Below are 63,017 nucleotides of genomic sequence, written 5' to 3'. Positions count from 1 at the left end.
TAACTACTCTTTGCATTAATAATATTGCCGGAATATCGCTAAAAGCGGCGTAAACCCCAACTCACTCACTCATGATCGTCACGTTGTTTCTGCGTTATACTGAAGACACAAAATGGGACACAATTAAAACTAAAAGTGCATCCGCCTCGTTATAACACGAAGCACACATGACGTGACCTTATAGTGAACGTAATCACTAATCACTCCCTGTGCTTATCAATCCGCTTTGTCTGATTAGGGCTTATCGATACTGACTGATCGATGTCGGGTTACACACATTCCAAACACTATCAGGCATTGTCCGTAAGTATTTTTGCCATGTAGATATACATAATGTACGTACAGGTAACGTATGTTTATACTCAGCTCTAGGTGACGAGGCAAAACACCACGACAGTTCATAGACTTTGGACTTAATCTATCTGCTGGGGCATAGCAAAGATCATGAATGAAGCTCGGTACAGACTGTTACCGACACTTGACACCGCTTTGTAAAGCAAGACCACGTGGTTACCGGTATGTGCTTGAGCACTTTGTACCACGTGTGGGTATGGTTGCGATATCTGGTGCACAAGTCTTACACGTTGTTTTGATTAATCCAGATTAGTATGTGTTAGCAACTAGGATAATTACCCCGATCTCAGGTGGTGATCAAGATGGGCCGATCAAGATACGAAGTATACAAGCCAAAACATGGCCGGGCCCTTCACGACGGTGTCTATGGATGGATGAATGTTGTGTCTGGTTGATATGCTGGTGATGATTGTATTCTTTTCTCGAGAGAATTCGGGAAGGGGTATACGTTCCCGGAACAATTCTAGAATAAAATCATCGGTATTAGAGGTATGAGGGGCAAGGTGGTAGCCCAGCGGTTAAAGCGTTCACTTGTCACACAGAAGGTCCGCGTTCGATTCCTCACATGGGTACAATGTGTGAAGCCCATTTCTGGTGTCCCCGCCGTGATATTGCTGGAATATTGCTACAAGCGGCGTAAAACCAGATTTACTCGCTGGGTGTCATGTTTCGTGTGGACTGTCCGGTCTTATTCATTTGTGTCTCGTTGCACCTAATATACTCTTTAAATGGTAGGGGAACCTGAACTTTCACTTTGGTTAGGAAGTATAAGCGATAACAAACTTTTCAAAGACAGACATCTTATGAACGCACCACCATTTCTCTTTATCACAACCTCTTAACATAACGCATGGAATGCACGTGCACAACGCAGTAGCCCCATGCACGTGCATGGGGTGTCAATTTTTAATTTTACTGCTATACAGAAGGTCGATAAATCACGGTAGACCATTAATTTTGACATCAACTTGCATCACACAGTTCTTAGTGTTTGTTTCTAGCCGGGTTTTTTTTAGTTTGAATATTAAAATCGTACACATACAAATTTCACGTCGTACACCAGTCATCTTTCAAGAGCGATTACTGTACAAACAACTATGGTCATAAGGAAGTACAAGTGGTGATGCACTCTCAAAACATTCATTATTATATCAACATTGACTGACTCCGATATATCTCCCAATTCTTTCGATCGTAAATTAGAAATGAAAGAGTAAAGAGTATAAATGCTCACAGCTATAGTCTGTTTGCAGTGAAAACCTTGCCAATTGAACATTTAAATCTCCGAATTTTATTCAACTTAGGATAAAAGTGTTTAACAAATGATCAACAAACAACTTTTAAAATTCTGAGATTTAAATGAAATTGTTCAATTGGCAAGGTACAATTATGAGGATTCGCAATCTTAATTTCTCTTTATTCGATTTACTTTTTTTGTGTAAAGTGAAATTCATCGGTACGTCTTCACTGCAAACAGACTATATATCCTGTGAAACACGGGACTTCCTTGGGGGTGACGTATCTATCCCGCGATGTTCTAGCTATTGCCGTTTGTTTGTAAATAATCAAACCTGCACCAGACAATCCAGTGATAGACATTATGGGCATCGATCTACTCAACTGGGATACAATGACTTGTGTCAGCCACGTCAGCGAGCCTGACCATCCAATCCCGTTAGTCGCCTCTTACGACAAGCATGGTTTTGCTGAAGACCAATTCTAACCCGGATCTTCACGGCGGCAGCTTTGTTGTTTAAGAGTTTACTCATCAGGCCGAAGGCCAGGATTCGATTCCCCATATGGGTACAATTTTGATGTGAAGTCTATTTTCAGAAGGGGCTAAACCCATCACCAGTCACTCACTCACCAATGCGCGTTGATATTTAAGGAACGGGTATTTGCAATGATGTAATACTGTTGTGTTTTTGCCATATCAGTCATCTTATCGCAGGCTCACGCTGAATCAACAGCTGTCGATGTCGGGACTACAAGAAACGCGACAAGAGAATGTTATAGCGGAATTTCCACATCACATCCCCCACTGTCTCCTCACTTCCTGCACGTGGGTGAGAGTGTGAAGGGGGATTACGCCACTAACAGGAATCATCCGTTGAAGGCAAGATGAGTTTAACACAACGTATATTGTCTATATCAAACTGACGCCTTGATGTTCACGAGGGAAAACTCTGGCTAAACCCAACCCCCACCCCCACATGGATGCTGCCCCCCCTGGAAATGGTCATGTCCGTGTTCCTGTTGATGGGTGGCACTGGAGGAACAGGGTACGCCCACCTTTTCGCGAACACCTAACGTCATCATTATTTGGTTGTGATAAAGCATGATCATGATTTAGTCAGAATGTACAGTCGACTCTGCTTTTACGAGACATGTCTGAAACTGTTTGTCACTGTTATTCATTATCTAAGTTCGGTGGGGTAAGCCCGTGGTTAAAGCGTTCGCTCGTCAAAACGAATGTCCGGGTTCGATTCCCCACTTGGGAAAAGTGAAGCCCATTTCTGGTGTCCCCCGCCGTGATATGGCTGGAATATTGCTAAAGGCGGCGTAAAACTAAACTCACTCGCTCATTATTTATAGCTGCACCCCTGTCGGTGACATCATGACAACCGGGTATGTTCTACCCTACTGTACAACATACCATTTATACAACAATAATCATATTTTTGTTCTAAATGAAAACGCCGTGTTATCTGTAGTGAAAGACAAGCTAGGTGAATATATTTAGAACCTGTTGCGATAAGGAGCTATCAGGGCCATTTTGTACCATCGACGTAGAAATGGTTCGAGACAATTGAGTTCGAGTTAGCAAGGTCTCACTTTATACTCGATCATTCCCTGAGGCTTTACTTGTTTTCGCAGTCTCTCACGCAACGAGTTAACCAACACAAAAAAATAAGAAATCTCCTCTACTTTCGCAAGTCTAAATTTCTTCAGTTTCAGAAAGCGAAGAGATTCATTGTGCTGTCTGTTCTATTATATTGTGAAAGATACTTCCGCCCAAACATCATTAAATATTTTCACTTCAGAGTTTATTGTTAAGGACAATTTTATTTTTGTACATTCTTTGTCGAGACAAAACAATGTGTTATTGTATCTTAATACCTACAGTGACAGGCCTTCCTAATTTGTCAACTGAGAAACGGGGATTTAAAAGTCGATAAAAGGCACGTTCTGTTCTTGCTTTCCACCTAAACGTTACAACTCTATAGAGCACCAGAACCCTGAGTGATAATGTAACGTGATAGGTCTGCTACGTCACACAGGACGTCAAACAAGCCGGATTGCAAAACAAATGATTATCATTAAAAAAATACTCAAATCTACTGGCGGTCGGTCCGATGTTTTCATAATTTAGCCGTAAAAACTGAATTACTTGTATTATATGTTATAGTCCATGTTTGTACATGATAAAACAATAGCAGTGCTGTGGGCTTGGGGATAAAGCTGCTTCCTCATGCCAAAGAACACGGTTTGGTTTTTTTAAATGCATCCAACGTTCAGAAGCCTTGTGTTTAATGTTTACCTGCCCAGATGTTATAACACGTGTCACGCATTTGTTCTATTATTCACAACACGTGACCATAGAGTGATACCGCTTTTAGCAATATACACAAGAAATAGACTTCACACATCGTTGCCATATCAGTCACCCTGTCGTACCTTTGTGTTTCAATAAAGTACAATGTTTGAAGCCAATAGTCTGTCTCACAGTCCCTGAACCATATTTTCCCTAATTCCTAGCCCTCCTTTCAATGCAGGTCTAGATTTCTCGAGGTTCTGAATCACTGGTCTCCCTGGTTCTCCTTTTCAATTTAAATGGGTTTATTTATTACAATAAAAATTATATATATTCAGAGACTATTTATTGCTGGAATATTACTAAAAGCGGTGTAAAACCATACTCACTCACTCAGGAGTCACCATTTGGGTGAGGCTTGAATGATGCAATCGCGGGCGACCAAGAAACAAAGGACAGAGTAGTTGAAACACATTTCCTACCCCTCGGGTCAATAACTGGGACAGCCGCACAGTAGTGATTTACATATTGCCCTCATTTCGTTTTTACAGTACGAATATTTATACTGTTTGAAGTCGGAGTCGATCCGCCGTTTGTACGAATAAAAAAGTCGCTATTGGGAGTTACGGGTCAGAAGTAAAATTGGGTCGATTTAACGCTGAGAAAACGAAAATGCAAAGTCTTTATCTGTGGAGAACGGCCAATAACGCTTACATGGCATAAATCATTGTGTTTCATTACTGCGCCAGGTGGGGATGGGGCTCACAGAGCTTAACGCACATGGTAAACATGACCTAATTCGACATATGGCTGAGAAACGGGATATTCCTTATATAATCATTATGAAACCGTTAGAATACCGTCTCTTTACGAACATACGTTTCGGCGAAGAATCGGGATAGACAGATGACAAATCTTACACTTAACCTATCCTAAGTGTCTCTGTAGAAAAATGTTATTTTATCAGGCTACCGAGATGTGCCAGTAGGTGCATGGACGTGGAACAGGAACTACAGCCCCACTGACGCAGGAGACCATACGAAAGAACATGTTTTTGGATGGAATACGTGTTTACTCGCAGACCTATACCTCCTGACTCAGCGTGTGACGTTCTACTACCGTGTATTGAGATTAGAAGGGCGTGCGAGTGCAGCAGATATTACGCAAAATACAGTACCCATGTGACTCTGAGAATTGTGTCTTTGCTGAGCGAGTGAATGGCGTTTTACGCCCTCACAGAGGCGTTGTCCATTAATACCGTGGTGGCATTCACATGGACGAGTGTTGGTAAGGGAAACAAGTGGAGGAAAGTATGAGTGAGTGAGTGAGTTTAGTATTCCAGCTACATGGCGCATTTCTGTAAATAATCGAATCTGGACCAGAAAAACCAGTGATCAACAGCATGAGCATCGATCTGCGCAATTGGAGAGGAAAGTATGAGCAAAACCAATGCCGTAAAAGCAGAATCTCTCATAAACAGCCAGGTTATATAAAGCACGCAACAAGTATTCATTATGTAGCCTGGACAACCATGAGTACGCCGATGAACGATCCATGACAAGGGGTTACTTTGAACAGCCCATTATGACGAAACTGAAAACGAGTGTATTTTATTGCCGCCTTTAAAGGTTCCTACAGTTGTCGTTCTTCATAAACGAACTAACTCTATATCCATGATAAACTCTATGATAAACTCTATATATCCATGATAAACTCTATGATAAACTCTATATCCATGATAAACTCTATATCATGATAATCTCTATATATCTATGATAAACTCTATATATCCATGATAATCTCTATATACCCATGATAAACTCTATATATCTATGATAAACTCTATATATCCATGATAACTCTATATATATATGATAAACTCTATATATCCATGATAATTTCTATATACCCATGATAGACTCTATGTATCTATGATAAACTCTATATATCCATGATAAACTCTATGTATCCATGATAAACTCTATATATCCATGATAAACTCTATATCCATGATAATCTCTATATATCCATGATAAACTCTATATCCATGATAAACTCTATATATCCATGATAAACTCTATGATAATGATAAACTCTATATCCATGATAATCTCTATATATCCATGATAAACTCTATATCCATGGTAATAAGATGTTCCCTAAATGTGTCGGAATAGGCCTCATGAAATACCCACGCAGTTGATCTAAAAATTACAAGCGATACAAGAGGAAACGCACGAAGTGTAAATTGGTGCCTCCTATACTCCTATACAAACCCAGATCATTTGAGATCGGACACGTCCGTCCGTCTGTCTGCCCGTCCGTGTGTCATTATATAACTGTGACTGATGCAACATTATTGACGGGTCAAGGTGCCACGTGTCGGGTTACAACGTGTCCGGATTATCATTTTACAGGATAACGAGGTGTTTGTGTGCATTTCTTAATTGATGATTTCGTTTGCCACATCAACATAGACCCTACATGACTGGCCTTGCAATGCCTCGCAGAGACTGGTCGAGGTCCAAAGTGCGGCCCTACCCATTTGACCTATTAGTTGAGACGGCAAAACCCGTGTCCTTTCCTCGACAATATAACAAGCCCCGGCCTGCCCCGAAACCGACACTATCCGTGCAAGTACATCAAACGACAATATATATACAATCCCTCTTACAGAGCTTTCCAAACAAAACAAGACCCATCCCAAGTTTTCCCTGTGACCTTCGCGTAATCGTCTGTGGGGCCTACTTCCGCTATCCGAGCCACCGTTTGCGATCAACCGCAGGTCTATGCCGTGAAGCGACCTGCACCGAACAACCTTGCCAAGGAGAGAGAGTTCACCGCAATCGACTTTCTCGCCAGTTACAGCATGCTGAATCTATCTGAAGGGCACATGTGGTTAGTGAAACATCCATCGATTAGGTTTGATTGTTGGGGAAGTATTGCGGGCCGTTATACAGTGGAATCTGTCTGTTACGGACTTCATTGCCTGGGCCAGTAGTGAAATTGGCACTGCCGCCTGCACACAGCAGCGCAGCTATTTCAAAATACTTTGTAAATCGTGGCCTCAGTACACTGGATCCTGTTAATACCGTACAATTCAGCACTGCTGATACACAACAGCTCAGCACAGTGCATATTTCAGCCATATAGCTCAGATTATCTATGATCAATGCGAGAGAGAGTGGGTGGGGACGTTACGTCTTAGGATCTTTCAGATCTTCTCCTGCGCGATGATGGAGACCCCTCCGAACACGCACGCACGCACGCGCACGCACACACACACACACACTGTAGAGGTTTCGGGTCAGGATAGATCTTAGGCACACAATTCTGTCAAATAATGAAGATCCGATGGAAGGCTCAGACCTGTCACATGGATAGAGACCCCTCCGAACACGCACGCACGCACACGCATACGCACTCATAAACACTGTAGAGGTTTTGGATCGTATAGATCTCCGGCTCACAATACTGTCCAATAATGGAGATCCGATGGAAGGCTCAGGCCTGTCACGAGGCTGATTGCATGCCATCGGCCTGAGATGACAATGTAGTCAATATAACCTACAAAATGACCAGTGTAACCCACAATGTAGTCAATATAACCTACAAAATGACCAGTGTAACCCACAATGTAGTCAATATAACCTACAAAGTGGCCAGTGTAACCCACAATGTAGTCAATATAACCTACAAAATGGCCAGTGTAACCCACAATGTAGTCAATATAACCTACAAAATGACCAGTGTAACCCACAATGTAGTCAATGTAACTTACAAAATGATCAGTGTAACCCACAATGTAGTCAATGTAACCTACAAAATGACCAGTGTAACCCACAATGTAGTCAATATAACCTACAAAATGCCCAGTTGTAACCCACAATGTAGTCAATATAACCTACAAAATGACCAGTGTAACCCACAATGTAGTCAATGTAACCTACAAAATGACCAGTGTAACCCACAATGTAGTCAATGTAACCTACAAAGTGACCAGTGTAACCCACAATGTAGTCAATGTAACCTACAAAGTGACCAGTGTAACCCACAATGTAGTCAATGTAACCTACAAAGTGACCAGTGTAACCCACAATGTAGTCAATGTAACCTACAAAGTGACCAGTGTAACCCACAATGTAGTCAATATAACCTACAAAGTGACCAGTGTAACCCACAATGTAGTCAATATAACCTACAAAGTGACCAGTGTAACCCACAATGTAGTCAATATAACCTACAAAGTGACCAGTGTAACCCACAATGTAGTCAATGTAACCCACAACTAGCCTACAAAGTGACCAAGTGTAACCCACAATGTAGTCAATATAACCTACAAATGACAAGTGTAACCGAGTGTAACCACAATGTAGTCAATATAGCCTACAAAGTGACCAGTGTAACCCACAATGTAGTCAATATAGCCTACAAAGTGGCCAGTGTAACACACAATGTAGTCAATATAGCCTACAAAGTGACCAGTGTAACCCACGATGTAGTCAATGTAACCTACAAAGTGGCCAGTGGAAATCACAATGTAGTCAATGTAACCTACAAAGTGACCAGTGTAACCCACAATGTAGTCAATATGGCCTACAAAGTGTAACACAATGTAGTAACCTACAAAATGACCAGTAACCCACAATGTAGTCAATGTAACCTACAAAATGACCAGTGTAACCCACAATGTAGTCAATGTAACCTTCAAAGTGACCAGTGTAACCCACAATGTAGTCAATGTAACCTACAAAGTGGCCAGTGTAACCCACAATGTAGTCAATATAGCCTACAAAATGACCAATGTAACCCACAATGTAGTCAATGTAACCTACAAAGTGGCCAGTGTAACCCACAATGTAGTCAATGTAACCTACAAAGTGACCAGTGTAACCCACAATGTAGTCAATGTAACCTACAAAGTGGCCAGTGGAAATCACAATGTAGTCAATGTAACCTACAAATTGACCAGTGTAACCCACAATGCAGTCAATATAGCCTACAAAGTGGCCAGTGTAACCCACAATGTAGTCAATTTAGCCTACAAAATGACCAATGTAACCTACAAAATGACCAATGTAACCGTGACCAATATAACCTACAAAGTGAACAATGTAACCTACAAAGTGACCAGGGGCGGTGGGGTAGCCTAGTGGTTAAAGCGTTGGCTCGTCACGCCGAAGACCCGGGTTCGATTCCCCACATGGGCACAATGAGTGAAGCCCATTTCTTTTGTCCCCCGCAGTGATATTGCTGGAATATTGCTAAAAGCGGCGTAAATCTAAACTCAGTCAGTCAGTCAGTACAAAGTGACCATTGTAAACTACAAAGTGACCAATGTAACCTACAAAGTAGACTAATGTTTAGTCTCTGAATATATATAATTTTGATAGTAACAAACAAGCCCATTTAAATTGAAAAGGAGCCCCAGGGAGACCAGAGATTCAGATTCTGAACCTGAGGAAATCTAGACTTGCTTCATTTAGGGCTTTAGCACTGCAGAGAGGGCTTGGCAGTAGGGAAAAAATGTGGTTCAGTGACTGTGAGACAGACTACCTACAAAGTGACCACTTTAACCTACATAGCTATGACCACCCCTTGAGGTGCACGAGGTCATCATTTGACACGACACTGATTACAATAACGAGCCGTTCCACGTGTACCACTTTCACGCCCACTTGCGATCAATCGCACAGCGGGTATTAATTGCTGCAGTGATGATTCGACTCCATGTGACTGTATTGCAGGAGATGTGTATATCAGGGTAAATATTGGGAAATGTTTGCACATCGCTGGTACACTAATATGTAGATGGGTATCTTATCTGACATTGAGCTAAATTTGGCGTGTGGGTGTCGGACATTATCGACAGCTGGGATACCTACACGTGTACCTGTTACTGGTTATTACTTGGATATAGTCGATATTTTCTTCTTATTGGTGTAAAGTTTTCTTATGTGCAGTTGCTTAGATCAGTAAATCAGGGTGAGTGAGTATGGTTTTATGCCGCTTTCAGCAATATTCCAGCACTATCACGGCGGGGGACACAAGTGAGAGGCTTCACACATCGTACTAAATTAACGGCGAGGCTATTTCTTGTGTCTATCAAAGTGCTTGTATATTGCTAAAAGTGGTATATACATTCTCTCCCATTGTGAATGATATAATGTATGTATTAGAACGCGTGACATACACTGGTAGTGAGTGAGCGCGTTTAGTTTTACGCCGCACTAAGCAATATTCCAGCCACACGTATATTATGGCGGTCTGTTAATAATCGAGTCTGGACCAGACAATCCAATGATCAATAGCATGAGCATCGCTCTACGCAAATGGGAACTGATGACATGTGTCAACCAAGTCAGCGAGTCTGACCATCCGATCCTGTTAGACGCCTCTTACGACAAGCATGGGTTACTGAAGAACAATTCTAACCCGGACCACGTGACAAAAAGTTACTATTGCTGAGTGAGTGGGTTCAATGCCGCGTCGAAACATATTTCAGTGATATCATGGCATGTAAGCCTGTAGTGGAGGATAGCCAAAGGTGATGGAGGTTTTAGACGGTTTTATTTTTACCTGTGATAGCAGTAGGATTACTGATACGGCATTACAATCATTCGTTCACTGTTAGACTTTTAAGACTCTGGTGAAGCTCAGGAAGATACGTATGATGCTGACAAACCTATAGAAACATTATCGCAAACCGGGATTCGAACCCAGAATTCTACGATTGGGCCACACGGGTACCCTAGTGATCAGTGCTACAGCAGTATCCATAGTGATTAATGTGATCAGGTTCGCTGACTTAACTGATGCACATAGTCATTTTCAAATTCCGACGCTCATTATGTCAATCACTTGATTATCTGACCCAAAATCGAACACTGAAAACACTCCTGCAGCTGGCCTATTGCTGAGTGCACACCAACAAAAACACAAACCCAACATGATAGACTGGCTGAGTATGGTTTTACGCCGCTTTTAGCAATATTCCAGCAATATCACGGCGGGGGACACCAGAAATGGGCTTCACACATTGTACCCATGTGGGGAATCGAACCCGGGCCTTCGGCGTGACGAGCGAACGCTTTAACCACTAGGCTACCCCACCGCCCCCCAACATGATAGAAGATATCGAGTATAAGTTAATAGTGGCTAAAAGTTGTCAGCACAAATGTACTGACACCGACCCAAACAAAAACGTGGCCCTGGGAGCCTCCACGTGGACGTCTCAAGGTGCAAGGAGAACCAAACACTAGTTCTTGGAGTAAACCTTCTCAAGTGCCAAAATAAATCCATCTGTCCGGCCGATTGGCACGCTCATCACCACAAAAACAATCTGCACACACACAGAAGACGCAATACCTCTGAGATCAAGCCGTTAACTAGTTTATGTGAGTGCACGTTGCTCCATCGGATCTATTTTAACTCAATCTATCTATTTTTAGCTGTTTCCATTCCAATCGTAGGACGGCCTGTGCTGGAAATAGTTTCTGTGATGACTAGATAAGATGGTGTGTAGACAGTGTATACGATGGTTGTTTGATCAGTCTGTATTGTGTCATATAATACTTTGAGCGGGTGTTCTTACATTACATGACTAATATTTTGGGGTTTTAACATCCGGGTCTACATTTGACGTCACGGTGTATTTGGCCAATCTGTTACAATAAAGATCATTTGTACACAGTTTAATGTATTGCAAAAGTGTTTCCTTGTTCAGTACAGGTAGACAATACCTTATAAGATATGGTTACCCCGCAGTGTCTTCACTACACAGGGAATACAGAATGGAGGGTGAGTGAGTGAGTTTAGTTTTACGCCGCTTAACAAATCTCACTCACTCATCCTCAATGCTGTATTAACCCGGCTTATTATTGTTATAAAACATAAAACTGCTCCTCAATACTTTGATTCTGGACCGAGAATCACTAACATCATCCTTACAAAACTACGTTACATGTGTAGTCAGTTGAATTATGATCTATTCCGTGCTGGTTTAAGAGATAACCCAAGTTGTTCTTGTGGAAATGTTTTTTGAAAATTCTTATCATTACCTATTTGACTGTCAATTATATACAGTACAGAGAACTACCATGATGACTAATTTACGCAGTATTACAAATGTGGATATAACCTATGAGTTACTATTACATGACAATGCAGATCTGACTGTTCACATAAATCAAAACATATTTAAAACTGTTCAAACATATATTTGTCATTCAAAACGATTTTCTTAATTGTTGCAATTGTTCCTCTTTTTCCCATATTTCTGTTCTGTTCTTCTCTGTCCATCTTGTAGAATGAATGTAAATAATACTATGTAAATACTACGGAGAGGGTGTTCTAAGTTGTATAACTTGTACCCAATCCTTTTCTCATGAATAAAATATGTTTAAAACAAAACAACCCGGCTGGTGGGGTAGCCTAGTGGTTAAAGCGTTCGCTCGTTACGCCGAAGACCCGGGTTCAACTCCCCACATGGGTACAATGTGTGAGGCCCATTTCTGGTGTCACCCGCCGTGATATTGCTGGAATATTGCTAAAAGCGGCGTAAATCCAAACTCACACACTCACTGTATTTACCCAATTCTAAACTTCATGGTTGTCAAAATTTATTAGTGTACCTTTTTTGACGCAGAGGAAAAAGTCATCTTATTTAGAGGCACTTGAATGAAACAAAAAAATACTGAGCTTCCAACCCCAAGAGAGAAAAAAAGGTTGCAATGCCGGGGTCCGAGTCTCTTTGCTTTGGAAACATTTCTGTAATAAATGTACATTGAGGATGATCAAGTTGACCTGGACTTTATGCGTGAGTGAGTTCAGTTTAGTTTAACGCCGCTATTAGCAATATTCCAGTAATATCACGGCGGGGGACACCACAAATGGGCTTCACACAGTTTACCTATGTGGGGAATCGAACCCGGGTCTGCTAAGCCTAGTGGTCAAAGAGTTCTCGTCACGCCGAAGACCCGGGTTCGATTTCCGACATGGCTACAGTGTGTGAGGCTCATCTCTGTCACCCGCCTATTGCTTGGATATTGCTAACGTCACTCACTCACCCACTTACTTACTCACTATTGCACTGAAAGAAAGTCTATTTCTGGGTACCGTTCCGCAGAGTGGTCGTAGCCCACCGACTGTCGCAGTCTACGATAAAGTATGGACGTTACGACCACCTTAGCTCTACGATAGCTCTGCGCAAGGAACCCATGGTTTTAAGAACGGCTGTTATTTCCATTTAGGGCGGTAGTAGCCCAGTGGTTAAAGCGTTCGCTCGTCACGCCGAAAACCCAGGTTCGTTTCCCCACACGGGTACAATGTGTGAAGAACATTTTTGGTGTCCCCAGCCGTGACATTGCTGGAATATTGCTAAAAGTGGCGTAAAACTAAACTCACTAACTGTTATTTCCATTTAACGTTACAGATTTCACGCGCAGGCATATGGAATAATAATAATGAAAACTATAAATATGCACATTTGGTACGTGGCATAGAGGAAGAAACAACCCGTCGCCATTGTACATGCAAATACTCTTGGTGTGTATCATATCAGGAAACAACGGCTTCCTTATCTTCCAAGATCCTGGCCTATGAAGGTCGGAGGAATCACGCGATACTAATATTCACTAGTGTATCACTCTGTGAGTCAGCCGCATCCCAGGTCCATCAGGCGATCTACAAAACTTTCCTATCAACATCGTCTTGCGGTTCCACTGCTGCTATCGCGGCTTCCAGCATGCTCAACAACAGATCGATAGTGAAAAATCGATCACCGTACGCTCCGAATATGGTCCGATGTCCCCATATGACTCAGTGGAATGCTGCCTGTTATAGTGGGGTTTTCTCGCTAGGTATATTCCATGAGTCAGTACATGTACCTTATGAGTCAAGGCTCATTTAGACCCCATAATGATTATTAGTGCTCAACTCCAAACACTGCAGCCAGTGTAGTCTTTGGAATGTGCCTGCAGAGACTCCTTAACCCGCGGTTTGGTGCAGGGATGATGGCGGTGTGAAAAGAGTTAAGCGCTTGGTTTACATTGTGATGTAATACAATGGTGGTTGTGTGTTTAGGTTTTGTCGCGGAATCTGGGACTGTTGCAGTGGGGTGGTGTAGTTAGGTCGTTGTAGTTGGATGAGGTAATAACAATAATCATGAGATGATGATGATGATGATGATGATGATGATGATGATGGTGGTGGTGGTGGTGGCGGCGGCGGCGGCGGTGGTGGTGATGAAGCAGCAGAAGCAGCAGACTAACGCTCTTTGAATGTTAATTTTATAATTTTGATAGAAACAAACAAATCCTTTTAAATTGAAAATGAGTCCCAGTGAGATGGGAGATTCGCGAGCCTGAGCAAAATCTATAGACTTGCTTCCTTTAGGGCTTTAGCATTGCAAAAAGTGGCTGGACGGAAGGGTAAATAATGTGGTTCAGGGACTGTGAGATAGAATACAGCAGCAATAGTAGTAGTAGTAGTAGTCGTAGTGGTAGTAGTAGTGGTGGTGGTAGAAGTAGTAGTAGTGGTGGTAGTAGTAGTAGTTGTAGTGGTAGTAGTAGTAGTAGTAGTAGTAGTAGTAGTGGCGGTAGTAGCAGCAGTGGTGGTGGTAGTGGTTGTAGTAGCAGTAGTAGTAGTGGTGTAGTAGTAGTAGTAGTTGTTGTGGTGGTAGTAGTAGTAGTGGTGGTAGTAGTAGTAGTAGTAGTAGTAGTAGTAGTAGTAGTAGTAGTAGTATGTTCACGGGTGATGCTGTTGAAGTGACAGCGCTGTGGAGTTAGTAGTTGTTAGTGTTGAAGTACATTTAACTAACATGTCAAGTGATAACAAGACTGTATTCATCTTAATTGATTTTATAACATATTTGAATATAGTTCTTTTTCCCAATTCCAATTTCACGTCGAACGTGGAGTGTATATCGATAACCCAGACAAGCGCTCTACATTATTAAAGCAGTTGACACTCTATTGTAATCGATATCACCCTGACCTATAAATGACATATTTCAAGACACATTTCAGTCAGGATGACTTCGAGGTGTTGTGAGCCAAGACGATCACAGTAATAACAGCTGTTCATGATTTTTCTGTTGCAATTCCAACAAAGAGAGATTAACTCAATCCAAAACAAAACATTATGAGTTAGTTACGCTTTGTTTCCAAACCGCCGAGCCGGCAGATTATTCTGCTGAGTAAGCGGTTTTGTAACGTTCAGCGGAGAGCGGAAGCGGCATGTTAAGGCAGGTGTGTATGAGCGATCTAAAGGCGCGATCGTGTTACGGATTCACCCGACCTTGATCACTGCCCTACATTCCCACCCACACCACATGATATTGTGGGTGCGGCAGACCCAATCGCGGCTGGCCTCTAGTTACTGAAATTCCGGATGTTGGACCTTCCTGTGAATGCATAGTTGGTGGTTGCGTGGGTTAATCACTACATGCATGGTACTAAGACTATGACGCTTAGTCCCTGAATATACATAATTTGGGTAGCAACAAATAAACCCATTAAATTGAAAAGGAGCCCCAGTGAGTTGGGACATTCAGGACCTGGGGAAATCTAGACTTGCTTCATTGCTGGGAGGGTTGGCTGGAGGGGAAATAATGTGGTTTGGGGACTGTGAGACAGATTAGCATTGTACAGTACATCAGTCAGTTGTATTTGAAAATCGAGTAATGATTCAAGTGAGTGAGTGAGTGAATATAGTTTCAGCAATATTCCAGGAATATCACGGTGAGGACACCAGAAATGGGTTTCAAATAAAGATTTAAATGTGGATGAATTTACCAAATCCATTACCGACCCCTGATTGTATTTGCGTAGTATATTGGGTAGAACGATATGAGCAAATTGACATATTTCAAACCATGGGCATTTTAGTTAGGATAATCTTTATAGAAGTGAGTGAATCATAATTGATATCGATAATGTGAATGAAACGCGAGAGAAATGGCAGATGTAAATAAATTCAATATTTATTAAAAAAATAAAGACAAATTACAAACAGATGAATTATACCACAGCGTGTGCATAAGAAAACATACATTAATACATGAATAAGATAATGTAAACCACACAACACGGAGGCATTGTTTCATATTTTTACACAAGGTCCAGCTTATTGTCAAATAAAACGTCATAGATCACACAACCATGCTAGCGTTCACACTGAAATCATGTGAAAAACTATGAAACCGTCATTGTATGCAGAGAAAGATGCTAATCTCACTGCATGCCAAAGTGCGGAGACGTTGTTGTAACTGTCGCACGTCTTCCATCGTGGACGACTGTGAACGTAGCTACGACGCAACTAGTCACAGGGACACCTTCACGAAGACGTCACTTCAAAGTCCACATGGCATTTAACGTCCACGCACATGGCACCGTTTTTCACATGGCGACGGGTTGTCATACGACGTTGAGTACGACGACGACAGCAGTGGTAGGTGGCATGCAACTGAAACCTTATTTAACACAACAAGTATGTATTGTTCTGACAGATGTGTGTTGCCTAATTGTATGTAAGGTTGGGGCACAAGAAACTAAATATGCCTCTCAGTTGATTTATCATGTTTTATTTTCAGTTGAAAATAACTTAACTTTTCGATATTACATCCAAAAGATTAAGTGCACTGTCTCTTAGTCAACACCAAAACAGCACTTCTGTAAGGAGATATTTTTTTAAATCTATAGATCGATACGTTTAAAAATTAATAAATGTGCATAAAACACAATTGAGAATGTTAATCTCAGACGTTTAAAGTCGTGTTCAGGATTGCCCTTAGATAGTAACACGCATGTGCGTGTTTATGTTGCATATATTCCGGACAAATGTGGTTCTATTTTTGTTATTGCACCGAGACACTATCTCGTGGTTTAACGTGGCCAGCCCACTTGGACACGGTCCACTGAACCGGACAGTCCTGGTTTGATCCCTTAATACCGCGTAGGGGAAAGTCCAGTGGCTTTGTACACCTCTTGCATGACTCAGCCGGGGATCAAAGGCAGGAGCTGTCTCTGACGACAATGTTCTCACAAGGTAAAGGAATGCTCGGCTAATGCCGCAACAAGATAACGGACGACAAGTGGACAGCAGCTGTGAGTGAGTGAGTGAGTGAGTGTGTGAGTGAGTGTGTGAGTGAGTGACGCCGCTGTTAGCAATATTCCAGCAGCAATAAGATAGCGGAGGACACCAGAAATGGGCCTCACACATCGTACCCCTGTTGGAAATCGAACCCGAGTCTTCGGCGAACGCTTTAACCACTAAGGTACTACACCGCCCCTGCGGCTATGGTCACTGACAAGTATGTCTATATCTTTCAATTTACCTGACATCCAGGAGCCTACATCTGGCGATCAGTATTACCTGATATTTGTATTCATACACCGACCGGCGGAAGCTGGCTTCCGTTCTGTACCCGTTCAATTCTAGAGCTTAAAAGGAATTCAAAACATATACCTTCACAGGAAACATAAGTGTACCGAAGAATTCCGTATTGCCGCGTATACGTCATTCACGTGTACGTATTAACCATGGGGATTAAAGGTCAGATGAGGTCACAAGCACCCAAAGCGTGACCTATTAAGTCATGGCCAGGGGGCACGGGTATTGTCAACGTAAAGCCTGCAGTTGCAGCCAGCAGACTGTGTGTCATCGTATAGCCTCCATTACATTTCATTACATTCGTTTGCACAGATTCGATTAATGCACTTTCACACCAAAGACCCGCGGGTTCGATTCTCCACATGGGTACAATGTATGAAGCCCATTTCTGGTGTCCCACGTCGTGATATTGCTGGAACATTGCTAAAAGCGGTTTAAAACAATACTCACTCATTCTCTCACCCATTATCAAAGCACTTGGACAAGCTGGAAAAAAGCCTAATATAGAGTGAGTGAGTTTAGTTTTACGCCGCACTCAGCAATATTACAGCTCTGTGACGGCGCTCTGTAAATATTCAAGTCTGGACCAGACAATCCAGTGATCCAGTGATGCATGAGCATCGATCTGCGCAATTGGGAACCGATGACATGTGTCAACCAAGTCAGCGAGCCTGACCACCGGATCTCGTTAGTCGCCTCTTACGACAAGGATGGGTTACTGAAGATCAATATTCTAACCCGGACCTTCAAGGGTTTAACAGTGCATAGATTCAGGCACATTAAATGGACGAAAGCACATAAAACTAGCTTTAATCATAATAGGACATTTGGCAGCCAACTATAGATATTCAGGGTGGCCATTGCTAGGAAATAAAAGCATATTCATATCTACATGGAGTAATATTCATTTAGTAATATTTAATCAATAAGTGTCCATTTTTCAGCTGCAGAGTCATTTTCTTAGCATTTACCTATGGAAACTGTGTTAAATACAAATTGCAACGGTATATGCCCGATATAACAGCTCAATCCACGAAACGTCGAGAAGGTCCCTTTAGCGGTTAACCGTAAATACACGTCTGCACCTTCAAGCGTACCAGACACACAGCAAGGCTGCCGGTCGATAACCAGACTCATGGTTATCCTGTATTACTTAAGACACTTCAAACTTTTAGAAATATTATCATTTAGTAAATGAAAGCATACGATTGCAATATTCACAAACATGGATGACGAAATGGGCACGTGTACTTACATAATGTTTTCCATTGGAAAATACGAGTGATTAAGTAACGGGTATATATATCCTTGTATATTCAAGATGATATCAACAACGGAATGTGATAACATCCGTTTATCATAAAAAAAAAAACCACACATACGACCTCTATTAACCACATGTACACGTCCTTTCCAGGTAAACTAAAAATAGATTCTCGGGAAAACCGGCCACGCGGATTTCACGATCCTTGTGCAATGACCGACCTAATCTAGTTATCACCGGTTCTGGTCTGTTGGGTCACGTTCATGTGGCCAATGTTATGTTCACTCTACTGAACACAACTTTGTACAGAATAACATTTACAAAATGAAAACATTGTTAAAAAATTTCAAAGGTTACAGAATGAATATGCAATGCAGTGATGGTCTTTCGTCACGAGAGAAAATTTAATAAATCTGAAGTGAATTCACTCACGATTCATGCTCAGTATTTGTTTTTTCATATGGGTAAACATGAATAAAGAACACTGTTCGTAGGATCAGCATCATGCAATATTTCAAACGTAGTTAAAACGAATGCTCTGGATCTTGAAGTGGCAGGAATTCCCTAGCCTCGTTCTGGAATTGCTGGCGCAAGACCCAACGTGTTAAAAGCGGTTGGGAGAATTTACATGTGTAGCGATTTGTTTAAACAATCATGCACTAGTGCAAGCAGTTATCTGAATTAAAACATTCCAGTTCTTTAAGGCACGTCAATGTGCTTGAATGGGTGCAGCATGGGCAACGAATATAGCTCACTTTGACAGATAATAAGGGAATTACATTACAGGCGACATAGCAACCGGTTTCTAGGGAAGTATTTTCCTTACCTTTGACATCTGCTTCCAACCAATGGGAGGACCGGACGGACGGGCAACACCTTGCATTGAGCTAAAGACTGATACCCGCAGCGTGTCAGCACATTCTTGTTGTGAGACTTCTGAGGAGAGGACGTGTGTGTATTTCATGCAAACTGTTGGATATACCTGTGCAGAAATCGGAGTACATTTAATCATGACACTTACAGAATGCGACGATAACAGCAAAATGCAGCAGAAACCACAGTAAGTACTGCTTATTTTATCCAGGTGTCTCAGTCAAATGTACCTTTGGCCACGTAATCATTGCAACGTTGCATCAGGTGAGAAGATGGGTCCGATTTTAGACTTCAGGTTTAAACACCAGTACCCAAATTGAACTTGTATGTCACAGGGATTAATGTCTCCGATGATTCTGCTATAATTTTAGGAAGTTGGCATCGATTCTAAAATTTGACACTTTGACAGGTATTCTTTCCCGCGCGTTCGGAACATTATGAAAGCCATGTTTGCAAATTCTTTTAAAAGCTTGGCAGTCACTAGTTGACAAGGCAGAGTGTGGAATGTCATTTATTCTCAGTAAAACTGTCAAAAAATATAAGCGATTTTCGAATCCTTTTTTCAGAAAGCATGTGCATGGTACCTTCTAAATGGATTTTGACATTCGATTAATTCGTTTAATACGATTCATATGATATATAAGCAAAACAGTATTTTGCAAATTGTTGTCGGGACATGTGCTGTATGAAACGTTGGGCCGGCCCGAATCCAGAATCCCAGCGCGTGACTGGATGACGTCATCAGCGGTCCAGTGTTTATGTGTTGCAAGTGGTGATATACAAACACGGGGATATCAGTAGATCGATGTTAATCTTAGTATGGGTATGTGCGCTGATTGTGATTATATTACCACAAAAGGTGCTTTACAATGAAATCAGCTGATAAGCTCGTGGTTGGGCTCGCGCTCGCGGTCGATCAGGGGAACCCCTAGCTGTCATGCAGGTTGTGATTACTCATGAGGCTATTTATAGACATGACTACGATCTTACCATGACAATGTTAAAAACGCATGTTGTTTTTCGTGTTTCAGGAATCAGCTAACGGTAGGCCACGCCCTCCGAGACACAATCTGGCAGGGCTTAGAGCAAGGGAGATTGACTTGCGGAATGTTCGAGTGCGCAAAGCATTTAGAAATGTAAGTATAAAATTTAACGACTAATTCAATTTGAATATTTTTAATTTCAAAATAATTAATATTTAATTAAGACTATTATAATAAATATATGTACTATCCTTGCAGGGTATGAATGCAAGGTCGTCATCATAAGATGCTTGTAGAACTGTATAATTCGACCTTGTGGTGTAGATAAAAGTGAAAATAGGAATGATGGGAATCTGTCATTTTAAAAAACACATACAAAAATATTTTGAGTACTTGTTATATGTTGTTATATATGCATGAAATTAATCAAACTTGTTATTTTTGCAGTAACCCTCACAACATCATGTTGTGTGTCCTGCCTGAAGATATGGTAGGGGATGTGTCCGTACATATTCATCACACTCTCATCGAGGCTTTCTGTATGGAAAACAACATCAGACTTGTCAGGGTATGTAGCTTTAATCTTTTTCCGTATCTTTTGTAATTTGTATTTTGGATAGCTTTTTTCCCACCAGCATTGAAATATACTACATTAAAGAAGTTCAGGGCCATTCGAATCTTACATATTTCTATAATTAATCTTTCGTGACATATTTGCTTCAGAAATATGAAAGAGTCTGGTCCTTCACCTTTAGTAGTATAACAGTTTGACCAACTTGTTAAGAAGCTTGATCAGAAGCATGAAGTCATTTAAGGTCAATGAATAATCTCACTTTTGCCAACGGCCATAAATTGTTTACCTCTGCCTTTGTTATGGTCCTATAGAGACTCTAATCGGAGTTTCAAACAGGGACACTGTGCTTATGAAATAAGTGCCTAAAGCTTCTGATTACAAAATGGCAATGTGTTGTCTCTTTGTGTCATTGTGTCCATTGTGAGCATGCAACGGAGGCACTTCGACAAAACACACTGTTTGCGCTAAATACAAACAAACATGTTTACGGGGTAAGGCCCCGTCTGTGTTGCCAATTGGCGCAGCTCTGCATACATATCCCAGTATAACAGGAATTTGATCTAACTTGTTAGAGTCACCTACAAAATTTCACTGCGTCATCGTATGCCCTAGTTTGCCCTCTACCTACATAATCATTGGGATAGATTGGCGTTGCCACACTCATGAATATTAATTTAAGGACCGACCAATCAGATCTTCGCTTACAAACGCATTAGGATAGAAATTCGGTCAGATAAACAATAGCACGTGTCTTTGCTCCAGATCGTTGAGAACGTGCATCATTGCACGCGACTGGAATAGTCATCAGATTTGCATTTTGTTTTACTCAGGTTTCTCTGTTTTTTCTTCAGAAGAATTTGCGCACATATATTTAGGAGATAACGGGGTTGCCCTACATAACACACATGAAATAAGTTAATGATATGCCTTAGTTTTAGTTGTTTTCCAAACAGACCAATATGCTCGGATTTTGATGGTTGTTACAACAATTTTGATCCTTCAGGTTGACAGCGAAGACAAACTGGCGTCAGTTGTCAAGTGTCGCCCAGGGCAGCAGATGAACGACAACGATGTTGCTGCTGGAAGGGTTACGTACAGCGACGCAGGCTGCGTCATCGTGGACTACCCAGAGGAAGACGACCTCAGTCCTGCTGAAGTGACCGTGACCACATTCTGCAAGTCTGTGGCCGGGAAGGGTTATGGACCTGCGTCCGTTGTGACAATACCCGCATGAACATGAGGGACATAATATGGACAATCTAAGGTAACTATTCTAGCAGCTACAATTAGGGTATTTGGTTGGTTGGTTGGTCTATCAGGGGCGTTAGTTGCCATTATAGATAAAGACAGGGCTTAAACATGATTGCTGAAAAAAAGGTTTGGCAAGCCCTCAATACTATCGAAATAAAAAGCTTTGCAACCTATCGGGTTTACACGAAAAAAATGGCTTGCTACGTCTGGTCTTTTACTACATAAGAGGCATGTTTGATGTCCAAATTATGTCAGCAGATTAGAACTTCATAAGAACGGCTATTGTTAAACGTTGTATAACGTCGTCAATATTGCTATATGACAATTACCTGTAAGCAAATGAAAACAGACCAGATAACCTAAGGGTTGATGTCATGAGCAGCGACCTTAAAAGTGTTCGATTTAGCATCAGTGAACACGTTGTTGAGTAGTGCTTTATGAGATTGCATTTATGTTTCAGGGAAAACCACATCCCGAAAAATATCCACAAAAAATGAAGAGATCTTCATGCCGGTGAGACATCTCAGATCTGCAACTGCCAAGTTGGATCTATGTCTCAAACCGTAGATGGGTTGAAGTCATCTTCATTGATACATATCCATTGTCTCATCAAAACCCATTGGTCATGTAAACGCCATGATTCAGGACGAGAGACACGGATTGACCAGAAGCACTGGTTATCCCGCCATCATCAAGGTTCATCATCACGTCATCAACCAACACAAACGAACCACGTGAGATGAACTGTGAATGAACATCGAAATTCGTTTGGATATCACCTGAACAGTGTTTAAAACAACATTTCATGCCATTCATCTATGCAAAAAAATATAAAAGGAAAAAATGTGTGTATATAACATTTGACAAAAAGTGACAATGCTTCGTCTGGGAATGACGAACAGTCTAGTGCATCAAGGCATTGGAACATGTGACTTTCTTCTAGGGTTACCTGCCCTTGAACGACACGTTGAGGAACGAGGGGAAGCTGTGAATGAGCTCAGAGAAGCTCGAACCTGCCGACCAGCTAACGGCTATATAAAATAACGGGACTTTGTGTATGCATTGCCCTGCATTACGCAATAGACAATTGTATGTCAGTTCATTATAGATCACTGGAGAGTTACGTTTACGTTAAATATAGTAGCTACTTTCTCTGACATTTGTAAAGCTAAATTAATAAGTTATTGTTTGCATTTTGCATTAGGTTACTTATAATGTTTTAGATATTTTGTTTAGATTTAGAAATAAAAAGTGAAAAGTATTTTCTATTTTCATTTTGTTCTTGAGGGTGAAGGTGAGTGCGAGTGAGTGAGTTTACGCCGCATCACGACCGGAAGCACTGGAAAAGGCATCCCACATTACACACATGTGGGGAAGCGAACCGGACCTTCGGCGTGGCGATCGAACACTTATCAACTTGGCTACCTCGTGCTCTCTGTTAGTGGATGCTTATTGTCTCTGCAGTCAGAAGTCTTTTCTTCGATGACACGTGAATGGTCAATATTTTATTGAGACCAACAGGAGTCAATACGGTGATCCTGGATGCAGGCTGTCGGATTGTCTGATGCTTGTATTTCACTTTGTATTGATGCAATACGTCAACATGGTTATGGCAAAGCAACACGCCAGACAGGATTATGACAATGAACACAGCTGCGATCCTTGGTATCCACTCATTCCGATATACACTCGTGTACACATCATGATATAGCCAGATTCGTAAAACGTATAATATATGTTTGATGAATATGTGTGCGCAAAAACTTCTGTATCTACAGCACAAAAACACATTTGTTAAAATTTACCTAAAGGCAATTGAGGTGTCTTGCTCACAACGTCAGAAAGTGTTGGGTTTTTTTGGTTTTATTTTTATTTCATTTTATTTTTATTTTATTTTTTTTGGGGGGGGGGGGAGAGAGAGAAGAACCCCCGAACCACACACACACAAGTGTAAACTTAGGCTCAGTATCATTCGTAACTCTGCTATACTGAGACTCAGTACAGCAGTGTAACGAATGACACTGAGCCTACGTTTACTTAGACTGACACACACACCCTGAAAATTCCTGGATCCGCCTTTGACGTGAAGGTTGTATGTATGGACTGCAAAAAACACTGTCCACTGTATCGTATACACACACTTGACAAAGATGCCACCACGAAGCGATGTAGCGCGATTCGGTGAAGCCAAAAGGTCACCTTGCCCTACTTAAAGGTCATCGCAGTGGTCATGCATGTAGGTCATCCCTCGCACGCATCACTAAAAGACCGCTGGAAATAGTTACAAAACGGTGATCCAAGTTTAACGTCTCCGGTGCTCCTTGACACAGATTGTAACTGGTCTGATTTAGATTTGCCAAACTCACCATATAAGTGAGTGAGTATGGTTCTACGCCGCTTTTAGCAATATTCCAGCAATATGAACGGCGGGGGACACCAGAAATGGGCTTCACACATTGTACCCATGTGGGGAATCGAACCCGGGTCTTCGGCGTTACGAGCGAACGCTTTAACCATTAGGCTACCCCACCTCCCCTCACCATATAAGTAATTGGGAGTGAGTGAGTGAGTATGGTTTTACGTTGCTTTTAGCAATATTCCAGCAATATCACGGCGGAGGACACCAGAAATGGTGAACCAATGTGAGGAATTGAACCTCGTCGGCGTGTCGAGCGAACGCTTTAACCACTAGGCTACGACACGGCCCATATAAGTAATTGGAATGTATCTGACCGTAGGGTACAGGTCGTAGGTAATACTTACTTGTATGGTATCAGCACCTAGCTCGCAGTCTCCAATTTACCTACATTGACAAGCGATGAAAAATGCAGCTATTGTGATTTGGCAGTTGGTGTGGGTAGTTTCATTGCTCTTTTCGTGTAATATACAACCTGTCAACTTCGAGGACACCGTGCTGTGGCAAGTGCAGCTTGCGTGTATATTTCATATATTGTTCTGTGCCCAATCTTGTCTGCTTTAAATGTGTCTCAATGCATGTCATGTTTGCAATGCTGTTTATGGCAACTGTGGAGAAAGCATCCTATACACCAAGACCTCGGTAATCCAGACATGTTGATGTAATGTTTGTGTCACACTGGAACCTCGTTAATCCGAACCTTTGAATGTAACCAATGTGTTACACGTTTTTTATCAAGAATTTTCGAGGTAACATTCTTGCAAGCACCCAGTAAGAGCTTTTTCTGGCGAACATGAAAACTGTGTTTTATTATATAAATCTCGTGGACTTAAGCGTACGATCACTCCAAAGTGGCTTCGACAGGAAAACGTTCACTGTAATAATTTCTAGAAGTTAAAACTTGATCTGTGTGCGTGACGTAGCAAACAAGTGACATCCACACTTCCATGCTTCTGAAGCAGAAGTTTCACTACTTATTCACTACACAATGGTTTAGTTATTAATGTTTACCTGCAGAAAATGTAGGAAGGGTGGTGTTAATAAATAATCAGAAAATTAAACTGCGCATTTAATAGCACAATTTTTGTCAACACATGTTGGCATAATGAGACATATTCTCGGGAAAAACACAAAACAGACTCTCATCTTGCTATATATGACATCGCAGGACAGTGATTCTTCAACAAAAATAGATGTCGATAGAAGGGTGACAAATAACTTAAAATACTACTTCGAGGACTTCATGAATGAGGGCGCCTTAATAGGCAAAGACATGGGACGTAGTCAGTACCATATCAGGTATAAACATGACACTGATACGAATACCCAAATTATCACGCACCCGTATATGTAATGTCCATATACCGAGATTATAATTCCACCCCCATATAAGGCAAACATGTATACATAACCATACATGGGCGTATTGACCCTGACAAAGATTAGAGTTACCTCCCTTCCCCTACTTCCCTGTCACGTTGATGTTTCCGCACGTGTTCAACATCGTGATGACCTTGTCGCAGTTTTATGTAATAAACTGTTACCGGCATTTATGCACTTAGTTACACGGAGATATAAGACTTATATACGAAGCCCACTTTTGAATGTTTTTTTGCATTATTACTGGAAAGCAGGGTAGTTCACCCGCCTAAGGATATAGGTCAATTATTATAGATTTCGTGTGTTCAGTGGATCGTGCATAACAAACTTATCTGTACTTTAGTTAGTGCAAGTAAATTAATATAATATTAAATATATTGCCACATCACAATACACGTATATAACGTTGTTACCAATATCTACATTTAAAAAAAACGAAGCCTCAAACTTTTGAAATCCTTTACTTTAGACTAACATATAGTTTCTTAAATGATCATATTTTACAGAAAAATACTGTTTACAAAAAATAATCATAAATTATAATGAAAAGGAGTCCAGAGATTTTCTTCCTTCTCTGAAACTGTGGAAATCTAGACTTGCCACATATTCTAGACTTGCATGGGCTTTCTTGGATATATTTGTTTCAGGGTATGTATGACAGATTACCTTTACTTGTAAAAATATACTTCATCTCAAAATCATTAATGACGATACTCTCCAAAATACTACCAATGACACTGTATGTTGTGGACGATTAGATCATGTAATCGTCATAGGAATAATTTAAAAAACCAAATCAGAGTTATTATTGCCATGCTCATCATTCACCAGGAGCAAACCTGACAATATGTTATTACTGACACGATTCATGCCATGTTTGTGTTCTTTATTGGATCTATATATTATCACATCCTTGAAATACATTCAAAAACACCAGTAGAAAGAGCATTAGACTAAGGCTTGGTCTCTGAAATTATATAATTTGATAGTAACAAACAAGCCCTAGGGAGACCAGAGATTCAGAACCTGAACCTGAAGAAATCTAGACTTGCTTTCTTTAGGGCTTTAACACACTGCAGAGAGAGCTTGGCAGTAGGGAAAATAATGTGGTTCAGGGACTGTGAGACAGACTAAAAGAGCATGTGCAAGTTGTAGATGCAGCGGTAGCATTTTAGTATATTTTTGTTTGTTTGTTCCTTTTTTTCTTTAGCTAATTATAATTAGAAAAAGATACCGTCCTTGTTTTCGTGTTTTCCTTTTTTAGTTGTTATGCTGGTCCCTGTACTAACTTGATTTCTGCAGAAATAACGTTTACATATATGTAGCCGTCAAGGGTAATGCAATTTCCTTCACAAAGTCATTGCTATGAAGGGCTCATGTAATTAGGGTCTTAAAGGGAAGGTGCAGACTCGTTGATGGGAGGAGACACAAGCCACTCAACACGTGTCGAAAGGTGGTTTACACGCAACAACGTGGACCGATGTCCTTGTACGTCTCTTGGAGATGATGTTGGTACATTTAACAACAGTGAGTGAGTGATCTGGGTTTAATGTCACTTTCAACGGAAATTTAGTTATATTAGGGATTGCCAATTTACTTTAATTTCATTCATTCATTCATTCATTCGTCGGGGCGGTGGGGTAGCCTAATGGTTAAAGCGTTGGCTCGTCACGCTGAAGACCCGGGTTCGAATCCCCACATGGGTACAATGTGTGAAGCCCATTTCTGGTGTCCCCCGCCGTGATATTGTTGGAATATTGCTAAAAGCGGCGTAAAACCAAACTCAGTCAGTCAGTCAGTCAGTCATTCGTCCGTTCCGGTACATGTCTTAGACGTTGACCACTTTGGTTAAGGCCCATACGAGGTCATGGTGACCAGGAATCAATGGGACTGAAACACCTATCTTCCTTCGGGATACGGAGTGGTTGGGTAGCATAGTGGTTAAAGCGTTCGCTCGTCACACCAAAGACCCGGGTTCGATCCCCACATTGGTACAATGTGTGAGGCCCATTTCTGGTGTCCCCCACAGTGATATTGCTGGAATATTGCTTAAAGCGGCGTAAAACTAGACTCACTCCCTCCTTCAGGATGGCCCCCACTGGCCTAAAGTCCGGACCAAATAAACGAGTGACTGATATAATGAGCAATGTTCGAGCAAGGATGGGACCGTTAACAAGTCACCAAACTGACAACACGATCCATTTAGAGGCCTCTTAAAATTGCTTCCACTCCTTTCCCTGAAGTACGTTTAGAGTGAGTGAGTGAGTATGGTTTAACTCCGCTTTTAGCAATATTCCAGCAATATCAAGGCGGGGACACCAGAGAGGGGTTCACACATTGTACCAATGTAGGGGATCGAACTCAGGCCTTCGGCCTGACGAGCGAACGCTTTAACCACTGGGCTACCCCACCGCCCCTGTTGATGATGAAGGTAGAGAGATGATGTAGACAGTTCCGGCAGCAGTCTGTCTCACAGTCCCTGAACTACATTATTTTCCATATTGCATAGTCCTTCCTTCAATGCTAAAGCTCTAAAGGAAGCAAGTCTAGATTTCCTCAGGTTCTGAATCTCCCATCTCACTGGGGCACCATTTTTAATTTAAATGGATTTATTTGTTACTATCAAAATTATATATATTCGGGGACTAAGTGTTAGTCTATGATAACCGAAGCTGTAATATTAGTTAAACAGAAACAATTACAGTAATGGAGTTTGAAATAATGCAACAATGACAATGATAGTGATGAGCACAGCTGCATAGTTGGCTGTCGGGTAGCACAATGGTTAAAGCGTTCGCTCGTCACGCCGAACTCCCGGGTTCCAGTCCCGACAGTGCACAGCATGTGAAGTCCATTTCTGGTGCCCCCCCCCATCGTGATATTGCTGGAATATTGCGTAAACCTAAACTCACTCACTACAATCAGAATTGTCTCCCGCTTTACGCCAACCTGACCCAATGCCAGACACCTCCCGATCATGTCCGTTTCACAACGACAACATTAACAACGAAACTGTTGTTGTTCATTGTGTCAGTCACCTCACCCGCAATTACAGCTGTAACTAAAATAGCTCCTAGTGGTGCTGATTATAACGCAGACGATGCCTGGCGAAGACGAAGTTAGCATAGAGCGAGCTATTTTCAGACCTAACGGGATATATATAGACACAGCACTTGTCGCTGTTGCAAGTGACGGGAGGCGAATCTGATGAGTGGTGTGCGGGAGTATGTATCCTTTCACAGACGCTCGGGAGTCTTCGTATGTTAGAGATGTCTTAATCTGAGGGGACACCTGTTTAGACCAGGCGTCTATACAAGGGATAGGTTATGAATTTTTCAAGAGTCCATCAAAGCCGGCGTGTAGATTTGATCCACAGGTTCGATACCTAGTCTGCCATACAGACCTGAAACAAATATCCCGGGCTGTTTAAAGGTTTTGGGAATACCGTCTCTTCAAACACAGAAGTCCATCAGCGGGTCCACAACACTTTATTCGTCAGCTAAGTATGTAATTACATGATAGTGCAGCAACGGCCAGGCAGCACCACAGAGGCGATCGTCAGCCCACCTGCCCAGCCGCTGTCCGAGGGTCAAGTCCCGTTACATTAAGAATTCATTGTCTATATACTACTGACTGTCAGGCTGCCCTGTATCGTATTACGATACATGTATGGTCAACCTGCAGTATCCAGCATCCACCTCATCCACAATGTTAAACTTCCGTGGCCAACCGGCCATACTCTAAAGTTAATTAGGGTTAATTACACACAGGCACCTGACCTGTACATGGCTGTGCTGATGGTCATGATAATAAGCTGCTGATATTGCATGTATATTGTCAGCACTGTGATTTAGATTTAGATAACACAACTTTAACTAAACTCAGAGAATATACAAACATGTCTATATTTCCCGATAAAACCCATACCCCATCAAAGTGCCTACGACACAAATATACCCCATGCAGCACCATGCAAGTCTAGAATGTGTGGCAAGTCTAGATTACCAGAGGTCCGGGAAATGATGAAACTCTCTGGGCTCCGTTTTATTATATTTTATGACGATAATTTAGAAACCGTTTTCTTTCTGTAAAATATGTTCATTTCATAGACAAGTTGTAAGTCTAGGAAGAGACCGTGTAGGTAGGATTTACTTTGGGAACAATCAAACTGAAAAGAAATATTTACCTCGTGTTTATGTATCATGTACTACAGGTGTTTATGTTTTTACGTTTATGTGATTTGGTCAATATTTGTCAATAGCAATGACTCTGTGCCCTGTGGGTGGTTAGGCTCAAAACAACATATGAATGTAGCAAAACATGTTATGATTTGATATTTCGATGAAAACAAGACATTTGCACAATTGTTCAGCAATTACTCGGCCGATCTCACGACACAGGTGAGTGAGTTGGTTCACCGTCGCTTTAAGCTGTATTCACATGGTATGTCAGCATCATCAGGGAGGAATCCCCCAAGTGATGCAGACCTTAAGACGTGCACCACTTTAAGACCCGTGAAGAACCGGGTTAGAATTGATCTTGAGCAATCCATGCTTGTCGTAAGAGGCGACTAACGGGATCGGGTGGTCAGGCTTGTTGACTTGGTCGAGTCATGTCATCTTATCCCAATTGCGTAGATCGATGCTCATGCTGTTGATCACTGGATTATCTGGTCCATGCTCGATTATTTACCGATCGCCGCCATATAGCTGGAATATTGCTGAGTGCGGCGTTAATTTAAACAAGCAAACCAAACCAAATTTAAGAAACCCAAGAGCACAGATACGGTGCTGGAGTGAGTGAGTGAGTTTAGTTTATACGCCGCTTTTAGCAATATTCCAGCAATATCACGGCGGGGGACACCAGAAATGGGCTTCACACATTGTACCCATGTAGGGAATCGAACCCGGGTCTTCGGCGTGACGAGCGAACGCTTTAACCACTAGGCTACTCCACCGCCCCGATACGGTGCTGGAAAACACGGGAATGTTATTATTGCCAAGTCAAAAACATAAGCGTGGAAGCGTTCAATTTGAAAGAACGTTCAATGTAGTGAATGATTGCAGGCTTTTTTTTATAAATTTATTTTGTACATATTTTTTGTCCGAGACGAGCAGCTGTTGCGTCCACATTTGACATTTCTTGTTGGCATTTACCTGCGACAGGCGTCCGCAGTCGCCCCGCCCCTCCTTTCATTCACGTTTTTAGGAGGACGTTGCGTTAAAATATTGTGAGTTGTTGACAAAGCTATGACGTGTAACACGGCTCACATACGGAATATCGATTGTGTCGTTACTAAATATACCAAGAGTATATAAGCTGAAACACGCAAGTTGTGCTATTATCTCTCGTGTATTTCACAGGCGTGTCCGCTTGACGGTAAACAAGAGAGCTTGTCAGGTTCTTTGGGAGCAATGACTTGGTAGGGGCACGCTTCTCATTTGACTTGAAGATATCGGCATATAGACATAGCATGACACGTGGGGTATTATGAAAATGATGTGGGCGCTCATCATCTGCCGCACCGTCGGCACCCACATGCACACGCATCCCACCCTTCCCCTCCCACTGCCAACCTCAATCACAGACATAGCCCCCCCAACACAATCTTTTATCGCAGACACCCATCCACCCACCTCCTCTGTGAACGTCCCAAATCAAAGTTATCAAACCCCTACCCTACGCCAAAGTACACCATATGCACATGTATGTAAAACACAAACTTTATATACACCCGCACCCTCATACTTTACCCACCCCTCTTTGTCACATGCATAACCACCCCGGTGTTACATATATACACATTCACATTCACATCCACAGTCTCATGCACTGTCAAAGGCCCCGTTCCCCAAGGGTGGTGGAGAAGCCTAGTGTTTAAATTGTTCGTTCGTTCGATTCGACACGGGTTCGATTCCCAACATGGGTACAATGTGTGATGCCCATTTCTGGTGTCCCCGTCCGCGATATTGCTGGAATATTGCCAAAGCAATCGTAGCGTCTCGGTTGTCATGAGCCTATGCTAATTCGTGGCAGTTAGGATCACGTAAGCGAGAAGATCGTTTTGCACAATGGGGCCCCTGGCCGTAGTGGTTGACGTTTGGCGTCATGAACAATGAAATGACGTGTACAGTGACGTCCGGGCACCCTAAGTCATCGGTCGGATACGAGGGTGAAGGGTCAACAGACATAGACCAGTCACTTGGAGAATCAACAGTAAGATCTTTCATTGCCAGCAATTATATCAAGATGACAACGTCACTGACATCCCCTCTTAAATATGTTCGAAATTCACAAAAGTTAATGATACCAGCGGAATAGACCCACGGGGACTGTATCTCACCTTAAGAAGAAAGAAATATTCGTTGTTACCATGTTAAAAATACAATATTTTAGCACATCGTGGAAACACAAGGTGATCCAAGGTTTTAGCTTCGTAGCCTTATAGTTTCAGACTGACTGACTGACTGAGTTTGGTTTTACGCCGCTTTTAGCAATATTCCAGCAATATCACGGCGGGGGACACCAGAAATGGGCTTAACACATTGTGCCCATGTGGGGAATCGAACCCGGGTCTTCGGCGTGACGAGCCAACGCTTTAACCACTAGGCTACCCCACCGCCCCTATAGTTTCAGAGGAGCAGAGCATGTCAAATTTAAGACTGAGGGACAACCGGGCGACGCATGAAATTTTCGTTTTATGAATTATGCTCGAAACAGGAGACGGAGGGACTGCCAGATTCCGTTTCTATATCCCCGGATACGCATTTTGTATTGTGAACATAATTCACGAAGGCGGATTTGAAGTTTTGACTGACACTTATATCCTGGTGTTTAAGTTTTGGTGCAGCATCTGTGGTTGTGTCAAGGGGCCGTGTACACGTGGCGCCTATTGATGGGGGAGGTGCTCAGTGACATGAGGAGAAGAAGGTGTCTTGTGGAGTCAAGAGTGTGACATGGTAGTAACACATGTCTATGTTAATTCAGTTTGCAGCTGATCCAGACATGTAACGTGTAGCTCTCCAGTATGGGGAGTACAACTGAGCTGGTGTTGTGTAAGGCGGTAGGCGGTGTTTTGTTGAACAATGCATAATATTTCAATCTAGAAGTATTATGAAATGTCTTATGGACATTGAAATGTTTATCACCTTTATTCATTATTTAAGGGCGGTGGGAAGCCCAGTGGTTTAAGCGTTCGCACGTCGCAACAAAGGCCCGGGTTCGATTCCCCACTTGGTACAATGTTTGAAGCCTATTTCTGGTGTCCCTCGCCGTGATATTGCTGGAATATTGCTAAAAGCGGCGTAAAACCCAACCCAGTTAATAAGAAAAAATCGGTTATAACGAGTGAGTGAGTTTAGTTTTACGCCGCACCCAGCAATATTCCAGCTATATGGCGGCGGTCTGTAAATAATCGAGTCTGGACATGACAATCCAGTGATCAACAGCATGAACATCGATCTGCGAAATTTGGAACCGAGGACATGTGTCAACCAAGCCAGCGAGCCTGACCACCCGTTAGTCGCCTCTTACGACAAGCATGGGTTACTGAAGGTTCATTCTAACCCGGACCTTCACGGGTGGTTATAACGAAATAAATACGTGGGGAGCGTATATCAGATAGTTTATATATACCCCGAACATAACAACGCTTTGAAAACAGAAATGGTGTCATAAACAACAGACAACAAAAAAATTTGTTTCACAGTCCGGGAGGTAATTGTTCTAAGATTGGGTACATGAAGGGAAATGTCACAGCAAGAACCTGGCATTGCAGGTACCTAATTGAAGTATATTAAAATAGTATTAATAATACACCCCAGCCTCACACCCCCTCTCCAATAAAAATAAAAAAAATTGAAGGGGGTGACAACCATTATTGGCATGAGTATATATTCAAAACGTGAAACTATCAGTATGGTTTATTGTCGACGGGTATTGTCCTGCTCCCCTCTTGAAGACATACGCAGCTGTTGACAACTGTAATATGATCTGTGTTCGATACTTCCCTTCCGATTGATATACAAGGCATGCGCACAGAGAGAGGGCGGGGGAGACAGGGGGGAGGCAGACACACACAGAGAGACACACACACAGAGACAGAGACAGAAAGGGAGACAGACACAGAGTGAGGAAATACAGAGAGAGGGGGGAGAGAGGGGGGGCAGAGACGCAGAGACAGAGACTAAAAGGGAGACAGACACAGAGTGAGGAATACAGAGAGAGTGGGGGGGAGGCAGAGACACAGAGAGAGACACACACACACAGAGACAGAGACAGAAAGGGAGACAGACACAGAGTGAGGCATACAGACAGAGGGGGAGAGGGGAGGCAGAGACACAGAGAGAGAGAGACACACACACACAGACAGAGACAGAAAGGGAGACAGACACAGAGTGAGGCACACATAGAGAGGGTGGGGGAGAGGGGAGGCAGAGACACACAGGGAGAGACACACACACAGAGACAGAGACAGAAAGGGAGACAGACACAGAGTGAGGCATACAGAGAGAGAGGGGAGAGACAGGGGGAGGCAGAGACACAGAGAGACAAACACTCACACACAGAGACAGAGACAGAAAGGGAGACAGAAACAGGGTGAGGCACACAGAGACAAAGACAGAGGGAGACAGATATATACTTGTTTCAGCGTCTGTATGACAGACCAGGCAAGGCAGACTTTGTTAATACATCACTACGCCGCCAAATACATTAAACGAGAATCGTGATCCATAAAGTCGTACGTCCCCATATTAACTTTCAGTATTTATGAAATATATGCACACAAATAACATATATAGTATATATGTATACATGTATATATAAAACTGACATGAATGGTAGTTTGATGCGATACCCCTTATGAAAAGGATGACTAACTCACTTAGCAGCCAGTGCCTTTTCTAGATGACAAACAATACATATGTACACCTACACACGAATTTAGAATCAAGGACCTAAAACACGCACTGTTTCTGTTTTTACCTATGAACAAATCTTAGACTCGTGCACGATGTCCAGTACGTGCCTGTCGTTTCTATAGTGACGACACCCAGCTGTGTCAGACCCCTGTGGGCAGCTGCTGTGGCTGACCGGGTCAACTATCAACTAATCTGTGTCCCTAACAGTACACATCCTTATTCACTGGCCTACCAGAGACAGCTGCATGTCCGAAGGGCGCTGGAAGTGTATAAGGTCGTTACCAATACATTTGTATAGAGCGACATTGCTGGTCAATTGTTCGAGTTACAAAAATTCCTATTGGAATATTAGGCGATGCATATTTTTTGGCAGTTTTTCGACCATGCATGCTTTAAGTGAGTGGATGAGTTGGGTTTTACGCTGCTTTCAGCAACATCTCAGGCACACTACAGCAGAGACACAAGAAGTGAGTTTCACACATTGTGGGAATCAAACTAGGGTCGTCGACGTGACGAGCAAACTGACAGGCGAACTGTGATTCCAACACACGATCATAGGTCCCATGTATGCCCAGGGGATACTGCTGCGCCGTACACTGCTAAGTCACCCGTGCCTCATTTTGTACTATTGATTAAGTAAACGAATAGTTAAAAACCTCTTTCAGCGAAAAAAGACAGCTGGTGACTATGATGAAATACGTCTAGTCTATCTCACAGACATGAACCGCAGTACATTCCCTTTCACCAAAGTCCTAAAGCCCTAAATGAAGCAAGTCAAGATTTTCTCAGGTTCATCTCCCAGCTCACTAGGGCTCAATTTCAATTTCAATGTATACTCTTAAAAAAATTAGGGGAACCTGAACTTTCAAATTGGATAGGAAGTATAAGCGATAACAAACTTTTCAAAGACAGACATCTTATGAACGCAGCATTCACTTTATCATCACCTCTAAACACAACGCATGGGATGCACGTGCACAACGCAGTAGCCGCATACACGTGCATGGGGTGTCATTCTTGATTTTGACCGTTTTCGAGGAGGTCGATAAGTCACTGTAGACCATTCATTTTGACAATCATCTTGCATCACACAGGTGTTAGTGTTTGTTTCTGGCAGGTTTTTGTTTGGTTTGAAAATGTTAATCGTACACATGCAAATTTCACATCACACACCAGTCATCTTTCAAGAGCGATTACTGTACAAACAACTATGGTCATAAGGAAGTGCAAGTGGTGATGCACTCTCAAAACATTCATTATCATCATATCAACATTGATTGACTCTATATAACTCCCAATTTTGTCAATCGTAAATTAAAATTAAATTATATAACCATTATGTTAGTCTAATACATGACAGACGTCCAATACAGCTCTTACCGGAAAGGACTGGGTTGAAACTGTGTTGGATCTGGCTCGGTCATTGTTCATGCAGTTGACCACTGGGGTTCCGGCAGATAGAGTGTGTGTGTGTGTGTGTGTGTGTGTGTGTGTGTGTGTGTGTGTGTGTGTGTGTGTGTGTGTGTGTGTGTGTGTGTGTGTGTGTGTGTGTGTCTGTGTGTGTGTCTGTCTGTCTGTCTGTCTGTCTGTGTGTGTGTGTGTGTGTGTGTGTGTGTGTGTGTGTGTGTGTGTGTGTGTGTGTGTGTGTGTGTGTGTGTGTGTGTGTGTGTGTGTGTGTGTGTGTGTGTGTGTGTGTGTGTGTGTGATATGCGCTGTTCCACAAAATGATCTTGGCACAGTGACAATCACTCCCATACATTTACACAGAGTTCCGACATTTGCGGCGCTAAGAGCATTTTGTAGAACGCCATCCGAGATATTAATGCCGCGTTTTGCATGAGTGATGGTATACGTTAGCCAGCATCAAGGCGTGTTGCTGACAAGCTGATTGATTAATGATATACATTCACGGCTGTATTTAAGATTATTTTTAATCAGTTGATGCTTCTTCATCAAACATATTATAACAATTATCTACAGTTTTAAGATAAAGTTCTGAATATATATATATGTATATATATAATCTTGCTGAATTGTGACTTCAAAGGTTGAAAACCAGTGACATACAGGCCACGTTGTTACCCCAGTTCGTTACACGTGACACATCACACTGCGTTATCCTCATGAAATTATGAATGAACAGGTATACTATTTGACAGTTCAGGTATTGGAAACGATCTTAGAAAATTATTAAAATAAACGAGCACATGTGCTGATTTACGTTGCATAACAACTACATTTCGAGTCATGTTAATATAGTTCGTGATGTATGCAACATGTCTATCCCCCACACTTGATGATACACCGACTGCATTTTCCATTGTTCAAAGTCATCAAAGACAATATTTTGACAAATATGGGACAATAGCAATAAATTTTATGAAATGGAAAAAAAATATATTCGCCGCATGCAGGTTGTAACAAACAAGGCGAGTTCTTCCTCCATGGTGGCCGAAACGGCCCGCAACATCTGTTAGATCTGCCTTTGTCAGATCAAGTTCAGGGTGCAAATGCTGAAAATCGCATGCCCCGCATCCCTCTATAAAGACCAATCAGACGAGTTCATTTGCGACAGGTGTGACCCCGGCACGTTCTCAGCACGCGCGAACCTAGCAACGGCCCCCGGGAATTTTAGCTCCAGCTCAGTGACAGAAATTGTCCTAGCAACCGACCACCGGTTACTGTTAGCGACCAAAATAGCCATCACCCTTTGGACAAAGAACTAAGCAAACTTGGTTAAAATTAGTAACATGGAATATGTTTGAACAGTACACAGTATTCAGTTAAAATGAACAACCGAAAAGAAACAATGAAAACTTGGTTTATTGAAAGTTTAATACTCAAAGCAATTTATATTTGCACAATTCGAAAATAATTGATAAATGAGACCTTCAGTCTACATAAGAAATCTTAATGGTATTATAATATGTGAAAAGTGCATAAACAAATATGCATAATAATACAAGTGAAATAATTTGGAGACATGCTGAAAGTACGTAGGGTTTTGTGCTTCTATTTACATATATGTATATATACATGTGGAATTTCGGGATTTACTGTCACCTAATCCCAGAATCGTTGACACCACACTGACACTTTGACGGTTAGAGATTACTTTATCGTATGTATGTAGATGACCGCGCGTGCTGTACATATCGTTCCACGAAGCAATGCTGGGCGAGACAGTCACAGGACATAATATAACAACATATACCTCCAATCGCAAAGAAGTCAACTTGTCCACTTCCCAAAAATAGAACAGGTACCTAGTTTGTTAGCTGAACGAAATCACCATCAAGTCACATCAGTTTATCAGCACCTTTGCAAACCGAAACACTTCGACTACTGTATTTGAATTGGTTAATTATGTTCAAAACAAGTTGTTACATGAAATAATACAAAATCTTAACGAACCTTAATGCGCCTTGTGTACCCACAGCGTTAGGGTAGGCCCCACGCATTCATTAATAATAGTCGAAAGCGACCGCTACACTGGATGGGGGACAGGCACGTGGTTCGGATGGGGGACATGGCTGGTCGCGTGTGATTATTCTACCCCGGCGGTGTTAATCTGCCCCCACAGCCCCAACCCCCGTTTGTCTCGCTCAGACTCGATTACCAAACTGTCGCGGTGATAAAGCTTGGACAAATTCTGTCTGTAAACTCAATAATCCAATTTGAGACAGCAATTGTAAACACAGCCATGTAGATAACGAAATTTTACAAACGCAATATACAACTGAACTCTTTGTGGTGCAATAATATCTGTACCGGAATCTAACATATATAAATAGATACGATTTAAATGTCATGTAATTTGACACGTTAAAGGGCATGTGCTACTATGTTTGACGTCAGAGGCTGCCTGCATGTGTGCTGAGTGTGCCCTAATGAGCTAATCTTCCTATGAAACTTATGTTTAGTGTGCCGATCATGTTCCTACTGTTACTACCTATTCCAATACTTCTCCTGTTACGTTAACACCTCCCGCTGTTACTACCTATTCCAATAGTTCCCCTGTTACGTTAACACCTACTGCTGCTACTGTTACTACTTCTTCCTTTACTTCTCCTGTTACGTTAACACCTACTGCTGCTACTGTTACTACCTATTGCAATACTTCTCCTGTTACGTTAACACCTACTGCTGCTACTGTTACTACTTCTTCCTTTACTTCTCCTGTTACGTTAACACCTACTGCTGCTACTGTTACTACTTCTTCCTTTACTTCTCCTGTTACGTTAACACCTACTGCTGCTACTGTTACTACCTATTGCAATACTTCTCCTGTTACGTTAACACCTACTGCTGCTACTGTTACTACTTCTTCCTTTACTTCTCCTGTTACGTTAACACCTACTGCTGCTACTGTTACTACTTCTTCCTTTACTTCTCCTGTTACGTTAACACCTACCGCTGCTACTGTTACTACTTCTTCCTTTACTTCTCTCTTACGTTAACACCTACTGCTGCTACTGTTACTACTTCTTCCTTTACTTCTCCTGTTACGTTAACACCTACTGCTGCTACTGTTACTACTTCTTCCTTTACTTCTCCTGTTACGTTAACACCTACTGCTGCTACTGTTACTACTTCTTCCTTTACTTCTCCTGTTACGTTAACACCTACTGCTGCTACTGTTACTACTTCTTCCTTTACTTCTCCTGTTACGTTAACACCTACTGCTGCTACTGTTACTACCTATTGCAATACTTCTCCTGTTACGTTAACACCTACTGCTGCTACTGTTACTACTTCTTCCTTTACTTCTCCTGTTACGTTAACACCTACCGCTGCTACTGTTACTACTTCTTCCTTTACTTCTCCTGTTACGTTAACACCTACCGCTGCTACTGTTACTACTTCTTCCTTTACTTCTCTCTTACGTTTACACCTACCGCTGCTACTGTTTCTACCTCTTCCGTTGTTCCTGCGATAACGTTAGTACCCGGCACGACTGCCCACCATTTCCAATGCCCTAGGTTTAATGCTACCTCCTTGCTTTTCGTGCTGGACGACTGTTCCCAGTCTGCCTCAGGTCCTTTTTCCATTGTGTTTGCCCTTTTGCCTTGCCCATATCGTAATGTCACAACCCCAAACGATACAGGTCTAGAAATTCCAAATGTTTAAAATCTCCGACCTCATCTGAGGCATTTTCAAGTCTGAAGTTGCAAATTCTGAGCTGCTTGTTTCTGTCAAATAATATTTTTTCAGAGACTAAGCGTTAGTCTGCAAAATTCCCTACAGCAAGAACAGGCCAAACAAACACATAAGACATGGGGTGCTACACATGTAAGTACTCCCCACTCCAAACCCCATTATTACTCCCACTACTACCACTACCACTAAGTTACAAACTGGCCGATAGCATTTATTTATTTATTTATTTATTTATTTATTTATTTATTTATTTATTTATTTATTTATTTATTTATTTATTTATTTATTTATTTATTTATTTATTTATTTATTTATTTATTTATTTATTTATTTATTTATTTATTTATTTATTTATTTATAAATGAATAAATTTTACATAAAATTAAATATATTTATATACCCGGTATACTTTGTATATACTTATATAAAAATATATATTAATTTATATATAATAAATAAATAAATAAATAAATAAATACTACAACAGCCACTAAATTACAAACTAGCATATAACATTTTATCAACCACAGATACCATTACAAAACAAACTACCCATATTCATAAGTGTATGTGCGTGACTTCCTGCATGCATTCCCCGAGAATTACCTGGCGTATAACGGGTGGCCGACTTCGTTAATCGTCTGACGCATTTTTAAATACTGGTAAATACGAAGCACAAGATCCAGTTAATCAACATTCCGATGTTGAAACTCATCCTCCGAGTAATCCATGACTGATAAACTGTAGATCAAGGCATCACCTGAAGTTTTCTGAAAATAGAGTTCGTGTTCATTTTTGCTTAAATATGAGTTCGTTAATCCAGATATTGTAGTTCTGTCTGGATTAACGAGGGTGTATTTAGCCAGACCACACGTCAGTGCCTGATGAGAAAGGCGTGAGAATCGTTCAAGTTTAAAGCAAAGCATAAAACAGCACCTCATGTAAAATGGGTTTTTAAAAATTTAAATTAAAGGTAATGTTCTAACCGCATCAAGGCGTTTGATAGAGGGTTAACATGACTTCGATGGTTTTGTCGCTTGATTTCGTTTACCTCACGGTTTTAAGCAATCTGTTGTCATTATTAGTTCTCCTGCGTTTGAGTACAAAAACCTTCCCCCTCAATGTCACGAACATGGGGAAATGTTTGAGCTGTCTGGGGCAACGTTGACATTTTTAACGCTGTTCAAATGACGCGCATACCATGAGAAACCTGTTTCTGTTTAGGAACACTCAAACCAGCTAGGATAACATCAACCGGAATGGGTTGACAGAGTGAGCGTTTTGATTGGTCGGTGTGATCAGGTGTGCTAAAAATAGAACGTATATATACCAGCACATGGCGCGCCGATAACAACATTGATTTTTGGTGGGTAGAGGTGGCACGTCCCCGCCTATAATGCCTACACGTTGTTGATGTAGACATACACGCTTACGAAATCCACGTGGGTCAAAGATGGGGCGGTTGCGATAAATGACGCATGATGTAGTCGAACGTCCGATCACGGGATGGCCAATGAGACAAATCGATATCGGGCGTGTGGGATATTACATGCACTAGTGATATCAGAAGTGATGTGAATTGGGGTAAATTCCGTTATTTTGCAGGCAGTGCTACTGCACTTATACAGTGATGTCCTTGCATATATGTGTGTCTGTTTGTGTTTCTCTGTGTTCTCGTGTGTGATATGTGCATGGTGTGTGTGTGTGTGTGTGAGAATGTGTGTGTGATATGTGTTCTGTGTGTTTGATACGTGGGTGTGTGTGTGGTGTGCTCTGTGTGGGTGATATGTGATGTGTGTGTGTTTGTTGGGTTTCGCTCAGACACAGAACACTCAAACTCTCAGACACTTCACCTTTCAGTTAATACGAGAGATCTATTCAATTTCATTTAGTGCAATTTCCAATATTCCCTGCCCTAATCGTCTCAGCAACAACTTATAAAGCAATCTGGACAGTCACTGAAGCGACAACCTGTGTGAAATTCCATCAGTATCCCTATGGCCTGTGACGTTCTCAAGATTGTGTGTGCTACTGCCTGTCACCTGGTAGACTAAGGCTTAGTCTCTGAATCTATATAATTTTGATAGTAACAAACAAGCCCATTTATATTGAAAAGGAGCCCTAGGGAGACCAGAGATTCAGCCTGAACCTGAGGAAATCTAAACTTGCTTTATTTAGGGCTTTACCACTGCAGAGAGAGTTTAGCAGTGGGGAAAATAATGTGGTTCAGGGACTGTGAGACAGACTAGTCACCTAGTTGTACCCATGTTACTCTCGGCGTCCCTTATCATAGGTAATGGCTAAATCTACGGTCCAAACCTTCGCTCATCGGCCATTCCAGATGCTGCTCTCTACAATCATGGGTGCATTGTGTTAAAGCCCACTGATTATTCCCCGCTACAATACAGCTACCAATGGCATAACCATACCCTCACTCATGATGTAATTAGCTCAACCTCTCATCATTTTGGGGGAAATTAATCACAAGCTTGTACAATTCAAGTCGGCCACCACGTCCAAATCTTACGTTGCGTAATTTAAATGTTCTACATGGCGTCTTCTCGGTTCACTGGAAGCCATAACGGTGACCGGTGTTCGCCCTGCTAACATTGTAAAATCAAGGCCAGATGTCCGGCCGGCTGTGTCCCACCACTGACCAGGGTCGCTAGGGACTTGAGCCAGTCCGTTCCGGACGTCCTTGACCTACCTGTGGACGTCCAGAAAGCAATTACGGGTCAGCGGCTGTCATTTCTTGCATAAGTGGACATCGTGTAACTGGTGTGAGACTGGTTTGACGATGAACGTGGCATGCTGACGCCCAGTTCGATATAAAGCTAACAGACATAATATTTCATGGGCTTTTAATGAGAACGTTACACTTACAGGTATACACATGTTGCAGGGTTCAATGTTGCCACAGTGATGAGCGTCGGACGGAATCAATGGGTGAAAGAGTGGGCGATGTTATTCCAAATTCTACGCCATTTACAGCTATAATTCGGAATGGTTGACTTTGTACTTGTTTCCTGCATGGTAAGCATGTCGGCTTCACATTTTTGGACTCTACCATACCCAGATGACTTAATCCCGAACAACCCGCCGTGATATTGCTGGAATATTGCTAAAAGCGGCGTAAAACTATACTTACTCACTAATCCCGAACAGTCAGCCTTGCATAACATACTCACATCGCATATAATTAGTTCTCGGTACTAAACAGGCATCCGTGAAGATCCGAGTTAGAATTGGTCTTCAGCAACCAATGCTTGTCGGAAGAGGCGACTAACGGGATCGGGTGGTCAGGCTCACTGACTTCGTTGACACATGTCATCATATCCCAATTGCATAGATCGATGTTCATGATGTTGATTACTGGATAGTCTGGTCCAGACTCGATTATTTACAGCTTGAATGTTGCTGAGTGCGGCGTTAAATAAGAAATAAACAAAATCAGCTTGTGTCTGTTCTCTGATTTAATTAAAGAACCACTAAACTTTGTTTTTTGTTACTCTTTTAACCATTACATATGAAATTTGTCAGCCTAATTTGGGTTTTGGAACATTTTTCGTCGTCTATTGATAAAATGACAATGTAGTTGATAGTAATAATAGTGTGAACTGTTACCACGTTTGGAAATATTGTTTTATTCTTGTTTAATGACACACTGGTCCCAGAAGCACAGCTTCGTGACACTTACATCACTCCTCCGGTTTATATTTCCAACCATGTGTATACCGATGCTCATGCTGTTGATCACATAATTGTCTGGTCCAGGCTCGATTATTTACAGACCGTCACTATATAGCTGGAATATTGCTGAGTGCGGCGTAAAACTAAACTAAACAGGCAAGCATTCGATGGACCGAAAGGACACCTTCATTCTGTATGAAGGAGCGGATTTTGGGGAGGGAGGTGGCAGTGAGGAAAGGGAATTCATGTGTGTATTCCATTTCCAACATCACTGTGCATCACCGTAAAAAATGTTTGGGTCAGTATCGAGACATTTACGATGTGAACGCTCATCCTCGTCCCTTCTGTCCGTGCCTCAAAGCATGGACCATTACCGTTATGTGATCACATTTGAACATCATGAAGTTTGGTCACGGAGACTCTGGGTTTCGAACCTACAGCCTGAAGATCTTGACAGCTGTCACACCCTTCGTCGACTTATCAAGTCGATAACACCCTATGGTGCCCTTCCTTATCAATAAAGCCGATCACCCGTGAAGATCCGAGTTAGAATTGGTCTCCACAAACCCATGCTTGTCGTAAGAGGCGACTAACGGGATCGGGAGGTCAGGCTCGGTGACTTGGTTGAAACATGTCACCATACCCCATTTGTGTAGATCGATGCTCAAGATGTCTTTGCCTGGATTGTCTGCCCTAACTCGGATATTTACAGACCGCCGCCATACAGCTGGAATATTGCTGAGTGAGGCGTTGAACAACAAACTATTAATGCATGTATTCATTCGACGAAGTGAGTGAGTTTATTTTTACGCCGCGTTTAGCAATATTCCAGCAAAATCACGACTAGGGAAAAGGGCTTAACACATTGTACCCATGTGGGGAATCGAACCCGGGTCTTTGGCGAGACGAGCGAACGCTTTAATCACGAGGCTACCCCACCTCCCCTTCGACGAATACACATCAAAATGACATAACAGATTATTTTTCAAAATGTTTATTATATTCTCAACACGAAAAAACGTTAAGATCAATCATTTCCACTTGCCACACGCATGTGGGGGAACTGCCTTCATTAAAGTAAGCATGCTCGTTACATAGTGAACCTTGTATCGATGAAAGGTGATGTTATTTATATATTAGATGAGTGAGAGCCTGTCTGCAATCATATCTAATTGTCCACAAATCCGATTAGAGAGTGAATCCGCACCAACAGGACAGCGCCATGCCACCGGTATTCTGTGTGACCTTGACCGGAATGTCGTCTGTTTCTTCGTCTCCATCGCGTGCGCGATGGATCCTTCCTTCCCATCATGCAACTGTCGTCTGCTCTGGAAATCGCTGGTAGCTGATTTCTGTGAGATGATGGTTTCAATGTGGCTTCATGCCAACGATCTGGGTCCTGAAAAAAGTTTGAAGAGACATCGTTTATACAGATTCCACAAACACAGTCCCCTGTCAACAATACGACTGCAGATCTGTTTGCGCAGTGTTTGCAAATAAAGAGAATTTCCAATCCTAAGGAAAGTCAATGCTGGCGACTTACAAAACCAACTGCCCCAGTGAACAAGTGTACACAAGATTCTTTTCAAGTTCACAACAGAAACAAGTCTCAATTCAAGCAGTGTTTGGTTTAACGGTTTTCACGTAGCTGAAGCCAATCACGTCGTTTTCTTCAAAGACACCTGGGCAGCTTAACATAGTACGCTTTGACATGTATATGTAGGTCAAGTTGCAAAAGAACTGCTTACGATTCCTGAAATTCATTAGATTCTAATGACAATCAATAGATACGCGAGGAAACCCACGGACCATTAAGAGAGTGTAATATGCTCGAGCCTATATTTTTTCAGAATCATATTTTACTAGTTGACTAATTAGACTTACCATTTGGATATCGCTGTACGGAGCTCATATCATTCCGGGAATTCTATAACAGGTTTAGGATAGGTGTCGCTTAGCATGACACTGTTGTGGAACTCTATCACGTCCTCATCATTTGAACTGAGACCATTCTTCGGATACTGTAATAAGAAATACACAATTTAACGACACCTGTCACATGTTGTTACTAGCGTAGAATGTGGTGGTGATAAATGATTGCAGTTTTATATTTGTCAATGTTCTCCCCTCGGCCTAAATGTTACCTTACCAACATGACCTACAGTCGACCTTGGATGTTAACTATCACATGTGCCTTCTTATTACGTGCGTAAAGCAAATCATGAATATTTTATCTCCTAAACGTAAAGATTGAGTTCAGAAACCATGTCTCTTTTTGGGCTACGGGAACTAAGTGATCATAATGGCTGGATTTTTCAGCAATGACATGTTAATGACCGATACAAGTTTGCCAGTCTCATGCAAATCAGACTCATTGTCTATCTCAGAGTAGGTTTTCTGAAACCTTATAAACTTCAGCCACATCTCTTATCTAAAAAGTTGACTTGCGACTCGAAGGGAGTTGCCATGACGCAAATTTGCCAACGCAAATCACCAACGCACCTCTAAGAGGACGCAGCTTGAATCTACCCCGGTGTTGTTGTTAACGATGGAGGTGGCAATGTTTCCGGTGTCAGTCTCCTTCTTATCTCCCCTTCCTTCAAGGACATGTCCAAGGGAGCTCTGCTTCTCGACCTGGGGAAGAAGACTCTTCTTGTCAACACATGGTTTCAGATTTATGGGCACGAACCTTATCTGGCACATCTAGATCGCATACCCTCATAACTGTGTCAAATGGTTGTCTCCTTTTTTACCAATGTATATGTTTTAAAGCTAGACATTTAATTAATTATCCTGTATAAGCATTGACAAGGAAGACAAAAGACTTAAAGAGGTCCCACCAATTCCCAACTAGTCATCATTGCATTATTAGTTTAACAAAACCACCGATTTCTGTTCTTTCGCATTCCACAATACTGAGTTAGAATATATCAATATGCACAGTTAAACAGTAACAAGAAGCCCGAAAACGAGGATGAGCTTGACTGAAAAGATGGTATTGTAGTTAAGATTTCAAATCCGCTTGTTTTCATACCTTTAACAGTTTGATCTCATTCTCCCAACAGAAAGCTTCGATGAGTGTGTGCTGAATGTCTACAGTGACGTCATGCTGCCCACTTACTTCTGGTAGGACACACAGCATCACGTTGTCAGGGTTACTGAAAAAACAGTTGAATATCTTTCTTATTGCCGAGTCAAATGCATAAGGTTTATAGCCGTGCTTTATAGATCCACGCTCCGTGCTTTATAGATAAAAGACTGGCCGACGAAAACCTCAAAATCACAATGATTTACACAATGTCAGACCAATACGTAGAAAACAAGCCGACAAAAACACAAACATCATAATTTTAGACCATATGAAAGAATCAAGAAACTTTGAAATCGATTAAGTCATTAATAATGCATTGCATTAAACTTTTCCTGTAAGGCACATCCAGGATATGCACGGGTGTAAAACATCCGGCTTTTAACATAAACACTGGGGCATTGCAATATCTGGGTGCAGTTGTACAAAACAACCTTAGCGCTGAGGCCACCTTAGGTCAATGTTAAGGAATGGGAGTTACGATCAGCGTGCGCTAAGATCGCTTTGTACAACGCTACCCGATATAAGCCTGCCATACGGACCCTGAAACAAATATATTATATATTTGATTTGGAATATAGATTTCCATAGTTGAAGAAAGTCTCAGGGCTCCTTTTCATTATATTTTATGATTATTATTTATTATCCCTTTTTTTCTATAAAATATCTTCATTTCAGAGACTAGATGTTAGTCTACACTGATATATACATGCAAGATATTTATACTTACCATTTCAAAAGTTTGGCACATTCGAAAAGGCCGGAAGTCAATCGGTTGCCTTCCATTGCCTGCCAGATACTCTCCCTTAAAGCGGCGCCAACGTTCATCTTTTTCCTGCGGATAAATAAGCATTGCCATTGACGGATACAGTTGCTGTGGCTATGTGCCGATATGTATAAATTCAGTCATGATTCATCACTTAACAAGGATTCGTTGTCGTGAATCATACCACTATTTCAACATAATAAATCCTTACCACATCACCATTGCAAAGTTTTCCTCACAATCCTGTTAAGTGTTTGGAGATTAATCTCTGTTTGGGTATTAAACTCTGTTTGGGCTCAGGTGGAGATTAACGGCAAATGCAGGCACAATAGCTCGTTGGATTCATCAAGTGTTATCGTGCTGTTTACTCAGCGCTAAGGGATATCCCCGTTTCCATTGGCGATATGACGTCACGTTGCAAACCCCACTGCGAGAGATTCCTCCTAGCGTTACAGGCTGACTGGTTTCTGTGCATAGTTAAAATGACAATGTGGTATATTTGGAGATGACCGATTCCCTTCCGTATCAATACGACTACATTCAACAGGTGATCGCGACAGAAGCGTGACCTGTGACCTTTCATCCTGCTGCGTGACTTGCACACGATCACACACTATGAGCTGACGAAACACCGTATCATGTGATTTGCCTCGAGACTAAATCTGAGAACTTGCGTCAGATTTTAAATCGTAATAAAACAAGAACGCCAGCACAATAACTTCATGCACAAACGCCTTTCTTTAGAATAACCAAACCCCAATAAACGAATAAAGCCAGCTGATCAGGGAGAGCCATAAATCATTAATTACCTACGTAACCCGAGGCACTGTTTCAGCAAGGCTACAGCAGAAATAGCGCAATATTGATGCAGATTTAAGGCTGCAAGTAGCAAGCTGTTCTGCCCTGTAAATAAAACTAATTGCGTAATTAACCTGCCCTCCATGACCCGAGGGTCATTAGTTTGCCAGACGTGAGATGCAGAAGTAAGATTATAAGCAGGGACTATTCGTCTGCAACTGACTAGCCGTATCCAGCCCCACCTTCCTAACAACGTAACAAGGCGCAACACACTGTAACCGGTGTTGCATAAGCCGAATGCTGTGTGCATTGGCATCATGAATGAAATTTTCTCGACAAAACCCCTATCAACGTTGCAGAATGTCTTCATAACTTCATACATTACATATTTGCATTTAGAGAGTGGTTTAAAGTTTGCATGTGAAATTTGCACGGGACATAATGCGTGCTTCTTTGTCCCGTTCTACGTCTGCTGCTCGGAGTTGCACTGTCTACCAGCTACAGCCGATCAATCCTGAAGCCAAGAAATATATTTGCACTTACGGTTTTGCTTGCAGTGACGAATCTTTCATTAATTCCGGCAAAGTCATCGTCTAGCTTGCTGCAGGTGAAACAAAGAGAAAAGTTCTGGTACGAACGGTCCACGTCTCGACAAGCTCACAGCTGACTTGCAATAGCCTATGCGCTACAGTCGGTCCCAGTCTACCTGGGGGCGAGGCGCGATGTAACGAGCTCTCCGATTGGCTGACTCGTTTGTCGCTGAACACTAAGGCATGCTAGCGTGTTTCGTCTTTGTTTGTAACGAGCGAAGTTTTCTAGAGATAGCAACAACCACGACAGATGGTGTCCCTGTCACAGTTCACACCTTTCAACATTCACTCAGTACTTTAACCACAAAAGGTCAAATTAACATAATTTTATTTTCAAAAAAATATGCATTGTCTACAGTGCAAAGCAAAACATACAACTTAATATTGCAAGCAATGTACGACGCATTAATCTATATGAAATCTACAATTGCATCGATAATGTACTTTTTGATTACCATATCAATTTTTATTTGGGTAACAAATCTATATCAAAGGCTGACCTATAATATGCTAGCAAGCTAAGATTAACACGATACAACCGCTGAAATCTCGTGGTATCGATTGACGAATGCAAGTTTTGTTTCCTGCGTGCATTAAATGCGAAGTTCTGTCCGACAGTTACATCTGAAATTCGCCTGCTGCAGACAGTAGCAGATACTTTGTGAACAACGCAGACAGGGCTCACGGTACCAACGTCAGAGATACATATTTACCTGCAAGCTCTGTAATTAAGGTGAATAAATAATCGGAATATTTTTTTTCGTTAATATTTCTTTTGCAACAATTAAAAGAACTGCGTTGTTACTTTTCTGATCCATCAGTAAACCAGGGTCATTGCATCACGTGACAGTTTCTCGTGATATGCTGCAGGAATGACTGACGCAAGAATGAGAAACACAGGCATCGTTAGACATTACATCGTCTGTAATAGACAGATAGGATTATAATTTATTAATAATATGTAACGGATGCATTGGAAGGAGATACTTAAATGACAAATAGCATATAAAGATATTATACCTGTGTTTATCAAATAGATAAAATGTATCTATCAAGCGGATAATTTCGATGATATAATGAAGTCTTTACAGTATATATGGCTACAGATTAAACCAAAATGTGGGTGCACAGAGCTCACAGTTCAGGGATGTCCAGGCACAGTATCCACACCATATACTCGTAATCAAGTCTGTCAGGTCTTTCCTCGGACATGACTAAACTGCATCCAGCATCTCCGCTCCAGGCACGCCCTGTTCAAGTTATATTTCGTGACACTCATCCGTTAGAGAGTCACGTCTGATATCTGGTCAGGCCAGAATTCGTGCAAACCATCTTGACAAGGTACAGGTCAAATGATTTATTTATTTATTTATTTATTTATTTATTTATTTATTTATTTTTAAATTTATTTATTTATTTTTAAATTCATGTTGTTTATTTTTAAATTTATATATTTATTGTGGGGTGTTTCTTTTATAACCTCTTACAATCCGAGCACGGTGTTTCATGCCCAAAGCAATCGAATGCGGCTTCGGTAGATTAGAAAATATATGCGAGCGTATTAATCTTATGAAAACCGTTATTGTCGTTTATGAGATATCTTATACATATATATACAACGCAGTATATGCTATTACCTTCGCTCAGCTAATCAGGTCAGGTATGATCGAACTATGTCATTGTGAACACATGTGACCCAGTTGGCCGCACACTTTTAGATAAAGAGGTCAAGCTAGGTCAGAAGGAACGCATATCTACAAACTCAGTCATTCACCTCACCCATAATCCATCCTCAGCCTAAAGAAGCATAGTAGCATGTACGTTTATGTTGTCATTAACAGGGAGGTAACCGCTATAGGCTTTACACTTCGTAGCTAAACATGCTTTGGTCTGTTTCCAGTAAGCGCTCACCTCCCCAAGGCCACTGAAACCACTGGCCACTGCTGGTCAAAAGTGGATGTTTGTACATTTCAGCCCCAAACACTGCTCTTTCCGTACATATTTGCAGTGAAGTATTTCTACTCCATTACAAAACGTCTCCATGTTTGTAATTGTTAGTTATGATAAGCAATCTAAATCATGACTATGCATATTCTAGACACGATTTGAACAATGTGTCAGTGTAACATTATGATATATTTGGGATTACACTTTCTTAGTAAAGTACAGATTCTAGTACTTTTGTTGGGTTGAACCACACCCTCAGAGTGGAAGTCGCGGTGGCTGAGCAGGTTAGGCGGCTGACTTTGTGTGCTGGCGATTAGGTGGGTGCCTGACGCTGAGGGTGTTGGTTCGAATCCCGGATGGGACTCAACCCAACAAAAGTACTAGAATCTGTACTTTACTAAGAAAGTGTAATCCCAAATATAACATACGTTACATTTGACCACTTTCTAAATGGCATTGTGTAATCAATGTGTGAGTGAGTGTATGCACATATATATTATTCATATAAGAATCGAGGCACAGCTTTCATTGCTTAATATCTCCTGCTGACACGCAAATTGTTTTCACAAATATTAAAGATACGGCGCGTGCGGAACAGCGCGTGCAGCATAGCGCCCCCTGGTGAGGTGGTGTCTATATATGGCTCTGCTACTTACCAGTTCTGTCGTGAAAGATTTGTAAAGGCAGACTTTCCCCAAATCTTTTCATCTGTTATGATTTTTCTGGCAATATCAAAAGTATCAAGTTACTCTCATGGATTGGTATACATATATATATTACCTTCGCTCAGCTAATCAGGTCAGGTATGATCGAACTATGTCATTGTGAACACATGTGACCCAGTTGGCCGCACACTTTTAGATAAAGAGGTCAAGCTAGGTCAGAAGGAACGCATATCTACAAACTCAGTCATTCACCTCACCCATAATCCATCCTCAGCCTAAAGAAGCATAGTAGCATGTACGTTTATGTTGTCATTAACAGGGAGGTAACCGCTATAGGCTTTACACTTCGTAGCTAAACATGCTTTGGTCTGTTTCCAGTAAGCGCTCACCTCCCCAAGGCCACTGAAACCACTGGCCACTGCTGGTCAAAAGTGGATGTTTGTACATTTCAGCCCCAAACACTGCTCTTTCCGTACATATTTGCAGTGAAGTATTTCTACTCCATTACAAAACGTCTCCATGTTTGTAATTGTTAGTTATGATAAGCAATCTAAATCATGACTATGCATATTCTAGACACGATTTGAACAATGTGTCAGTGTAACATTATGATATATTTGGGATTACACTTTCTTAGTAAAGTACAGATTCTAGTACTTTTGTTGGGTTGAACCACACCCTCAGAGTGGAAGTCGCGGTGGCTGAGCAGGTTAGGCGGCTGACTTTGTGTGCTGGCGATTAGGTGGGTGCCTGACGCTGAGGGTGTTGGTTCGAATCCCGGATGGGACTCAACCCAACAAAAGTACTAGAATCTGTATTTTACTAGAAAGTGTAATCCCAAATATCTTTATACGTTACATTTGACCACTTTCTAAATGGCATTGTGTAATCAATGTGTGAGTGAGTGTATGCACATATATATTATTCATATAAGAATCGAGGCACAGCTTTCATTGCTTAATATCTCCTGCTGACACGCAAATTGTTTTCACAAATATTAAAGATACGGCGCGTGCGGAACAGCGCGTGCAGCATAGCGCCCCCTGGTGAGGTGGTGTCTATATATGGCTCTGCTACTTACCAGTTCTGTCGTGAAAGATTTGTAAAGGCAGACTTTCCCCAAATCTTTTCATCTGTTATGATTTTTCTGGCAATATCAAAAGTATCAAGTTACTCTCATGGATTGGTATACATATATACATATATATTGCATATGCAATGAACAACGCAATGCTGAATTCGTATGTATCACAGTAATGACCTTATTTAACGAGCCGCAAAACAGGCGAGTGATATGTTAAAATCAAACACATAATTTTGCATGCAAATTGTGTGAGTTGCGGGTGCTACCCGTAGAGAGGACGTGCTTACCCTTTGGCGAACCTACTGTGGCCACTGACAGATAATGCTTGGCTTTTGCACCCAATGGAGTGAGTGAGTTTAGTTTTACGCCACACTCAGCAATATTCCAGCTATATGGCAGCGGTCTGTAAATAATCGAGTCTGGACCAGACAATCCAGTTATCAACAGCATGAGCATCGATCTGCGCAATTGGAACCGATGACATGTGTCAACCAAGTCAGCGAGCCTGACCACCCGATCCCGTTAGTCGCCTCTTACGACAAGCATAGTCGCCTTTTGTGGTTGCTGAAGACCTATTCTACCCCGGATCTTCACGGGTCGCACCCAATGGATTGAATGCGTGTATGTTACGGTGAGGATTGTGTATTCTCTGACGTTGACGCTATACATTTATCATTTCGAGCATAGTCATATTAGTCCGGTAGAGTTGTTTTCAAAGCATGCTATGTGGTTGTTTCAAGTAATTATCCGGTTTGTGCACTTTGAAACATTTGATCTAACTAGCCTAATGGTTACAGTGTTCGCGGGTTCGATTCCCGACAAGGGTTACAATGTGTGAAGCCCATTTCTGATGTCCCCCCGCCGTGATATTGCTGGAACATTGCTAAAAGCGGCGTAAAACTAAGCTCACTCAAATGCATGATGGATCCATCCTACAATATGCAAATGCAGGATATGTAAAACCGCGTTATCATTTAAAAATAAAACAAATATGGACTCGTGCATCCTCATTCAGGGAAGTCAATCAACAATAAAACTGGGGTTGTAATGAGGAAGCAACAGTGCCCTCTGGTGACGAACAGCGGGGGACTAGTGGCTGCATCTGGTGGTGGTGACAGGATGCTGACACTGTAGGGGTCAGTAGCGAGGCATAGGCCGTCATGATGAATATGCTAGTGACACCGGGGTTTATCTGAACTGAATTGATAATTGGTACGTGCTGTATTACTGATGTAAATGAGTAGTTGGTTTATTGGAACCGTTGACGTTGTCGTCACTTGAGTGGTGCATGCTCCAGTGCAGTGTCGACATGTACTGATGGCACATAGATATGTGTGTGTGTGTCGTCTCTCTCTCCTTCCCTCTGTCCATCTCCTCCCTCTCTTCATCCTCTCCTCTCTCCATCCCCTCCCTCCCTCGCTCTCCCTCTCTCCTCTCCCTCCCTCTCTTTCCCTCTCCCTCTCTCCATCCACTCTTTCCCTCGTTCTCCCTTTCTCCATCCCCTTCCTCTCTCCTTCCCTTTTCCTCTCTCTCTCTCCTCCTCTCTCCTCCTCTCTCCACCCTCTCCCTCTCTCCTCCCTCCCTCCCTTCCCTCCCTCCCTCTCCTCCCCTCCTTCCTCCCTCCTCTCCCTCCCTCCCTCGCTCTCCCTCTCTCCATCCCTCCTCTCTCCTCTCCATCTCCTCTCAGTCTGCTTCCTCTCCTCTCTCTCTTCTGGTGTCCCCGCCGTGATGTTGCTGGAATATTGCTAAAAGCGGCGTAAAACGAAACTCAGTCAGTCAGAGAGCCCCCCCTCCTCTCTCCCTCCCCCTTCCTTTCACTCAATCCCTCTCTCCCCTTCTCTCCATCTTCACCGCCTCTCCGTCAGTAGAACAGTTGAAGGTTTCATGTAAACATCAAGGATAACTGTTAACATGTATGACAACACAACGGTAATCAAATCTGACCCAACCCAATGGGACGGAAGAATTAATTACGTTTGTGTAGCTACATCCTGGAGGTGCAGGGTGGTCATCAGTGCTATACATATGTCCAGGTTAGGTGCACGTTATCTGACCACATAATGAACTGACCCACAACTGACCTGTTATAACACCCTTCCAGATGATTCCTTCACCTCTGTCAGTGAACGTATCTGCCAGCTAACACACCCTAACACATATGGATTAGCAGTAAACTGTCCTCAGGCACAACTTATTCAAACTGGGGTTTGTCTACCTGCACTCTACTCTATGTTCATGGACCGTGTAAGCGTAAAGATGTGACCAAACACGTTTAATGGTCAACATATTACACAGCCATATAGTCGACATTGTGGGATGAACTGAAATTGACATGAAGGTTCACTGCACGGCCAGTGAGTGACGATTGTAATTCTGCATTAGGGCCCTGTTCTCAGGTAAACTAGCCCTTACTGTGGATAGGTAATTCATTCCCGCTGTCACTGTGTAATTGACCGCTACATAGCACTGCTCTTGTACTGTTCCAGGTGTATTTATAACTATATATACTGTTTGGTATCTCTAACAAAGACGTATATCTAGGGTTACGCCATTGTGAGTAAATAGGTCCATGAACGGTTTAAGGCGGACAGGGAGAAGGCACGCAAAGTTGAAGACACACTGGGTAAAAAAAACACAATGATGAAGACCGGAGTGAGTGAGTAAGTGACTTTAGTTTTAAGCCGCCTTTAGCAATATTCCAGCAATATCACGGCAGGAGACACCAGAAAATGGCTTCACACATTGTACCCCTGTGGGGAATCGAACGTGGGTGTTCGGCGCGACGAGCGAACGCTTTAACCACTAGGCTACCCCGCCGCCCCATTGAAGACGCAGAGGGTAGAAGACACGCAAGGATGAAGATTCACAAGGTAGAAGACACGCAAGGATGAAGACTCATAAGGTAGAATACACGCAAGGATGAAGACATACTGGGTAGAAGACACGCAATGATGAAGACTCACAAGGTAGAAGACACGCCAGGATCAAGACGTACTGGGTAGAAGACACACAAGGATGAAGACGTACTGAGTAGAAGACACGCAAGGATGAAGATTCACAAGGTAAAAGACACGCAAGGATGAAGACGTACTGGGTAGAAGACACTCAAGGATGAAGACTCACAAGGTAGAAGACACGCCAGGATCAAGACGTACTGGGTAGAAGACACAAGGATGAAGACTATAGCATGGAAGACGTCTTACGAGGCGGAAGACAAATAAGCTGGAAGACTCGCAACGATGAAGACCCCTAGCGAAGTGTGAAGCACAAAAACATGGGCGTAGAAGGACGTGTATGAATATAGACTTGTTGGGTGGAATAGGGTGGAATACTCTCTTGGTGGAAGTCGTGCAGGAGACGAGGATGACGACGTGTTGGGTGGAAGACTGTAGAGGTGGAAGACGGGAGATGCGGAAGAAGAAATATAGACTTATGTCAGCTTTCGAAGGGGCGTGGTCTTTGATTGAACACGGATTTTATCGTTCATGCACATTTAATGCCTTTACCTGCACAACATAGAAACCTAGCTGGCGTTTACAGTGGTAAACCAACTCGCGGACTGATTGCGATGATAAAGGCTGGAAGATTGAGACTGACATACACACGCCACATTAAAAATGCATCACAAAGTCCTTGTATGATATTACCCCTGCATTCTGCAGATGACGGGCCGAAATGCAGCGTGTAAGAATACACCTCGGGAACTACCCCGGGCGCTCCGGTGTCGCTGGAATCATGACGTGGTCGACACAAAGGAAGCTGGCAGATTTACCACAGCATGCCGTTCATTGAGTGAGGGAGTTTGGTTTTACGCCGCACTTTGCAATATCACTGCGGGGACACCACAAATGGGCTTCACATACTGTACCCAAGTCGGAATCGATCAAGGGTCATCGTCGTGACAAGCGAACGCTTTAACCACTAGGCTAAACTACCTCCCCCATTTGTGAATACCATGTCAATGTAAGGTATATGTAAATCAGATTTACAGGTCGATTCAAAATAATTAAAGAGCTTTGGAACATTGCAGCGGGGTAATTCCGTGGCTAGTGCGTTCGTTCCACACCAGAATGTCTGGGTTATTTCCGACACGAATACCACACATGCACTGAGGTCCTATATGCTGTGATAATTTCAAATCACAATAATATACTAAGAAATACAGTGTATTTATTCAAGGACACTTTTACCCTTTCAGTGTTTGAAAAATCGATTTGCAGCAAATCTAGCAAATACGTGGTTTAAAATATTTAAACATTATCTAAAGTTAAAGGTCGCGACGATGTTGCTAGCAGAACTGTTTACCTATTTACCTGACATCAGCATCGAGTTGCACCGCTACAGACAACTGTAAATTACATACCTACATATATGCCTTCCCGGGCAACGCTTTGTTACAGCGGCCGAGCTGCTGTTGGAAGCTTCGTTGTGAGGCGTCATGTGTACTGTGTCATTGTGCCCCAGGACAAACTAATAGACGGAAATCTAAATATATGATGATAAATCACCATGGTATTACCTGCACATGTATGTAAATTTTCATTCGGTTGATTTTTTTATGCGACTATATTTTTACGCATTCAGTGCTATTAGTTTATTAGCTTAGGTTTCAGGTTTTCATTTTTAGAACTGTCTTCTTTACAAAATATATTGAAGCGTGATTGAGCCCATAGACGTTGTCAGTATCAACTAGCTTTGTTTAAATCGTGCAGCAACAACTTGTTGACGTATTCTTTTATGACGTCACTCCATCCGGTTGATAAAAATATTACACCATACTTCCTAATCAGATATGTGCAATATCACTCAGCACTGATATCAACATCGGAATTACACATCAGGTTATAAATGGGGTGGCGGGGTAGCCTAATGGTTAAAGCGTCCGCTCGTCACGCTAAAGACCCGGTGGTCTATTCCCACATGGGTACAATGTGGGAAGCCCATTTCTGGTGTCCCCCGCCGTGAAGTTGCTGGAACATTGCTAAAAGCGGCGTAAAACTATACTCAGTCACTCAGGTTAGAAACGCCGTCTTTAAGGATGAAATGAATACTGTAGTCTCAACACTTCGTCAAGATTTTTCGAGACGAGAATCATTAAATGTTTTTGTCGAGATTAGGTGACCAGAAACATGCATAACACAATGCAAACATACTCAATATAAATATAAATGTGCATCACTTTATGCAGTTTCTGCAGTATAAATCAGGGGAACTAACTGCAATTTCCTCATTACTCGTTTGACTGCGCTTGGTGAAAGCTATGAGTGAGTGAGTGAGTATGGTTTTACGCCGGGTTTTAGCACTACGTGCACTTTAGCACTTACGTGATCCTAACTGCCACGAATTAGCATAGGCTCATGACAACCGAGACGCTACGATTGCTTTGGCAATATTCCAGCAATATCGCGGACGGGGACACCAGAAATGGGCTTCACACATTGTACCCATGTGGGGAATCGAACCCGGGTTTACAGCGTGACGAGCGAACGCTTTAACCACTAGGCTACCCCACCGCCCCGGTGAACGCTATGGTATAGCATTACTTGGTACTGAAACTAATTCGTGAAATAATACTTATATTCACACAAGTAAAGTATTTGGACATAAAAAAAACAACGGCAGGGAATAACAGTCTCGAATATTCGCCGAAACAGATTGTGTTGAGCTTGCAGGTAATATAGGTAAAGCATAGACTCTTTAACTTTTAAGATATTTATACTATTCCGAGTGAAAACACCACGTGTCTTAATCCAGCAAATGTATACAACCGCTCAAGAAACAGTATGCGGTCGACAAAACATACCGCTCATCACTGGGCATAGATGTAGTTGCCAACGGTAAATTCCATATACACCTGAACAAAATGTTGTATAGCCAGTACACCTGTAATTAGTTGCGTAACACCTGTTCAGGGATCGCTGCAGGTCACTCTGACCCGTAAGCTGAAGGAGCCTTGTTTCGAAGAGAATAAACTTACATACGTGCCTTTGGACGAATAGAACAATTTGCTTTCCTGGTTTGTTTAGTTCATACGCCCAACAGCGCATGCGTACATCACATACACTGCATACCTCAAATGGGTCTCAGTAAACTAGACTTAGAAAGTAGGGCAATCTACATAGGTAGCTTATCTATTACAATGCTGTACATCCGTGTTCCCGCTAGTGTAAAACACGTATGAATACAATCTATATAGATGCTATGCATTTTTTCATATTGTTGTGCAAAATGTGTTCAAGCAAAACTACCATCCAGAATGGAAACGTGATTATTTAGAGCAAATAATATATATATATTTACTTTTATTTTACGCTTTTCCGTAAGGACCAATAAAGTCCGAGATTTTTAAATGTTTGATAATCAACAATGAGGTTTTTTCAAAACTTGACGTTGTATATATTTGGACGATTGTATTTGGTAGCAGCCGTAGCATGCAGATTTGCATTTGTATGCGTTCGGTGTACATTCTCTTTTCAGTAATGTGTATATCACATGTAGATCTATATACTTGTATATTCACTGTTCATTAATGTGTATATCACATGTAGATCTATATACTTGTATATTCACTGTTTAGTACCGTATATATCACTCAGATCGTATATGCCTTTATATTGAATAAAGCTACCTTCACACGGGATGTAATGCATGCAATACATGTGTTATCTTACACATTCCTTCTGTGAAGATGAACATGCGTTCTTACACGAGAACTGCAATGCAAATATTTGCATTTTAGTACATTTGCACTTACGCTAATCACAGTATCGCCCAGTAAATCAAAAGAGTATATGTTATTCAACTTCCAGTTGTGCAGATATACTGGTATTATAATTCAATGCCATCTAATACCACATGTATTGTGCATTATGCATGTATGTGCAGTATGCATTATCAACCAACAGTGTGCATTAAATAAACTCCCTGCTGAAAGCCTACAACAGCACTATGCAACATTGGTCAACACTGTACATAAAACAGCAGTCTGTTCGACACACCTGTATTAAACAGTAATCAGTGTTCTGTAGTCTGTCTCAGTCCCTGAACCACATTGTTTTCCCCACTGCCTAGCCCTCTCTGCAATGGTAAAGCTCTAAAAGAAGCAAGTCTAGATTTCATCAGGTTCAGGGTCTCTGGTCTCTCTTGGGCTCCTTTTCAGTTTAAATGGGTTTGTTACTCTCAAAATTATATATATTCAGAGACTAAGCGTTAGTCTAAGTTTTCTGTTATTTAAGGACCTACATATATGATAAACTGAATGCCTACCAATCAGATATACCATTGATTATGCACAAAGACTTGATTTCAATGTTAACCCCGTCTGTTGCAGTCATCTCTTTACATGCTAATATCAATCAATCATTCACACATGGTCGCATAGAGAAGACGGACTGTGTAATGCACTTCACCGAGTTAGCGTTTCAGGAGGCGCTCCCTAGGTAATGATAACTGCATCAAGTAGCCCAGTCAGACTGGGGCAACACAGTGAACTCACTGTGAGAACAGGAACTATATTGATCGTGACGAGCAAGGAGCAAACATGTCGATATGGGCGGGGCAGCTACAACTCCCCCGAGATGTTTGCGTCCAGTCTACGTGTGGTACAATCATGAGTGTCCCACTGCATGTAGTATGTGTGCAGCTGTGTGCTACTGTGTGCTAATGTGTGCTATGGAGCAGCCGGCAGGTCACTAGGTGTGCATACGTGTGCGCTGCATTGCGTGACCTATTTACTGGCGGTGTAGTTCTGTCAGGGCAACTAATGTGGGTCACGTTTGCTTTGCAGTGAGGATATGTGGGCTAAATGATACTGGCATACTGTGTGAACGATTTGCTTTTTAGAGCGTATCAAGTTTTGGTAACAATGTATGTATTGAACTGCAATCTGACATTGATTGATGATTGTCTGCATACGAACATTTTAACAAGCTGAATTATAAGGATTTGTGTCATAATTGTAATCATCGTTGTAATATTCCCACTCGCTTCGTTTTTAAGTTCAGTAATTAGTTGTCAGGTAGCCATGTCTGGAACTATGCTTCAGACTGAAGTATTTAATATGGATCTCACTGACGTATGATGACATTTACATGTGAACTAATTGAACATTCAATCTGCATCTAGGTTTTCAAGACACAAAGAGAAGACCACATAACTATAATGATTAACGTAGGTGTATGGTACGTCAGCTTACTGGAGGATATAGCAGCTGAATAGGGTGTATTGTCTCATTGAATTAACAGAACGTTTCCATATTTCGCATCCAGTTAAATGTACTTCTAGGAGCAAGATACTTCAACAGAAACTGTATTCAGTGAGTGAGTGAGTGAGTGAGTGAGTGAGTGAAATTATCCAATCTGCGGTTGGGTAACCCAGGGATTAAATGGTATGGTCTCTCTCTCTCTCTCTCTCTCTCTCTCTCTCTCTCTCTCTCTCTCTCTCTCTCTCTCTCTCTCTCTCTCTCCCCCCCTCTCTCTCTCTCACACACACACACACACTCACTCACTCACACGTGCACTTACACACTGACTCTCATATGGTGTATCGATTCAGTTGACATAACCTGTTCCTAACAGTACATATTATCAAGGGCCAGACATCGAACGGCTCAGTTAATTCCATCAGACAATAGATATAGGGTAAAGATAGAGGTTAAGCTTTAACAGTGTCGATAATGCTCATTGCCGACTTTCTCACGTTGGAGAGCCCTTGAGGCTCTTAGGCTCAAACAACTAAGGAGTTTTATCTGCCTTGTGATAATTAACTCATGGTGTGGTATGACAAGCCTATTTCTGTGCTCCCAGTATTCGGGCTGGTGTACTGACCTGCCGATGTCCGAGAATAGAACTGGCCCAGTAAACTTCTCCACGCTGTGCCAGGCAGCCGAGTTCCTTCATTTGTTGACCTACAACAGTTTCCGCATGGTCAGTGGCTACTCTGTGGTCAAGCTGGGTTCACCTGAAGCCCGGGGGGGTGTTGAAAATTAACAGGTGAAAGAGTAGACTTACACAAGTCTCTGAGGCAAAATTAATAGCTTAAAAATAATAAATAACAGACTGGGGTCCTCAGACTAGGCTGTAGTCTGTCGTACAGACCCTGAAGTAAATATATCCAAGAAAGCCCACGCAAGTCTAGAAAATGTGGCAAGTCTAGATTTCTTCAGCTGTTGAAAATGAAGACAGTCTCAGGGCTCCTTTTCATTATATATTTTTTTTAATTTTTACTATGAACTTTTTTTCAGTAAAATATGTTCATTTCAGAGACTAGTTGTTAGTCTAACTAGGGTCCTGTCCGCTTATCTCGACTTGCCTCTTTAAAGGACAGAATTACTATACATCCATGGGCTCAGCAATCAGTACAACCTTGGAGCAAGGCTAGTGAAAGAGATACACTTGTCATACCAGAGGCTATTGTCAAACGTCCTAAATGCGATTAAGGTTATATTTGAATCCACGTGCTTTGTCAAGTATGGAAGTGTTTTTGAAAAGAGAGTTGACCTTATTTGGTACAGATGTCGCATTATGTAACGAAGAATTCTGGGGTACATGACCGACTTCCCGCATTGGATGGGGCCTACGATCATTAAATGGCCACAGTGGTAGTGATTCCATCTGAGAGGAATTCGCAGAAGACTGTTTCAAGAACACATCTCTATGGTTGTCAATAATCTGTAATGAACGAGTTTAGTTTTTAACAATATCCCAGCAATATCACGGCAGGTCAATAATATGTAAGTTCAAGATATGCAAGGTCAGTAGGCAAGATCACGATCTTGAGTTGCACAAAGACCACATCTGCTTGGTTGTACAGGGATAGGCAGTGTCATGGATCTTTAAGTGCCACAAGACTACCTAGTCCACAATCTGTACGTTCAGGAACCTGATAATGGTTATTGGATTTATGTACAGCAGTTGCCCAGCTTTAAATTAGAATAGTTACAACGGCAGGAATGATTCCTAATAACTTCTGGAAATTGTTTCAATATTTTGTTCCGAACATATATTTTCCCTGCCAAAAGTACGTATGTTATTAGCTATAGCAAGTACCTAGGGTGCCAACCAATAGATACTCCTGTAGATCACCTGATTTGATTGAGAAATATAACAATGGGTATATTCACGATGCGTTAATTCTATCCAGGGATGTATACCACCCTAGCTGCATTATAAGGCGCTAGAAGGTTAAGAGTAACATACCCTTTCATCCCACCGGGTACCCATAAACTGCTGGGTGAATATGGTCAGGCTTAAAAGACATACTCAGACAAAACCTAGGTGTATGCGTGT

At 41.9% G+C, this 63,017-nt stretch overlaps 2 protein-coding genes across 2 annotated transcripts; one reads left to right on the top strand and one right to left on the bottom strand.

Annotated features, from left to right (window-relative positions):
• The first annotated feature begins 19,393 nt into the window (after window positions 1-19,393).
• LOC124283947 (growth arrest and DNA damage-inducible protein GADD45 gamma-like) lies at window positions 19,394-23,487 on the top strand. The gene is made up of 5 exons (XM_046719984.1): window positions 19,394-19,605; window positions 20,450-20,554; window positions 20,849-20,969; window positions 21,979-22,239; window positions 22,687-23,487. Exons 1-4 carry the CDS (start codon window positions 19,394-19,396, stop codon window positions 22,207-22,209), a joined length of 669 nt encoding a protein of 222 aa, XP_046575940.1. The 3' UTR covers window positions 22,210-22,239; window positions 22,687-23,487.
• A 21,284-nt stretch (window positions 23,488-44,771) lies between these two features.
• Window positions 44,772-49,148, bottom strand: LOC124283941 (growth arrest and DNA damage-inducible protein GADD45 alpha-like). Its single transcript, XM_046719980.1, has 6 exons — window positions 48,989-49,148; window positions 47,612-47,716; window positions 46,828-46,951; window positions 46,296-46,427; window positions 45,678-45,814; window positions 44,772-45,192 (listed from the first exon to the last, which is right to left on the bottom strand). The coding sequence occupies exons 1-5, from the start codon at window positions 49,033-49,035 to the stop codon at window positions 45,707-45,709; spliced, it is 516 nt and encodes a 171-aa protein (XP_046575936.1). The 5' UTR covers window positions 49,036-49,148; the 3' UTR covers window positions 44,772-45,192; window positions 45,678-45,706.
• Window positions 49,149-63,017: the final 13,869 nt, after the last annotated feature.

This window comes from Haliotis rubra, unplaced genomic scaffold, assembly GCF_003918875.1.
Source record: "Haliotis rubra isolate DU_JTF1 unplaced genomic scaffold, ASM391887v1 Scf325, whole genome shotgun sequence".
Lineage (NCBI taxonomy): Eukaryota > Metazoa > Mollusca > Gastropoda > Lepetellida > Haliotidae > Haliotis > Haliotis rubra.
The sequence above is the reverse complement of the archived record's forward strand: the minus strand, read 5'-3'. Positions and strand labels throughout refer to the sequence as shown.

Bases quoted from the DNA above. Each gene is read 5' to 3' on its own strand.
- LOC124283947 (XM_046719984.1), top strand. From the start codon at position 19,394: ATGGGAGGACCGGACGGACGGGCAACACCTTGCATTGAGCTAAAGACT. The intron at 19,606-20,449 runs GTAAGTACTGCT...TTCGTGTTTCAG, and splicing joins AAAATGCAGCAGAAACCACA to GAATCAGCTAACGGTAGGCC. The intron at 20,970-21,978 runs GTATGTAGCTTT...TTGATCCTTCAG, and splicing joins ACAACATCAGACTTGTCAGG to GTTGACAGCGAAGACAAACT.
- LOC124283941 (XM_046719980.1), bottom strand. From the start codon at position 49,035: ATGACTTTGCCGGAATTAATGAAAGATTCGTCACTGCAAGCAAAACC. The intron at 47,717-48,988 runs GTAAGTGCAAAT...ATTTATCCGCAG, and splicing joins TCGTCACTGCAAGCAAAACC to GAAAAAGATGAACGTTGGCG. The intron at 46,952-47,611 runs GTAAGTATAAAT...CTGTTTTTTCAG, and splicing joins TGTGCCAAACTTTTGAAATG to TAACCCTGACAACGTGATGC.